We start from the raw sequence: 72089 nt of genomic DNA on the forward strand, positions 1-72089 counted from the left end.
ATTAATGGCATCCCCTTCCATCTTTGTCCCTACAGACTATGGAGGGTACTTGTTTTCACCCATAAGCTTCCCTTTTCCAGCCCTGTTTCTAGCTGTAGGGTGCTGTGCACATAATAAATGGTGAGACTGAGCTGCTGGTGCTGTTTATGGTGCCCTGATCTGGACATCTCAAACAAACCCAAAACAAAACAAAATCTGAGCAAGTTATATCACTCAGCCTTAAGCAACTGCATTAACAGCTATCAGCTGCTAGATGCTTTACATGCTGACCCACGCCATTACAATCACACTGAACAATTCACTCGTTTCCTCTCTACAATATAAATAGAAAAAGTCAACATTGATCAAATTAAAAAAAATTGCCAGAAATTGTCTTCTTGCTGCATAAACTGTGCTTGTCCCAGGATGACATTTGCAACTCATGACTGTTTGCACGGGCAGTTTTATGGAACAATAGCTCATCCTCCTGCTACATCTGAGAAAGTGGTTAATTTCACTGTATTTTTCTGGGTGGGAGAAATGTTTGGGGCCTAGCTACAGCGGTAACTGCCAATCTTGTTGGGCTGTGTTGCTGATCAGCAACCCATGGATTTAAGCTAAGTGACCTAGTCAATTCTAATGTAATTCCCCAGTCTTGAACAAAATGGAGTTTGCCTTGAGGGGAGAAAAGGAAAGATGGTGGAAAAGGCCATCAGTTTTTCGATCCAGTAAGGGCTCTGCAAGGCACCAAGATTTGCCTAATGGGAGTCACAGGCACTCAGGTTTTCTGGGAACTGACCAGGGGCTTGGAGGATTGAACCCTAAACTTTGTCTTTGTGGATGCACATATCATTAAAAGAGAAACCAAGCCAACAAAAAATAAGATGTATTCTATAAATTTGCCAATCAGCCCAATCCCTCCAAAAGAAAGCAGAGGCTAGGTCAACAAAGAGATTTGGGCACCTAACTGCCTCATCTCAGCACTTCCTATTGGCCAGCTTAGGCAGCTCTCCGCTCCGCATGCTGGCTTTTGGAATTCCAGTCTTAGGCAAACTAACTTACCCCATGCATTGTACAGGGAGCCTGGGCCTCTAACTCAGGACTGTGGATTCCACCGGGCAGCAGGGCTCCTGAAGTTAGGCTCAGAGTTGTAACACCTAAGTCCTCTTTCTGCCTCTAGCCCCAGATGACTTTGGGATTGGCTGCAGTTCTGCTTTTTCATCAGTTTTAAGGCCAGAAGGGACCATTATCATCATCTAATCTGATCTGCATACCCGAATGTCACTTCTGAGCTGCTTTCCCCATTTGCAGGGATTGGTGATTTAGAGCCCCTACTCCAATAGCATCTGTCAAACACTCCTACTGTCTGGGAGGGAAGCAGGTTGGCCATCCAAGGGGAGGAGATTGGGGAAACCGAGGTTGGTGAAAACAAAACTCTCTTCCAACTTTACTGCCATCTCTTATCCAAGACAAAAAATCATCACTCTTGTGAGCTTTTTTTCATCTTGGTCCAATCAGGGGGAATGGAAATCCACAAAGAGACCATAGTAACTACACGCCTTAAGGGCAGGGGACTGGACTGGGTGACCTATTGAGTCCTGCACTTCTATGATTCTCTGATTTTCCCACTCCCTAGCAGTTATGTTTAACCAGAGTTAGCTTGACACAGATTTCATTACAGGTGTAATTCTTTATCCCATGATCACATGGACGAACCATTTTGGCAAACACAACTCTGACCAAATGAAATACATGGGTGACAAAAATCTCTGTTCATCAGGCTATCCGTTCACATTGCTGTCTCGGTTAAGTTCCCGTCGCCTTTAGATTTAATGGTAGCTTCCTTCACAAAGAAAACAGATGTCCTACTGTTTTGTGGTGTTGGCTTCCACACTGACTGAAACTATAGTACCAGGAGGTATGAACCTCCTCCAGTTCCCCTTACAACTTGCTAACTTCAAAGCCTGTTCACTTACGTGCTGTAAACACTAATGAGCAGGTAGTCAAAACACAAACACCCAGTTTAAACTATTGGAATATTATGGGTTTGAATCTGAGGACTAGGCAAAAAGTGAAAACACACACCTACAAGAAAGCCCTACCTTGGACCCAATTATTTTGTTTTGACAGCTTAGTGGTTTTGTTTTTCTGAATGGCTATTTTATACCTGCTCTCCCTTGCGGTAAATGTATTTACCATATGAGACTCAGATGCTTTTGTTTTCTGAGTAATACACATTTAAATTTCTAAGAGTTCTAAGAACTCTTCCTATATGCAGAGACAAAAGCCATTTTGTTTTCTGAATCACTGCAGCCTGTAAAGAGTGAGTCAAACACACTATCCTCTCCCAGGAAGACTTTTCTCTTTCTTGGTTTGCTGTTTTCTTCAATCTAAAATAGCAACAACAATCCAGATGGGACATACATGTCTGTTCTTTCTTTGTAGAACCCCCGCACACATTTATTAATCTTTTCTCTAAGTTCATATGATGTATTAGTCAACTGATAAACCACACAAGTTTCACCATCCTGATGCTGATTGATTACTTCTCCAATTGATCATTGCTTCAGCCACAGAAAAAATAAATTTTACATAGATCTGAAGCATGAGAACTAATCTGAACCTTATTTCTTTTTTATAACCTCATTGTTTTGGAAGGTATTAACTGACTTCTAACGGTGATTAACTGTAATATTAAACACATTACCATAATGCTGGAAAAATAGAAACACTTATACAGATTCATTTTCAAGTGGGTGTGGCTATTTTCACTATACATATATCTATAGAAGCCCTTTGAAATCTTTGGCTGGATGGCACCTGTATGCATGCATCTCATTTGTATGGTATTGTAGTTCTCCCTTCTAATAGTCACAACACAGCTCCCCTCCAGATCTGACCTATGGGGTCTGGAATAATCATTTCTCTCTCCTGCCTTGATATTCCTGAGGGTCAAACACAGCAGAGTATAATGAGTGAGGTGTAACTTGGCCCAGGGAAGCTGAACCTTAGCCACCTGGAAATTAGTGTGGGGAAAGAAACCAAACACAGAACATGGACAATGGGCCCAACCAAACAAGGATTGTAATGCCTGCCTGCTAAAGAACTACAGAGAATTCCCACGTTTTCCCTTCTTACCAGGATGGAATGAAGCTTAATTAGATAGTGAGCTAAGTCATCTTACTCGCTTTATTACTGAAGTCAGTGAGTCAAGCAAGCACAATTTGATCCAGTGTTTCCAAATTGCTTTGAGATCCTCAGCTATTAAGTACTGTAGAAGTTTGAGGTATTATTAATTATTGTTATTGATACTTGCAAAGACTCCCTCTGTTTGGAATGCCACCCCCTCACTCTTTCAGTGAGACAGTATTATCACATGGCCACATCACTGTACACAATAACTCATGTTTATCAGCCAGCACGCACATGCACTCCCAGTGAGCTGGGGCACGTTGCACAGATGTATAGCTAGCATACCCGAGGTTTGTGTACATTGGCTGAAGAACACTCCTGCTGTAGTATTGTATGTGCTGAAGGCAAGATTGTGGTGGCCAGCTTAGTTATTCCATCCATAGTTCCACTGACTTTAAGGGGGCTACTCCTGGAGTAAGATACTACTTGGTGGTCCAAAATGGTTGAAAAATTGGTTATTTTCTCAATAAACATGTTAACAGTCAACTTAGTAACTCCCAGTTTACCAGAGAAACTGCCTGTTTGCAACATTTGCTCGGTCAACAATAGCAATCCTTAGCGCTTATACAGCGCTTGACAAGCAAACAAGTAAATAACCACAAATGCTACAGGGTTGCAAAACTTTGCTGTAGTTTTTACATCCAAATTTTCCCCACTTACCTCTGGAGGTGGTTGGCTCCAGTAAATGTGTGCACACAAAGCATGTTTCTGTACCCCATTAAGGCCTGCAACCTCCACCCTTCCCTCGCTCTGCATCTTCTTCCTCTCCCTGTCTTTCCCCTCCCTCAGCTGCATGGTAGCATGGGCCTTCAAAGAGGGAAGCCACTGCTGCTGCCCGCACTACTCCACTCATTAGTTCAACAGTAGTATGACTTAAAAGGAAACGCATGAGGAGCAGGAAGCCCTGTGACTACCCCTTCTGAGGCACCACTTCTTAAGTGCTTGACATCAATAGAGCGAGGCACCTGCTTCAAGTTGCACACATGCTTATGTACCTTTCTAAAGGAGAGAAGAAAGGAGGACTGGAAAGGGTCTGGACTTGAAGACCTCTCGAGGTCCCCTTGCAGCCCTGCATTTCTATGATCCTAAGAACAGGGGATGAGGTGGGAAGAGAGCAAAAGGAGGCAACCACATTGAAGGCAGAAGAAAGAAGGGGCTAGGAATAAGGCTGCTGCAGGTTAAGGGAGTAATACCCAGCAATCTGGCCTCGTCTCCACTGGGGATGTATCCTCATTACAGTCACCAGTGATGTAGCTGCACTGCTCCAAACCCCTAAATCAGATCATAAGGCAACCAGTGAGACGTGGCTCCCTGCAAAGAGACAGGGAGGCTGGTTGAGGAATTTGGCCTGCAGAATGATCTTGTACAGTTTCGGCTGCTCTCTCCTCACAGAGATTTACCTCAGCAACTTCAGGGGCACATACACTAGTAGTCAGCCACTAAACTAACTGCCTGATTCAAAGGTGCAAGCAGCTAACTGTCTTTCTCCCTGTTCTGTTCAGGTTCTTATACTGTGCTGTGCACATTGCTATAAGAAAAGGAGTACTTGTGGCACCTTAGAGACTAACAAATTTATTAGAGCATAAGCTTTCGTGAGCTACAGCTCACTTCATCGGATGCATTTGGTGGAAAAAACAGAGGAGAGATTTATATACACACACACAGAGAACATGAAACAATGGGTTTATCATACACACTGTAAGGAGAGTGATCACTTAAGATAAGCCATCACCCACAGCAGGGGGGGGAAAGGAGGAAAACCTTCCATGGTGACAAGCAGGTAGGCTAATTCCAGCAGTTAACAAGAATATCAGAGGAACAGTGGGGGGGGGGGGGGGGAGAAATACCATGGGGAAATAGTTTTACTTTGTGTAATGACTCATCCATTCCCAGTCTCTATTCAAGCCTAAGTTAATTGTATCCAGTTTGCAAATTAATTCCAATTCAGCAGTCTCTCGTTGGAGTCTGTTTTTGAAGCTTTTTTGTTGAAGTATAGCCACTCTTAGGTCTGTGATCGAGTGACCAGAGAGATTGAAGTGTTCTCCAACTGGTTTTTGAATGTTATAATTCTTGACGTCTGATTTGTGTCCATTCATTCTTTTACGTAGAGACTGTCCAGTTTGGCCAATGTACATGGCAGAGGGGCATTGCTGGCACATGATGGCATATATCACATTGGTAGATGCGCAGGTGAACGAGCCTCTGATAGTGTGGCTGATGTGATTAGGCCCTATGATGGTATCCCCTGAATAGATATGTGGACAGAGTTGGCAACGGGCTTTGTTGCAAGGATAGGTTCCTGGGTTAGTGGTTCTGTTGTGTGGTGTGTGGTTGCTGGTGAGTATTTGCTTCAGATTGGGGGGCTGTCTGTAAGCAAGGACTGGTCTATCTCCCAAGATCTGAGAGAGCGATGGCTCGTCCTTCAGGATAGGTTGTAGATCCTTGATGATGCGTTGGAGAGGTTTTAGTTGGGGGCTGAAGGTGATGGCTAGTGGCGTTCTGTTGTTTTCTTTGTTGGGCCTGTCCTGTAGTAGGTGACTTCTGGGTACTCTTCTGGCTCTGTCAATCTGTTTCTTCACTTCAGCAGGTGGGTATTGTAGTTGTAGGAATGCATGATAGAGATCTTGTAGGTGTTTGTCTCTGTCTGAGGGGTTGGAGCAAATGCGGTTATATCGTAGCGCTTGGCTGTAGACAATGGATCGAGTGGTATGATCTGGATGAAAGCTAGAGGCATGTAGGTAGGAATAGCGGTCAGTAGGTTTCCGATATAGGGTGGTGTTTATGTGACCATCGCTTATTAGCACCGTAGTGTCCAGGAAGTGGATCTCTTGTGTGGACTGGTCCAGGCTGAGGTTGATGGTGGGATGGAAATTGTTGAAATCATGGTGGAATTCCTCAAGAGCTTCTTTTCCATGGGTCCAGATGATGAAGATGTCATCAATGTAGCGCAAGTAGAGTAGGGGCATTGGGGGACGAGAGCTGAGGAAGCGTTGTTCTAAGTCAGCCATAAAAATGTTGGCATACTGTGGGGCCATGCGGGTACCCATCGCAGTGCCGCTGATTTGAAGGTATACATTGTCACCAAATGTGAAATAGTTATGGGTCAGGACAAAGTCACAAAGTTCTGCCACCAGGTTAGCCGTGACAGTATCAGGGATACTGTTCCTGACGGCTTGTAGTCCATCTTTGTGTGGAATGTTGGTGTAGAGGGCTTCTACATCCATAGTGGCTAGGATGGTGTTTTTAGGAAGATCACCAATGGACTGTAGTTTCCTCAGGAAATCGGTGGTGTCTCGAAGATAGCTGGGAGTGCTGGTAACGAAGGGCCTGAGGAGGGAGTCTACATAGCCAGACAATCCTGCTGTCAGGGTGCCAATGCCTGAGATGATGGGGCGTCCAGGATTTCCAGGTTTATGGATCTTGGGTAGCAGATAGAATACCCCAGGTCGGGGCTCCAGGGGTGTGTCTGTGCGGATTTGTTCTTGTGCTTTTTCAGGGAGTTTCTTGAGCAAATGCTGTAGTTTCTTTTGGTAACTCTCAGTGGGATCAGAGGGTAATGGCTTGTAGAAAGTGGTGTTGGAGAGCTGCCTAGTAGCCTCTTGTTCATACTCCGACCTATTCATGATGACGACAGCACCTCATTTGTCAGCCTTTTTGATTATGATGTCAGAGTTGTTTCTGAGGCTGTGGATGGCACTGTGTTCTGCATGGCTGAGGTTATGCATCCGATGAAGTGAGCTGTAGCTCACGAAAGCTTATGCTCTAATAAATTTGTTAGTCTCTAAGGTGCCACAAGTACTCCTTTTCTTTTTGCGAATACAGACTAACACGGCTGCTACTCTGAAACTAGCCCTTAGTCAGGAACCCCACAGAATCTAAGAGCCCAGTTTTCCTTGTCACCTCAAGTGAAGGATAACTAAGGGTTCTCTGACCCTTCCTTTATAGTAAACCTTTGCAAAGTCTCTCTCCCAAAGTTCAGGACCCCGCTTTAAGTGGCAGGAAGGCTTTCTGGGGCTGCAGTCTCCGTCCACTGTTGAAATGAAGTGAACACTTTTTCCCCACTTGCTGTGCTGATAGCTTTCTTTGCTTGGCATGCAACTGTGTTTTTCTTTGTCTTTGGAAAAAACCTTGCTCAATTTACATGGGAGATGCATTCAAGCAGGTGGAACCACATCCCAGAAAAAAACCTGTTTATCAACACTTGCTGACAGGCTTGGTTTAAACACATTTTAGTTATAATTTCAGTACGTCTGTGGGATCCTTCGTGGGTTGACCATACGTATGTCACACAAGAATATTAATCGAGTTATTAGTTTTCCAATTACATTGGACAGCTTTTAGGTACAGATTATAACAGCAAGTTGGGGCACACGGAGGTGGTCAGGCTAATTGACACTCAGGGCTAGACACCAGGGAGCCCCTTGCTTTCTGGCATAAGGTTGCTCTTAAGGTCACAGTGACAGGGAGTCACTCATGAAGTGATGGTAGGCATAGTGATGAGTCATCTTTGGTGACCCTAGCCATGTAAACGGGATCACATCATGGAGGCTCTCCTCTGGCCTTGGCTACTGAGTTAGAACTGTGCTAGGGCTGATTTCCAGCAGCACTGGCTGTCCTGTTACACATCAGAAAGAGGAGCGTAGCTCTGAGTAGTGATGATGGGATGCTCATAGGCAGTGATGAGGGACAGTACAGCAGAGAAAGAGGAATGTGGCTCAGAGGCAGCGATGAGAGGACACGTGGCACAGGAGAGATAAAGGGCTAGTTCATTATTGGACACAATGTGCCCTTCAAGTGTTTTCAGTATTAATAATTAAAAGCTGCTTAATTCCATAGCTTTCATCCAGATCATACCACTCGATCCATTGTCTACAGCCAAGCGCTACGATATAACCGCATTTGCTCCAACCCCTCAGACAGAGACAAACACCTACAAGATCTCTATCATGCATTCCTACAACTACAATACCCACCTGCTGAAGTGAAGAAACAGATTGACAGAGCCAGAAGAGTACCCAGAAGTCACCTACTACAGGACAGGCCCAACAAAGAAAACAACAGAACGCCACTAGCCATCACCTTCAGCCCCCAACTAAAACCTCTCCAACGCATCATCAAGGATCTACAACCTATCCTGAAGGACGAGCCATCGCTCTCTCAGATCTTGGGAGATAGACCAGTCCTTGCTTACAGACAGCCCCCCAATCTGAAGCAAATACTCACCAGCAACCACACACCACACAACAGAACCACTAACCCAGGAACCTATCCTTGCAACAAAGCCCGTTGCCAACTCTGTCCACATATCTATTCAGGGGATACCATCATAGGGCCTAATCACATCAGCCACACTATCAGAGGCTCGTTCACCTGCGCATCTACCAATGTGATATATGCCATCATGTGCCAGCAATGCCCCTCTGCCATGTACATTGGCCAAACTGGACAGTCTCTACGTAAAAGAATGAATGGACACAAATCAGACGTCAAGAATTATAACATTCAAAAACCAGTTGGAGAACACTTCAATCTCTCTGGTCACTCGATCACAGACCTAAGAGTGGCTATACTTCAACAAAAAAGCTTCAAAAACAGACTCCAACGAGAGACTGCTGAATTGGAATTAATTTGCAAACTGGATACAATTAACTTAGGCTTGAATAGAGACTGGGAATGGATGAGTCATTACACAAAGTAAAACTATTTCCCCATGGTATTTCTCCCCCCCACCCCCCCCCCACTGTTCCTCTGATATTCTTGTTAACTGCTGGAATTAGCCTACCTGCTTGTCACCATGGAAGGTTTTCCTCCTTTCCCCCCCCCCTGTGGGTGATGGCTTATCTTAAGTGATCACTCTCCTTACAGTGTGTATGATAAACCCATTGTTTCATGTTCTCTGTGTGTGTGTATATAAATCTCTCCTCTGTTTTTTCCACCAAATGCATCCGATGAAGTGAGCTGTAGCTCACGAAAGCTTATGCTCTAATAAATTTGTTAGTCTCTAAGGTGCCACAAGTACTCCTTTTCTTTTTGCGAATACAGACTAACACGGCTGCTACTCTGAAACCTGTCACATTGCTATAGTATCTTAGGCCCAAATCCTCTAAGGTATTTAGGTGCCTAATTCCCATGGATTTCCATGGGAGTTAGGCACCTAAATAAGGATTTGGACCTTAATGCCTTTCAGTGGCATGCTAAGCTATGTGACCAGTGTAACCCACTGGCCAGTGTGTCTCCCTCAGTGCTTGATCCACAGAGGATGTGGGTCTGTAACAGCTCCTACCTTGAGAGCCTGGATCTTTAGCTCAAGCTGTAGAAACACATACTTTTAAGTCTGGAGGTCCCCCATTCTTTCTCTCTGTGATGTTCCACCCCCATTCCTCTCCCCCATGGGAAAATCTACATGAAGGTTGTATCATTTTGAATATTTGCACCTCTAATTAATTGCAGGTATAAAAATACAGGCACAGTCATTGGAGAGCACAAAATGTCACTCCCCAAAATGAAGGCTGTGTGTATATCAGGTTAAGAAGGTCTTTGATAACCAATTAGTAGCACATATTAAAATAGTTGGGGGTAGGAAGGAACCCTATATACAGGCCACCAGTCTGAGCCATCTCCAACCAACTGCACTTTATTTTATCTCATACCCCACCTCTTAAATTAAGTATTGCTGAGGAATTCATTCACATTTATCTCAGTCCTGGTTCTGCTTGTGTTGCCAAAATGTGGGTGGCTTCCACAAATCCTAGTTGTTTGAAATCCTGCTGGAACATGTCTGGCAAAAAATGCAGAGCAAGCCACTACTGATTTTCACAGCTGTCAGTAAGGACCGTCAATACCAGTTCTTGCATAGCACTTTGGGTAGGAAATACACCTTTAAAACTCCTCTCTGTCAGTCATGGGATGAGTATCCCTGAGAAAGATTTAAGCTTAATACCCAGAGCTAGTTCAGGTATTTCACTGTCTGTACTGGAATATTCTATGTTATCAGTTTATATTTAAGCATTTCATTCATGAAATCAATTGTACTATTTCCACTCCCAATTTTAGTTACTGGCATATTTAGAGAAAAAACAATCCATCTCTTTACCCTGTGTCCCGTCCGTCTCCCCCCTGCCCCCCCTCCCCCAGGTGTCATTCATGCACGATTTGGAAGTTGAAAATTTGGGCTTTGATTCTGTAGTGAGTGCTGGGGGAACGGGGTGGAATCCTGGTGACTCTCCAGAGCCCTCCTGCTTTTAATGGGGTGCCACCTGGGCACAAAAGTCTGCCCATACATTGTTCACTGCAAGCTCAGGGTCTAGATCAATATATTTCTGAAGGACAAACTCTGACTCGGGATTGATAACTCCTGGAATAGCATGGGCAGCAGGCAATGGAGGCTGAGAAAGTCTAAGCCTCTCCAAACCTCCACTAATGCTCCTTGCCGCAGTCCCAAGGCTGGGCCACAGTGGGGCTCAGAGCTCCTCTGGCTGGCCCAGGCTCAGGGCTCTGCCCCGGCCAGCCGGCCAGGGCTCGGGGCTACTCCAGGCGCCAGCCGGGGTTCGGGGCTGCTCCAGCGGGCCAGAAAGCAAGATCCGGGGGGGGGGGCAGAATGGGGGTGAGGGGGCTAGCTTCCCCAAACAGGGGCTGCAAACACCACCCATGTAGAATGGTTTTATAAAACATTATGGAGAATTACTAATGGCTCAGAGGTAAGGACTTAGCTATAGAAACACTTCCCAAGTTGATTTTGGCAAAAGGAAATTTTCAGCCTGTTTTAGCAGAATAAAACTAAGATGGCAGTGAGGGATATTTTCATGGAGTGTGTTCTTGTATTCCCCCTACAATCTAAATTTCCCAGTGTTTTCAATGGACGTTTTGGGAGTGCTGAGAATGCAAAATCAGGCCTAAGGATCTGCAAAGACTTGTGTGAAACTGTCCCACTCTTCACTGCTTTCCCCAAGCAGCTAAGCTTTTTAAAGTCCCGGCAGTAAGTGAGTCCTGAAAATGCACATGCCCTCCCTGAAAGATAAACCTCACATTCATGCCCATAAACTAGCATGTGCACATCCACAAATGAAGAGTTTTGCCTAAGCAATGGGTGTATTTGCACCAATCATGTGGGGCTTTGAACCTTTGGCACAATACAAGAGCAGGTTAAATCTGGTAGGTATTTTACATTACATATTTAAACTAGGTTTAGAAAAGGAACAATGACTTGTTCATTCTAAGCCCTGGTCTACACTGCGGGGAGGGAGAGAATCGATCTAAGTTATGCCACTTCAGCTACAGGAATAACGTAGCTGAAGTTGACGTACTTAGATCGACTTACCATGGTGTCTTCACCACGATGAGTCAACTGCTGCCGCTCCCTATCGACTCCACTTATGCCTCTCGTGGGGATGGAGTACAGGAGTCGACGGGAGAGCATTCAGGGATCGATTTATGGCGTCTAAATAAATCTGGTATGTCTACGCTACCCGATCTGGCAGGTAGCGTAGTCATACCCAATGTTTCCTGAACATTTTTATCAAATATGTTCCATTTTGAGGGGCTTGGTTTTCTTCCCCTCTCTTTCTCTCTTCCTGCCTTTCCCCTTTTTCCTTGGCCTGCCACCCTTCTGTCCATTTTGCAACTGAAAAAGAGGTGAGAAAAATCAAAAACAAAACAACCCCACCCCTTCCCTGCCCAAATGCAAACATTTTTCATATTTGGGTTTCATAGAAAAACTGGAAAAATTCACAAAACAAAACTGTTTCATTAAAATTCACCCTCTCCCCCCGCAAAAAGTCAATTTCCCAACCAATTTTTTCCCCCAATATGGATTGGCACAAAAACCCTGGATCCAAAACTCTTTACTTTTAGGGATGCTAAGAATCACCCCCGGAATCTGGACCTTCCTTTTTGAGAGCATCTCTAAATATATCTGCGGCTTTTTAATGTCTGCCAGTTTCTGGGTCCTGTGGGTCTGCCACAGGGAAGTCAATGGAAAAGGCTTTGGATCTGGCCTGGGAACAGGAAGGTGCACAAAAACAGTCAGAGAAAATCAACATGAGATCGCAAACAATGCTCTGTCTCTGTTCGGGTGTGTTTTATGCTGTCAGATTCCATGTATTTGTAGCTTAATCAGTTTAATAACAAATTAATAACTGGGCCCAAGAGCTCCTGCAATTCAATAGACAGAAAGCATGAAAACTGTCCTCTGGAAAGTTTAAATAGTAGGAAATAGTAGCAGAGAAGATCTACCTCCCATTTTTGTCTGCCAAGCACTTGCCTAATTGCCTTTAAACACACCTCTTGGGACTCCTTCCAGTCTTAGGTTCCAGGTCATTTTTTTCTCTCCCTACGACCACCCAGGATTGTTGGCCTGGGTTTCCTAGGCATATCTCTGAGCAAGGTGATCAACTCCTCAGGGTAAGGAGTGAGCATTGTGTGGCTCAGGCGTATGGTTACAGTGCTCCATGAATAATGCATAAGACCCATAATAATAAAGAACAGGCCGCTGTGGGATGGTTACTCATTTTATATGCAGAAAATTCTGCTTTCCAACTGCTAGCTGGCCCTTTAAGATTAAAGGCAACTGGTCAAAATGAAGGGAGGTGCACCAGGTGTCACCAATGAAAGTAATAGGCAGCAGGTTTAAAACAAACACAAGGAAGTGTTTCTTCACACAATGCACAGTCAACCTGTGGAACTCCTTGCCAGGGGATGCTGTGAAGGCCAAGACTATAACAGGATTCAAAAAAAAACTAGATAAATTCATGGAGAATAAATCCATCAATGGCTATTAGCCAGGATGGGCAGGGATGGTGTCCCTAGCCTCTATTTGCTAGAAGCTGGGAATGGGCGATGGGATAGATCGCTTGATGATTACCTGTTCTGTTCATTCCCTCTCGGGCACTGGGCATTGGCCACTGTTGGAAGACAGGATACTGGGCTAGATGAACCATTCGTCTGACCCAGTATGGCTGTTCTTATGTTCTTAACAGTCAGCCCATTGGAGAGCGAGGGAGGCTGGCATTTCGATAGTGATGGGAGTCATTTAACCTGCTCCAGCCCAGATTTACTTCACTTTTGGATGGCTGTAAGTTGCAGAGCGGATTCTATTCCAATGAGACTGAGGGATTGTACTTTACGTGTATGTGTACCCAGCAGTGCAAGTACGGCAGTACGCGCCGGTACGCTCCTGTACGGCCTACCAGAAAGACACAGCAGCAACCCCGCCGGAGGAGACGGCTGGGGGTTCTGCTCCTTTCCCCCACTGGGCAGGGACAGCAGTGGGGAAAGGAGCAGAATGCCAGCAGCTCTTCCGGCAACTGTGCCGCCCCCAGCCTCGCCCCCCACCCCCCAGCCCTGTTCTCCTGCTGCTGCTCCTGTAGTACAGAGAGAGAGGACGGAGACGCAGCTCCGTGGAAGGGCAGGGGGCAAGGCTGGGGGCGGCACAGCCGCCGGAAGAGCTGCCGGCGTTCTGCTCCTTTCCCCACTGCCCATCCCTGTGCGGAAAGGAGCAGAACTCCCAGCCCCGCCTCCTGCCCTCTCAGGCACAGAGCCACATCTCTGTCCTTCCTTCTGCTCCTCTCCCTGCTGTGATTCCCAGGAGAGCCCTGTCCCGAAGTTTCCGGCGCAGCAGGAGGAGGACAGAGCCCTGCCCCCAGGTAGCATGAGATAGATCATGGGGAGAGCCTGAGGGCCCTGGGCTGGGTGGTGAGAAGTCACGTGGAGGGTCATATGGGGAGGTCATGTGCCCCCTTCCCACCAGTAAGAAATGGATTTTAATTGCACCACTGTCTGTACCACACACACACACACACACACACACACACACACACACTCCTCCCTCAGACTGCTGGGATAGCAGGCTCTGTACATTTTAATCAACAAGCCTAGTTATTACATTGTATGAGGGCTTGGAGTCCTCTTCCACCATGCAGCATTGCCCCAGGTTCTGTGAAGTGTAAAGCCTTCTTCTTTAAAGGATGCAAAGTATTCAGCTCACTATTCTTCTGCCTCCGTAAAATTTGGGGCCAAGATTTCCAAAAGTGCCTGGTGATTTTGGGTGCCTCCGTTTATTGGTGTCCAGCTGGAGTTACCTTAAAGTGGTCTGAGGTTAACCCACCCTCATGCCCCTCTAAGGTGGGTGAAGCGAAGCACTCAAAAATGGAGACACTCCATTCAATCACCAGTCATTTTTGAAAACCTTGGTGCATGTCAGCCAGGATTGCACTGTACTCTCACAAGGCCAGGTGCCATCTCATTAAATAACCAGATGAAAATGTCTACTGTGTCTGAGCAGGAAATGACACACATTCTTCTCTTTTCTCAAGTGCGCAAATAGCCTATGAGCAGTTCCTTGAGTTACAGCTACACAAGGACAGCTATAAACTTGGGTGCTCATGAATTTCTCACCCATAACACTAGAAAGGTTCTTTGCTTTGTCACACACAAACAATTCCTGTAAAGCTAAACCAACAATTCAATTGCACTGACATGTAAATCAGTCTGTCATGCACTTCTGTATAAGCACATTTTTAAAGCAGCTAGTTATTTCATCCACAGTACACAGCAGAAATAACACCTTAAATGATTGTTTTCTTCTGCTGGCTAAGCCCTGAAGATCAAGGACAACTGATCAAAATGAGGAGACATCAGTGGATGGGGGTTTTTATGAAAAATCCATATTGACAGAAGCCATCCATCAGGGAACTGATTTATTAATGGAAACATTCAAGTTAAATTCCATGGTAACTTTCTTGGAGTAAAGGATGTCATGAGGGGGTCTGTGGATAGATAAGAGGTCCTTAAAATAAAGGGTGGGTAATTTTGTTTTAACGTACAGTAAAAGCTCTATCCTGTAAAGTGCGAAGCAGCTTGAAGATGCTCAATACCTCTAGGAGTTGCTCATCATAGAATCATAGAATCATAGAATATCAGGGTTGGAAGGGACCCCAGAAGGTCATCTAGTCCAACCCCCTGCTCAAAGCAGGACCAAGTCCCAGTTAAATCATCCCAGCCAGGGCTTTGTCAAGCCTGACCTTAAAAACCTCTAAGGAAGGAGATTCTACCACCTCCCTAGGTAACGCATTCCAGTGTTTCACCACCCTCTTAGTGAAAAAGTTTTTCCTAATATCCAATCTAAACCTCCCCCATTGCAACTTGAGACCATTACTCCTCGTTCTGTCATCTGCTACCATTGAGAACAGTCTAGAGCCATCCTCTTTGAAACCCCCTTTCAGGTAGTTGAAAGCAGCTATCAAATCCCCCCTCATTCTTCTCTTCTGCAGACTAAACAATCCCAGCTCCCTCAGCCTCTCCTCATAAGTCATGTGCTCTAGACCCCTAATCATTTTTGTTGCCCTTCGTTGTACTCTTTCCAATTTATCCACATCCTTCCTGTAGTGTGGGGCCCAAAACTGGACACAGTACTCCAGATGAGGCCTCACCAGTGTCGAATAGAGGGGAACGATCACGTCCCTCGATCTGCTCGCTATGCCCCTACTTATACAACCCAAAATGCCATTGGCCTTCTTGGCAACAAGGGCACACTGCTGACTCATATCCAGCTTCTCGTCCACTGTCACCCCTAGGTCCTTTTCCGCAGAACTGCTGCCGAGCCATTCGGTCCCTAGTCTGTAGCGGTGCATTGGATTCTTCCATCCTAAGTGCAGGACCCTGCACTTATCCTTATTGAACCTCATTAGATTTCTTTTGGCCCAATCCTCCAATTTGTCTAGGTCCTTCTGTATCCTATCCCTCCCCTCCAGCGTATCTACCACTCCTCCCAGTTTAGTATCATCCGCAAATTTGCTGAGAGTGCAATCCACACCATCCTCCAGATCATTTATGAAGATATTGAACAAAACGGGCCCCAGGACCGACCCCTGGGGCACTCCACTTGACACCGGCTGCCAACTAGACATGGAGCCATTGATCACTACCCGTTGAGCCCGACAATCTAGCCAGCTTTCTACCCACCTTATAGTGCATTCATCCAGCCCATACTTCCTTAACTTGCTGACAAGAATGCTGTGGGAGACCGTGTCAAAAGCTTTGCTAAAGTCAAGAAACAATACATCCACTGCTTTCCCTTCATCCACAGAACCATTAATCTCATCATAAAGGGCGATTAGATTAGTCAGGCATGACCTTCCCTTGGTGAATCCATGCTGACTGTTCCTGATCACTTTCCTCTCCTCTAAGTGCTTCAGGATTGATTCTTTGAGGACCTGCTCCATGATTTTTCCAGGGACTGAGGTGAGGCTGACCGGCCTGTAGTTCCCAGGATCCTCCTTCTTCCCTTTTTTAAAGATGGGCACTACATTAGCCTTTTTCCAGTCATCCGGGACTTCCCCCGTTCGCCACGAGTTTTCAAAGATAATGGCCAAGGGCTCTGCAATCACAGCCGCCAATTCCCTCAGCACTCTCGATGCAATTCGTCCGGCCCCATGGACTTGTGCACGTCCAGCTTTTCTAAATAGTCCCTAACCACCTCTATCTCTACAGAGGGCTGGCCATCTCTTCCCCATTTTGTGTTGCCCAGCACAGCAGTCTGGGAGCTGACCTTGTTAGTGAAAACAGAGGCAAAAAAAGCATTGAGTACATTAGCTTTTTCCACATCCTCTGTCACTAGCTTGCCTCCCTCATTCAGTAAGGGGCCCACACTTTCCTTGGCTTTCTTCTTGTTGCCAACATACCTGAAGAAACCCTTCTTGTTACTCTTGACATCTCTTGCTAGCTGCAGCTCCAGGTGCGATTTGGCCCTCCTGATATCTTTCCTACATGCCCGAGCAATATTTTTATACTCTTCCCTGGTCATATGTCCAACCTTCCACTTCTTGTAAGCTTCTTTTTTATGTTTAAGATCCGCTAGGATTTCACCATTAAGCCAAGCTGGTCGCCTGCCATATTTACTATTCTTTCGACTCATCGGGATGGTTTGTCCCTGTAACCTCAACAGGGATTCCTTGAAATACAGCCAGCTCTCCTGGACTCCCTTCCCTTTCATGTTAGTCCCCCAGGGGATCCTGGCCATCTGTTCCCTTAATCACCTTGCAGGAATTAGCCCTGACTCATTAGGTCTATGCACATTGTTAACTGTGCTCTGGAAGTGATCACTCTTATTTTGGTTTAAGAGTGGCTTACTTTGGTTTAGTTTAAGTCAAATAGGAACAAGTTTAAACTAAATCTAACTAAGTCACTCAAACCAAAGTATAAGTGTCTACACAGAGGTTTGTACCAGTTTAACTAAATAGGTTTAAAAACTGATTTAAGGTAAACCAGTGCAACTTTCTTGGATAACCAAGCCCTAGATGAACCTACAATTTAACCACTTCTGCTGGTTTCCATTGTAAATTATTTTTAATCAAATTATTGGTGTCTCAGCTCACCCTCTTTTTCCACAATTCTATGGCAGTGCCCTACAGAAGGATGGAGTTAATATAATGTTGCCCTTTCAGCTCTTCCTGATATTTAAAGACTTAACTTTGATGGGAACTGTTTCAATGAAGATCAGTAGAGTACCAGTACTTTTAAAAGCTATATGTCAAGGAATATTTCTGTGCTGTGATGTGTGCCATCATTTAGCTATAACAGCTTTGACATTTTTCAGTCCCTTCCTCTCACAAATCTAAACATTAGGCTGTAATCTTTCCAAGGTAAAGAAATGTGTCTGCATCTTCTTTTACATCAATACAGCTTGTGTCAATTGGAAATGCCTTTAAGAATTACTTCATATAATAAGGAAATAAATCTTAAAGTTTATTCAGGCAAGTGTTTCCCATCAGATAAATATTTTGCAACTTTATGCATGCATGATTGATGAATCATTAAATCCAAATATTAAGCTGCTTTACAAACACCTAATCTCTAGGACCTATTGAGCTACAAAAGAAATAAGCATTTAAATCATTGGATGAATTAGTTCAAAAACTCAGTTTGCAAGTCCGCAAAAGCTACCTAGACACTGTATTAACAAAGCAGTGTCCAATATATATACTGGGCCCAGACAATACGCCACATCCTCTCATCTGCCTTTGACCTCACTGGGAGCTGGTAATCAGCATTTCATCCACTAACATGGCGATATACCAGTTAGCAAGCATCACTAGGAAGAGTGCCAATAGGTGACAACACTAATGTTGTGCCAATAGGTGACAACACCTTAGTTGTGGCTCTGATCATCTACTTCAGTGGGAGCTGCTGGGTGCTCAGCACTTTTGAAAACTCTGGTCACTGGGAGCCTATCTTTAGTCACTCACATACTTGGCCAATGTGCTGAGCTAATGTCAATATGTGTGTAACAATGCAGAAGGTAAGAAATAGAATACAGTGCTGTCATTTACTTAGCCAATTAAAAATGTCTGCAGTGGGCAGGGAATGACTGACTTAGGCAGTTTCTGGCTACCCTTGCCTTCAAGCAAATGCTTTATCCGTCCTGCTGCTGTTCTTAATGCAAAGTCCCAGTTAGATCAAGCTGTGTGGACTATTTAACAACACACTCAAAGAGAAGCTGTGAGATACAGGTCAGAACTTAGAGCCCATGCGAGAGACAAAGAGGATGCCTGTGGCAGCTGAAGAGCAGTTAGTTGTGGGGTGGTGAAGATGTGACCCCTGGTTCTTATCCATGTGAGTGCTGTGTTTTACCCAGCTCAGTTGTAACCAGGTTCTAACACAATTCCCCTGCAGTGTGGATGGGGCTGCCTCTGTCTTCATAAATGTGTTAGCCGGTCCTACCTGCTGACTTCTGTGCACAGATTCGTCTCTGTACACCACCCTATGCAAAGTGTGCACACAGATTCTGCCCCAATCATCAGCGGCTGAGGCACGATGGGACAGAGCACGCGATGCAAACATAGTGATTGGTGAAGAGACGGACCAACACAGTTAACACACAGTTGTTCCAAGGAATATGCTGTTTTGCGGACATGCTGCAGCATTGGCTGTAACCATTTCCTGTGAGCGCATCAGAGGCTGGTTACACGTACCATGGTCTTTTTGGAGTGGGCCTCTGGCAACACAGAAACTCTCTGGCCACAATAAATCCTGCCTGGAACAGTCAGATGTAACAATCTGCTGCTAGTTTGTTAACTAAAGAGAAATGTCTATTGTACAGCTCGTTATAAACAGATGTTTGTTCCAGTACGAGGCACTATTTTATACAAGGTAACGTTCCCAAGGATCCCAATTAGTTGGTTTAACAAATCAGCAGTTTTTGAATGTAGAAACTACTTGATTTCCAAAATGGCGCAGTGATTGTACTGTCATTCAGTCGAATGCCCTGCGTGTGACTAAGAGTCTGTTAAGTTACTGAGAAATACATAGAGAAGGAGATATTACTTTGGTGTCAGTCTGCTCTTCTGTGCATAGTTTTGTGCTGCTAACCATAAGGCATATTGATTCTTGGTTTCATCCAAGCTATAGATCTGACTTAAAATAAGCCATCGAGTCTGGATGACCTTTCGGGTTGTATTTTTGCAATAAATTATGCCAAGCTCATTAACGGGAGCTGGGCAGACGTGGGGGGGGGGGGGCGGGGAGGGATGGAGAACAGGAGCAAGCTCTCTTATGTTAAGCCCAAATTCTGGAGCAGCTTGCATGGTTGCACAGGGGAATAAGGGAGCATAAGGCAGATTATCCACCACACCATGGGTAGCTGTGCAGGGGGTGAAAAGGGCACTCTGCAGGGCTACTGCACTCTGTCCTTCTCACGTGTGGGCAAGAAGGGACCGACCTTTGACTCTGCACCCCCCTCCCATGTGCCAGCCAGCACAATGGCACCAGCATGTCAGGGGACACATGCTGTGCAAGGGGTAGACCTGGCATAGGGTATCTCCTGAACAGAGTAGGATGGAACCTGGGAGGCAGACTGTAGCTCGCAGGGTGTGTCTATGCTGCAACTTGCTAGGTGTCCTGACCCGTGTTTCACCTTACATCTGACCAGAACAGAGAAAAACCACGTGCGTGAAGAGTTAGAAGTGCCTTGGCTAGATGTGTGGGTGGACTAGGAACACTTCCACACAGGGACTTGGGAATGAGAGACAAGTCCTATCACAATACGCTGAAAATCAACCGCTAGAGCAGCTTCAGCTAGTGAGGCGTTAAGAACCCTGGGATAAGATCCCAGTCATCCAAACACCAAACGTCTTGATACAGCACCAGTGAGGACGGGGTGTATGTGACTCAGCAGTGTGGACTTGCCTTACTCTGTTTTTTTAATTGTATCCTTCTGTTAATATTCTGTGCAATACTACTAACTGGGTGTTTTTTCCCCAATAGTATTAGAAGCTTAGTCCCGCTGTTGGTAAAGGTGTGCTAACCCCTTTCTGGTGTTTACCATAACTAGAAATGAGCTGAAACTAACACCCTGAATCCAAATACCCTGCATTTTGGGAAAGTTGGGCTCTAGAGCCAAACTTTGAAGCTGTGGGTCAGCTCCAATTGTAACTATTAGTTCACTGATTGTTATGACTGATGTTGATGTTCTCTTAGACACACAACCTCAGCAATGCAGCAAATAAACTTTAAATAAGGTACATGCTGCCCTCTTTTGGCTATAGATGTGAGAGTTCAGAGCCCAGGAATAGTTGCTTTTGTACTATACTGCCCTCTTCTGATCTTCACTGTAAGTGATACTGTATAACTCTTAAAATGAAAGGTTTCAGAGTAGCAGCCGTGTTAGTCTGTATTCGCAAAAATGCATCTGATGAAGTGAGCTGTAGCTCATGAAAGCTTATGCTCAAATAAATGTGTTAGTCTCTAAGGTGCCACAAGTACTCCTTTTCTTTTTTCTTAAAATGAAGATGCTACGTATTACGAAACAGGAGAATACGGATGTTTCTTGTCCACCTGACTACAAGCTCATGTCTTGTGGCCATTTAGCTTTAAAAATTTACATATAAAACAGGATAGTGTATTTAACAACCTTAAATATGCCATTTACGATAGAGTTCAAGTGGAATTGCCCAAATATTAACTGGAGAGACAAGGTGGGTGAAGTAATATCTGTTATTGGACCAACTTGTGCTGGTGAGAGAGACAAGCTTTCAAGCTCCACAGACCCTTCTTCAGGGCTGGGAAAGGTACTTAAGAGTTCAGAGTAGCAGCCGTGTTAGTCTGTATTCGCAAAAAGAAAAGGAGTACTTGTGGCACCTTAGAGACTAACAAATTTATTAGAGCATATCAGACGTCAAGAATTATAACATTCAAAAACCAGTTGGAGAACACTTCAATCTCTCTGGTCACTCGATCACAGACCTAAGAGTGGCTATACTTCAACAAAAAAGCTTCAAAAACAGACTCCAACGAGAGACTGCTGAATTGGAATTAATTTGCAAACTGGATACAATTAACTTAGGCTTGAATAGAGACTGGGAATGGATGAGTCATTACACAAAGTAAAACTATTTCCCCATGGTATTTCTCCCTCCCACCCCACCCCCCACTGTTCCTCTGATATTCTTGTTAACTGCTGGAATTAGCCTACCTGCTTGTCACCATGAAAGGTTTTCCTCCTTCCCCCCCCTGCTGTTGGTGATGGCTTATCTTAAGTGATCACTCTCCTTACAGTGTGTATGATAAACCCATTGTTCCATGTTCTCTGTGTGTGTGTATATAAATCTCTCCTCTGTTTTTTCCACCAAATGCATCCGATGAAGTGAGCTGTAGCTCACGAAAGCTTATGCTCTAATAAATTTGTTAGTCTCTAAGGTGCCACAAGTACTCCTGTACTTAAGAGTGTCACAGCTGAATACAAAGTGGAATGGATAGGCAGTTAACACATATTCTAAAGAGACCATTCAAGATGAAGTGTCCAGTTAACACCTTTGCAGGCATAGGGCAAAACAGGGGGTTAGTGGGGTACCACTACCTACAACTACAAATATGCTGTACAGTTCTGCAGAAGGACCTCAGGAAAACTGAGGAACCATCTTCTGTATCTGACATACTTCAAAAGGGACCACTTCAAACATGAAATCATCGCATAGTCCCACATATTGGAAAGAAAAAATAAGGAAATCTACCTGGAGATCATGCAAGAACCCAAAACAGCTATCAAAAAACCCCACAAACCTGATGACAGCCATCCAACACAAAAACAAAAAGTGGAACCAACTACAACAATGCCACAACCCACAGAACACCGCCTCTGGAGGAACCTGGCAGCAGGACCCACCACAAGACTACCCCTAACCAGAGCTGAATTATCTGTACTCCAAGGAATTGAATTGCTACTTCGCTGCAGAATCTGATACCATACTGATGTGGAGAACTAGAAGCAAAAGAACTCTGTGTAGTTCAAAAGCTTGTCTCTTTCACCAAGAGAAGTTGATCCAATAAAAACTACTACCTTACCCACCTTGTCTCTCTAATATCCTGGGACCAATATAGCTACAATGCTGCAAACACCAATATTAACTGTTATGCTACAAAGAGTTTATGGAAATACTGACTGGTGAGCTAGTTGAATTATTATGTTTACCATAAGGAAGAGTCATTTATACGTATCATGTGTGTGCAATTCTTGGAAAAGTCCTCTGTGTCTCCTTTCTGAATGCAGACTATACTGCCAGCATCTCAATCTTTGTTGGAAAATGGGAGGAGAGAGAGCTAATCTATGAAACTATTTACTTTTCCTTAGTGTGGCCTAGAACACTGGTACAATATAGAGTCAAAACCAAGACTTTGAGAGCCCGTTTGTGCTGTTCTCGCCCATTCCCCTGGCATAAAGGGGCTGGAGCAGGGGTTAGTATGTCAGCCTGCATGCACAGAACCCCCATTGACCATAGCGAGAATTCTGCATGCTGTGGGCTTGCAGGATCAGTCCCAAATAGTGCAAGTCATCACGTGTGGAAGCCCCTTTTGGTTTGGCCTTACGTTTCATACCTGCCAGGTCTAACTGGAGGTGCATGAACAGCTGACACTCAAAATCTTTTTGCCAACTAATTCCACGCTATTTTTTAAAAACTAGCAGATACTTTTCATTCATGCCAGACTACTACAGGGCAAATAATCTGATCATTTTTACTGCTGATTGAGTTTACTTTGGGAACTCAGCATGGTCTTCATGTTAGAACAAAGGACTGGGAAGCATGAGACACGGGTTCTGATAATGACTCGCTGTCTTCCTTTGGGCAAGTAACGTAGCCTCTCTGCGCCTCACTTGTAAAACAGAGATCCTGATCATTACCGCATCTATCTCAGAGGCATTGTGAAGCTTAATTAATTAATATTTGAAATCCTTGGAAGGCAGGAGCCACAAAAGTGTGAATTATTATTACACAGTATTTCTGTCGGACACTCCTTGTAATGTGGGCAGGGGATAGCCTATAGCGTAGCAGTTAATTATCATATGACTTTCTTTATATAGTGTTACTACATCAGGGGCTCATTCACCTGCACATCTACCACTGTGATATATGCCATCATGTGTCAGCCATGCCCCTCTGCCATGTACATTGGCCAAACTGGACAGTCTCTACGCAAAAGAATAAATGGACACAAATCTGACATCAGGAATCATAACATTCAAAAACCGGTAGGAGAACACTTCAACCTCTCTGGCCACTCAGTAAAAGATTTAAGGGTGGCAATTTTGCAACAGAAAAGCTTAAAAAACAGACTCCAATGAGAAACTGCTGAGCTTAAATTAATATGCAAACTAGATTCCATTAACCTGTATTTGAATAGAGACTGGGAGTGGCTGGGTCATTACACATATTGAATCTATTTCCCTATGTTAAGTATCCTCACATCTTCTTGTCAACTGTCTAAATGGGCCATCTTGATTATCACTACAAAAGTTTTTTTCTCCTGCTGATAATAGCTCATCTTAATTAATTAGCCTCTTACAGTTTGTATGGCAACTTCCACCTTCTCTGTATGTGTGTATATCTATCTATCTATCTTCTTACTGTATGTTCCATTCTATGCATCTGATGAAGTGGGCTGTAGCCCACGAAAGCTTAGGCTCTAATAAATTTGTTAGTCTCTAAGGTGCCACAAGTACTCCTGTTCTTTTTACTTCAAAACAGCCATTTACTGAGTTTCATAAGGGTGAAGTGCCAAGGCTTAACATGGTGGTGCATAAACATTACTAATCAAGTCTCAGACCCTTCTACAGCACTATTGAATAAAGCTGGTCAAATTTCAGGGCAAGCTATTTAATACTCAGTGTATCACACCAGGCTCAGCTCAGATCAGGAAGCTTAGCTCCAAACCCTTGTGAACAAATCTCCTCCTCCATCCCCTGCCCCCATAGTCTCATTAGCAATAATGGATTTCAGACCTAATCAAGCAGTAAAAATAGGATTAGCAAACAGCCGATATCTCAACTCATTTCACTGGGCATGCCTGGAATTACTTGAAGCTATAAGGTTAAATGTTTCAAAAAGTAAGTGCCCACGCATCAGAAAAATCCATTTGGCAACCAACCTCATTGGACTCCCAGACCTACTACATGTAATATACACAAGTATTGACAAATACCGAAGGAGAGAATGTACTCTAATCTATGCTGGAAGGCCCATTTCAATGGACTCTAGGAGCCAAAATACCTTTGAGGATCAGGGCTGATGTCCTTTGGGACAGGGAGCATGTCTATCCAGGTGCTTCTACAACAGCTTTTACAACTCTGATTGGGGTATAATAAATAATAATAATTCTCTGGACATTAAAAAGTCAAAGGCAGAGCTTCCACCTGCTGTTTAAAAGATCATTGTCACTGGTACATTGAAACCTAATAAACCTGATGAAGCATTTGCCTGTATTGCAAATAAACACTGATTGTAACACTTTGGCTAAAGGTTTAGCACAGAGATGAGAAACTGCTCTCCCTAGTGTAATTCACCTTGACCAAATCAGTTTTATATGTAAGACATAGAGGGCCAATAACTTACATCAGCTGATGGACATAATGGTTTGGCATCAAGACTGCATCATCCATCAACCATAATCTCACTCAGAATGAATACACCCACTCATATCCCACACTGACTCAACTTTATACCCTTATCGATTCCCAAGGCAGGTTTCAAACATAGATAAAATGCATACAGCTTTTCTCTAGGGAGGAGGGATATGAGCTAGAGTGCCACAGGGCAAACTACCTCCCTCTAATGCAACATAGGGTCAGATTTCCCAGCCCCAGAATGTAAGCTTGCTCTTTTCTGCAGACCCTCTGTGGTTTGAGTACCCTGCATTTATACAACACTCTTCAAGGACTTCAAAGTTACATGTTATCACCCCCACTTTATAGATTGGGAACAGACGTACAGAGTGGTAAAATGACATGAGTGTAAGCTCTTGGGGGCAGGGAACATCTGTACTGTACAGCACCTACCACAATGGGCCCCTGATCCATGATGGAGGCATCTAGGTGCCACCACAGTACAAATAATAACTTTCTAAAGTGCATGGCAGATTGCAACAGAACCTATGTCTTCTTGCTCCTAGTCCCCTGCTCCTAACAGCAGAGAACACTGACTCTGCACTGCTATATTTGTTGTTATTCCAGAGAGGTAAAGGATCTATTCTTAACTGTAAGCCTGTCTGTGGTCAATTAGACTTCTCTTGCACAGCAGATGCCATTAAAACGTTGACATTTCCCTGGTATCCACCAAGCTACGGACAGAGAATAGGGCAAACACTGGGGCACAGTGTCAAGATTTTAATGGCACCCACTCTGTATATTACAGCCCTAATTTTCAAACGTGGGTACCTGAAGTTGGGCACCTAAAGTCCATATTTAGGTCCTTAAATAAATGGTCTGGTTTTCAAAAGGACTGAGCACACACAGCACCCATTGAAATGAACAAACAGCAGGTGTTTATTTAGTGGTCTAAATCTGGATTTATGAGTCTACATTTAGGGACCCAGGTTTGAAACTTTTGGCTATTAAGTCTTTAAATGAAGACTGGTGCCTTTCTAAAAGATATGATACAGCTCACATGCAAGTTATGGGCTTGGTGCAGGAATTACTGGGGGAGGGTCTATGGCCTGTGTTATGCAGGAGTCAGACTAGATATGGGTTTGTCTTCACTACAGACTGTTATAACTTAAAGGTTGCCTGTAACTTGAGTCCTGGCTACATATAAAACTCTTAATTCGAGTGTAGGGAGGCTTTTAATTTGAGTGGCAGGTCCAAGGGCAGGGGAGAGGGCTTACAGGCTAAAGCTCAAGTCGGCACAACTCGTCAGATGCTAACCCCGTGCACTGTGCAGCACTATGCTCTGTGCAGCTCGTGTGTTATTCACACAGTAGCTGCTCTCACCTGAACTAGGCTAACTCAGGAGGAGTTAACGGGAGTGTAGAGAACTCTGCAGTGAAGACACAACCCAGGACGGTCCTAAAATTTGCACAAGCAGCAATTATTACAGAGATTATTCTTTCAATGCCTTGTTCACGGCTTTGATACCCATGTTACAGGCTCTGAGAGGTTTTATTGGTTACTTCCACTAGATGGCACAGCTTTGTTAGGCCTCTTTGTTTCTGAGGGTCAGACTAGGGGGAGCCCAACTTATTGTGTGAATCTGCTGCCTCATTTGTGACACAGCAGCCCAGAGCCAGCAGCTGCTGTTCCCACAGTGGGCTATTATGTGCTCTGGAGAGATAAATAAAGAACATTGTTACCTCACTGTTCTGGAGTCTTCTTAGCGAGGCTGCTAGTGTTACAGTAAGAGGACAGACACTGTGATCTTCTCCTCCCCTACACCAAGGGTTTGGGCCAAATTCTGACACTCCTCAGTTCTTTCACCCCCAGTCTTAATCGTGCATCAGATTCCAGCTGGCCACAGCCAGGCCTTTGGGCCCTGTAAAGCCCATGGCTGTGGGGCCCCTCTGACTCGGGGAGGCTGAAATGTAAAGGAGGCTCTCAGCCTTTGGTTAGGAAGCTCCTTGCTCTTTGCCTTGGGAAGGCAGCCTTGAAAACATGAAGCATCGCAAACCAATCTCAGAAGCTGGAAGGAACAAGCAGCTCAATGCCACGGCTGCAGGGCCAGGGTGGGAAGGGGGCTAGAAACATGATGGTTACCGCGCCACACAATGAGTCAGCTACATGTGGGATGTGTCTCAAGAAAGATCTGACTGACCTTCCCCAAATCCTCAGCCTGGCATAGTGGGGTGATGAGGAAGTACAGGAAATGGCTCCAGTGAGGGAGTGGGGAACTGGTTTACAGGCCCTCCTATAAAACGCTGCTTTGGCTGCACAGCCTGGCATTTCCTCACATTCAGCTTCTCACCCCAAGTACAGTGTCTTTGCCTGGAACAGGAGTAAGATGTGTGGGATGCATACTTGTGAAAGGTTTCAGAGTAGCAGCCGTGTTAGTCTGTATTCGCAAAAAGAAAAGGAGTACTTGTGGCACCTTAGAGACTAACAAATTTATTGGAGCATAAGCTTTCGTGAGCTACAGCTCACTTCATCGGATGCATTTGGTGGAAAAAACAGAGGAGAGATTTATATACACACACACAGAGAACATGAAACAATGGGTTTATCATACACACTGTAAGGAGAGTGATCACTTAAGATAAGCCATCACCAACAGCAGCGGGGGGAAGGAGGAAAACCTTTCATGGTGACAAGCAGGTAGGCTAATTCCAGCAGTTAACAAGAATATCAGAGGAACAGTGGGGGGGTGGGGTGGGAGGGAGAAATACCATGGGGAAAGAGTTTTTACTTTGTGTAATGACTCATCCATTCCCAGTCTCTATTCAAGCCTAAGTTAATTGTATCCAGTTTGCAAATTAATTCCAATTCAGCAGTCTCTCGTTGGAGTCTGTTTTTGAAGCTTTTTTGTTGAAGGATAGCCACTCTTAGGTCTGTGATCGAGTGACCAGAGAGATTGAAGTGTTCTCCAACTGGTTTTTGAATGTTATAATTCTTGACGTCTGATTTGTGTCCATTCATTCTTTTACGTAGAGACTGTCCAGTTTGGCCAATGTACATGGCAGAGGGGGCATTGCTGGCACATGATGGCATATATCACATTGGTAGATGCGCAGGTGAACGAGCCTCTGATAGTGTGGCTGATGTGATTAGGCCCTATGATGGTATCCCCTGAATAGATAGGTGGACAGAGTTGGCAACGGGCTTTGTTGCAAGGATAGGTTCCTGGGTTAGTGGTTCTGTTGTGTGGTGTGTGGTTGCTGGTGAGTATTTGCTTCAGATTGGGGGGCTGTCTGTAAGCAAGGACTGGTCTGTCTCCCAAGATCTGAGAGAGCGATGGCTCGTCCTTCAGGATAGGTTGTAGATCCTTGATGATGCGTTGGAGAGGTTTTAGTTGGGGGCTGAAGGTGATGGCTAGTGGCGTTCTGTTGTTGTTCTGTTGTTGACAGCAGGATTGTCTGGCTATGTAGACTCCCTCCTCAGGCCCTTTGTTACCAGCACTCCCAGCTATCTTCGAGACACCACCGATTTCCTGAGGAAACTACAGTCCATTGGTGATCTTCCTAAAAACACCATCCTAGCCACTATGGATGTAGAAGCCCTCTACACCAACATTCCACACAAAGATGGACTACAAGCCGTCAGGAACAGTATCCCCGATACTGTCACGGCTAACCTGGTGGCAGAACTTTGTGACTTTGTCCTGACCCATAACTATTTCACATTTGGTGACAATGTATACCTTCAAATCAGCGGCACTGCGATGGGTACCCGCATGGCCCCACAGTATGCCAACATTTTTATGGCTGACTTAGAACAACGCTTCCTCAGCTCTCGTCCCCTAATGCCCCTACTCTACTTGCGCTACATTGATGACATCTTCATCATCTGGACCCATGGAAAAGAAGCTCTTGAGGAATTCTACAACCTATCCTGAAGGACGAGCCATCGCTCTCTCAGATCTTGGGAGACAGACCAGTCCTTGCTTACAGACAGCCCCCCAATCTGAAGCAAATACTCACCAGCAACCACACACCACACAACAGAACCACTAACCCAGGAACCTATCCTTGCAACAAAGCCCGTTGCCAACTCTGTCCACATATCTATTCAGGGGATACCATCATAGGGCCTAATCACATCAGCCACACTATCAGAGGCTCGTTCACCTGCGCATCTACCAATGTGATATATGCCATCATGTGCCAGCAATGCCCCTCTGCCATGTACATTGGCCAAACTGGACAGTCTCTACGTAAAAGAATGAATGGACACAAATCAGACGTCAAGAATTATAACATTCAAAAACCAGTTGGAGAACACTTCAATCTCTCTGGTCACTCGATCACAGACCTAAGAGTGGCTATCCTTCAACAAAAAAGCTTCAAAAACAGACTCCAACGAGAGACTGCTGAATTGGAATTAATTTGCAAACTGGATACAATTAACTTAGGCTTGAATAGAGACTGGGAATGGATGAGTCATTACACAAAGTAAAACTCTTTCCCCATGGTATTTCTCCCTCCCACCCCACCCCCCACTGTTCCTCTGATATTCTTGTTAACTGCTGGAATTAGCCTACCTGCTTGTCACCATGAAAGGTTTTCCTCCTTCCCCCTCCTGCTGTTGGTGATGGCTTATCTTAAGTGATCACTCTCCTTACAGTGTGTATGATAAACCCATTGTTTCATGTTCTCTGGGTGTGTGTATATCAATCTCTCCTCTGTTTTTTCCACCAAATGCATCCGATGAAGTGAGCTGTAGCTCACGAAAGCTTATGCTCCAATAAATTTGTTAGTCTCTAAGGTGCCACAAGTACTCCTTTTCTTTATACTTGTGAAATGCATGGACAGTACTCCCTTGTCCCTGGTCCAGAAAACCTCTCTCCTCCTGTTTACAACTGTCCCAGGCTGGCTGGGACTGCCAGAGATTTTTAAACCCGGCCCAGAGGGCAGTGAGCTACACCCAGAGGCCTAAGGAAAGACTGAGCAGGGATTTGTTTGTGTGCTTGTTTCAAATCTGTGTTCCTGCCAACAGAGTGTGAGAGCAGAGCCAGACAGCAGCAGCAGCAGCCTTGGGCTGAGTGCCCCCATCCTGCTTCAGCTCCTGTGAACTCAACTGCTAGAGAGAAAGTAAGTGAGGCACGATTCTCAGTCCCAGATGGCTCTGCACAGCAGCAGGATCAACAAGCACAATGGAAGACTCAGCTCTCCAGTCCCAACGCTGCAATAAAAAATAGAGGAGGCAAAGGGAGCAGGACAAACAAAAGGGGTGGGGGGAGAAATGAGGACAAAACTGGGGGGAGGGGTAATAAGAAGCCACGCAGTGAGGGACAACAGCATTGCCAACTCACTGGATTTTATCCCAACTCTCACAATGTTGGTGTGTGTTTTTTTAAAGCTCCAGCTCCTGGAATCTTGTGATTGTGTGTGCATTTCAGATGGATTATATATATATATATATATATATATATATATATATATATATATATATATATATATATATATATTTCTAGCCCTCCTCATTCTGAAGAAAAGCTGGAAAACATAAATAAAAAGAACCCAATATTTACTACTTTTTGAAATTCCATTATTTTAAAGCCAATCTCACAAGTTTGTGACCTGATTCATGATTGGGGTTGGCAATAGTGAGCCAGAAAGATAATGGCACATAAAGGCCCAGGAGATAAAAATTGAGAGGATACAGGAAGGGGGAGAGAGAATAGGATTTTAAAAACCAAGAGAAACTAGAGAAAATAGGTGCTATCCGTTGGAGAAGCCCCACATACTCTCATGAGAAAGGCCACTAGAGAGATACAAAGACCTATGCCCACCCCCAAAATGAGGGAAATGTTGGGGGAAGAGAGAAGATGTGTGACATCTTCTCCTTAAGATAATTCCCACTCCAAGACATTGAGAGGTAGGGAGAAGCAGGGCTTAAATTCAGCTAGAGCTGTCTGGAGCCGAACTCCAGTAAATATTCTAAAACCTTGATTCCAGCCTGATGCTGTTGTAGTTCTCAACTGGGGATCTGTGGCTCTCTGGTGGTCCATGAGCCGATTTCAGGGGGTCCACAAGGCCCTGCAGGGCTGAACTCTCGTGCACACTCCCTCCCATGGGGCTGAAGCCCGAAGCCCTGGCATGCCCCATGGAGAATGGGGCAGGGGTCATGGTGGGCGCTGGGAAATACTCTTATGAGAATTTAAACCCTGGGGAGAAGCCTGTTAGGAGAGGGATTTGAGTGACGAGATGGTCGTTTGGGCCTTTACAGCGTTAGCTATGGATGCCTGAGTCACCCCCAAATCTGCCAAATTAAGATATTCATATGAAAACCATCCTAAAATTCAACCAACATGCCCACAACCATCCAGCAGCCTAGCATCCCCCAGGCCCCTAGCTTGTCAGCATTGTCCCTGGCAACATTTTGACAATATTTGACAACAACGCCTGCAAGATCTCCACTTTTGGGACAGCTGATGCGATCTGCTGCGGCTAAACGGACCGGGCGGCACGTGAGATGCAGGCAGAACTTTCAGCTGGCTTGAGCCTAGGAAGGATACAAGTTCACACCAATCCACCCGCTGAAAACCAGCAATGACTTCTCCTGGGCCGGAGGGGAGGAGAGGAGAGGGGAGGGTGGCTGCACCTGGCCCAGCACATGGTGGAAGCAGCCTAGCTGGGGGAGAGGGACTGCCCCTTGTGCCCCTATGAGCCTTTCCCACTGTTTGTTAGGAGCTGTTTGGGGCTGCAGGGCTGGCAAATCTTGACCCCTGCCTGGGCAGGAAGGGGGTACCAGGGGCAGGCCTAGGGCAGGGGTGGGCGCTGCAGGCCTGGCTGAGCTTTGATCGCAGGGAGGCAGCGCCAAGACTCCGCTACAGCCACCTAGGCCCCGCCCCCCCGCGGTGTAGCCACGCCCCTAGCGACGGTGACCTCACTCCCGGGCTGTGCTCCCCCCTCCCAGCCTCTCCTCCGCGCCCTCTGACCCCGCCCCCAGGCCGGCCGGTGCTGGCTCGCGCCGGGACTCCCTCTCCCCTCGGTCGCGGCGGCCATTGGCCGGGCCCGGCCGTGCGCGGCGGTGCGGGTAAGGCTGCCCCTCCCCCCCGCGGCGGGCCGGCGGTGGCAGGCGGGGTCCGACCCGCTCCCCTCAGCCCCTGCGGGGCGGGGCCAGCAACCGGCATCCATCCCTCCTGGGGGTCCGTCCCCCGGCCCCGGTGCGCTCTCGGGTTGGGCAGCGCGGGCGCGGGGAGGGACCCGACGGCCCATGGCGGGGAGCCCCGAGCCGGCCTCAGCGGCGCTAACTGCGGCTGCCCGGAGCGGGCCGGCCCGGCCCAATTGCGAGCTCTGCACCTTGTTCCGGGGCCAGCGCTTCACCCGGGGGGGCTGCCCGCTGGACACGGCTCAGAGCCGGGCCCGGGCCCGGACCCGGACCCGCCCGACAGGCACCCAGCCCCGGCGCGGAGGGGCCCCACCTCCCATCGCCTCCACGATGGGAAACTGAGGCACGGACAGGCGTGGAGCCGGCCACCGTGAATCGGCTCTGGGTCCCTGTCCCTCTGCCCTTGCGCACACGGGGCATAAAGGAGGGCGCAGGCCTGAGCGAGCAGCCCTGTGTAGGGCACTTTCTGCCGGCCTTGGAGAGGCTGGTCCCGGGGTTATTCCTGTTGGTGAGCAAGCGTCTGAGGCGTCGGGCAGAGTGCTAATAATGTGCTGTCAGGCACAAAACCACAGACAGGCAACTGAGGAAAAAAGAAACGAGCAGAAAAGCCTTTTATTTTTACACACACACTCACTCTCTCTCTCTCTCTAGTCCTGAATTTCACCACATAACTTATTTCCCTGCATTTTGATCATCACTTGAAATATACCTGACCAAACTTGTTGCCACTGTATACCACAGAGCATGCAAGACAGCTTACGTTTTTTGTCAGTAGTCAATATTGATAATATCCATTTTTGTGGCTCACTACTACCTATTCTCACTGTCAAGTTTCTGAGTAAGCTTTAATATCAAGACTAGTATGGACTGAGCACCAACAAAGTCTTCCACTGGGAACAATCTTTCCATTATTATTTCACTTTAGAGTTCTTTATCATTTGAATTTGCACATATTAAGCATTTTAAGATTAAATCAGAGCTTTCAAACATTAGTATCCAGGCTTAGAAATTCAGCCTTACACATTCACTCCTTTAGAAGTCAGAGTGACCTCTAAGCAATTTAAAAAAATACTTACAGGTATTGTACCTCCGCTGGAGTCCCACTGCCAATTTTTGTGATTTTACAATCCTTTCTCACCCCTGCACACCCCTTTAAAAATTATCTTTCAAACTATTGCTCTATGAAGGACAGATACAAAAGGCAAAACAGACTCCAGGGGACATAGTGAAACTGACTAGGCACAAAGTATTATCAAATGTGAAAAAAATAAACCTCAGATGGATCATTTTTAAACCGGTGTCCCCTTAAGTTTCTGTTTTCAACAATATAATAGTGGAATGTATTTGTTTAAACATTAACATTTTTTTCTTGCTTTATCAGTTCTCTTTTCTTAGCTTTATATAGGCATTATCACGGATGTCTTTATTTACAATCCTTCCTTTGCAGACTGAAATCTGCGGTGGAACGACGTCAGACTGAGCGTAACACACAATGTTGATCACTGTGGGAGAGAGTGAAGGACATACTGTTCTTTAGCATCAAAATGAAGATCTTTATTCTGCCTTGGAAACATTAGAATTTAAGCATCTAGACTACATTTTCTGTTTTCTACATTATAAGTTTTACTAGTGATCTCATTATTGCAGTAACACAGAAATGCAGGACCAGCACTTGGTGGAAAGTCCTAGCATCATAGAAGCATTAAGCTGGGAGTCTTTGAAAGATCTTACAGCCAAAGTGAGTGGTATGTCTCTCAGTCAAAATAATGAGGGAATTGATGAATGTAACATAAATGAAAGAAGACCTAAGGAAGATATAGTGGAACTTGAAATGATGTATCAGAGCCTCCCCTGGGGGAACAGTAGAGGAAGAAATTGTGAAGCGTTTTCTGAAAGCATTCATTGTACATCAGAATCCAACAGTTCCTGGGGTGATTTTGAAAGTTTCAGTGAATCCTTAGTCAAGTCTGAGAGCATCAGTCACAGTCCTGAAGTTTTGGTGAATTCAGCAGAAACAAAAATTTCTGATGTGGAGTTACATGGAGAACATTGCAACACTTCTCATGGGCATCACTGCTCCAACCCATCTGTACACAATGGGAGGGAAGCTAGTGCTAGTTCTCTGGATAAGGTATGTATTGCCAGTAAGTCAGAGATAGCTAAAAGTGTAATTGTTGTACCACAGTTTCTTTGGGGTACTAGAAAGCACTTTCTGCAAACTGTACTTTGGGAGGATACACTTTTAGGAGGATAATGTAATTAAATGCGAAGTTGAAGATTATGAAATGTGATTCTTTTTCATGAAATACTGTAGATTAGTATTGTTTTTATTGCTGTAATGCTTAGAGGCCACAGTCAGATTATGTTGATATGATGCCTAGCACAACACAAAGCAAGCTACTGTATGTGCTTTGGGGGAGGGACTTATCTAAAAGACAATAGCTAGAATATCTGGGAGGAGGAGGACAGGGTTACAAACATTTTATATATTTAAAAGCAGAGATTAGTAGTATGCATAATTCTTAGCCACCTACCTATGTGTTATCAGATGGTTGTTTTCTGAATGTGCTATGCCAGAAGTGAGTTTTGAGAAAGGATTGAGTGTGGTGGTGACTTTATGGATTTTGACTGGAAATTGTATCCAGGAGGAAGGGGTAGCTTGGGAGAAAGCACAAAGGTTCTTGTGGGGGAAGAGGTGATTGAGGCTGGAATCATTGGCAGAGAAAGGTGGGAGTTGCCTTGTGATCAGACACTAGGATGTATAGGAAGGGAGGCTCTAAACTGTGGAGAGTTTTGAAAATTAGGACAAGAAGCCTGGGTGTGGTGGGACAGAAGAGAGAGGAGCATATGGAGAGATAAATACACATTACTAGTTACTCCTGGCCGAAACAGACCAAACCAAGTCACTGGAATTCTCTCTAAAAGAGACATTTAAATCTCTTCTGCTACCAACATCCTACTTTAATCTGTAGTTTAATCCAAGGCAAAGAAATGTATCTGATACCTCATAGCTGAGTGGCATACCCTACTTTGAGTTGTATGTTCAGTTTCAGGACAGAAAGACAGTGATGGGCTACTGGGAATTCCCCTTGTATATATAATGTATACGAAAACAATGTAATTTATCCCTCATTCCCCTCCTTGGTATATCGCTTGCCTACAACTGTAAGACCTTTGGGGCAGACACTACATCTTGAGTGTGGAACATACCTAGCACATTGTCACTGCTGCCAATAATAAATAGTAATAGTTTGAGACAGAGCCATTAGGCCTCAGGATGTAAGTCAAATAGCAGCTTCCTGGGCCTATGAAGAGACTTCTTGCTTGCCCCTCCCGCCATGTTATTACTTAATTGTCAGTTATGACATTTTATACCTTCTTCTGAAGGATCTCCTATTGGCCACTGTCAGACAGGATACTGGACTAGAAAGACCATTGGGCTAGTCCAGGGGTTCTCAAACTGGGGGTCAGACCACTCGGGGGGGTCACAAGGTTATTACTTGAGGGGGGGATAACACGCTGTCAGCCTCCATCCCAGGCCCTGCTTTTCCTCCAGCATTTATAATGGTGTTAAATATATAAAAATGTGGTTTTAATTTATAAGTGGGGGCCCACTCAGAGGCTTACTATGTGAAAGGGGTCACCAGTATAAAAGTTTGAGAACCACTGGACTAGTCTGTTATGGTAATTCCTCTGTACCTAGCTTTAACAAAGTAACAGATCTGAACTCTGACGCACATTAGACATTCATTATGACAAAGCCACAAGATGAGGAAAAATAGGCTGGAGTTGAGTGTTAGAAATAATGTAACTAAGCAGATAAGACGACTATACACTGAGAGATTCCCATCCAGGAAAATGCTAAACAACATATTTGTACTAACTTACCTTTATCTGATTATACTGTAGACTGGTGCGCCAGCTCTGGCCAGTACGTTGAAGAAAGCTCCCAACAGTGACATATTTCAGAGTAGCAGCCATGTTAGTCTGTATTCGCAAAAAGAAAAGGAGTACTTGTGGCACCTTAGAGACTAACAAATTTATTAGAGCATAAGCTTTCGTGAGCTACAGCTCACTTCATCGGATAGTTTCAGCATTTTCTTTAACAAAAAGAGTTCAGTATCAACTTAACACACACCTTTTATACTCTCATTCCTTCATGAAGTCAGGACCTGCTGCCTGGCCTTTCCTAAAGCCTCTCCCTGGTAAGGCCGCTAATCCCTGCAGCTATCCCCTACCAGCCCATCCACCTGATGGATATAGAGCCCCTCCCCAGTCTTTCCTGACCCACTCTCTTCCTCTCTGAGCAGGGTCCCTCTTACAGGAGGTCTTCTGGCACATGACACTTGGTCAGCCATAGTGGTGCTGTTACACATACACAACAGCATGAACAATTTCCCGAGCCACAGGTGTGTCTATATAGATGGTTTGGACACCCCAACAATAACCCTTCAGGAAAGTTAGCACATCTGGGCCTATACGTTAGGAATAAATCTCCCTTCGGACAGTATCAGGAGTTTGTGGGCAACCTAGGACTCAGCACCATTCCTTGAGACTTTCTAGGCAGTCCAAGCTCATCCCCTACATAAGCCTTCCACCAGCCCCACTGAGAGGGACTGAGCCTGTCCTTTCTGACCAAGACCAATCTCCTGCTCGATAGCTGTAAAATAATATAGGGAAAAAAAGCCTCCAGAGTCTACATTCCTGGTTTCCAAGATGTCACTATTCTACAAAAGTGTGGCTAAGATGCCAACTCCTTCACACCTCATCATGGAATGCAGTAAAGAAGGATATAAAATGCTCCTCTACCCTATCTTCCGCACACAGAGGTGGTTTAAAAGGACACAAATAGTTTAGTCCCAAAATTAGACCAGCTTGGAGAATATTAGAATTTGGTAGTGAACCAGCTGTAGATTTAAACTATTTGAATTTAAAAACATTAAATGGATAGTGTCAAATAAGAGTTCATATTTTGAAAAGTTCCTGGACTAGCATTTACTTACACTTAAAACTCCATTATTATTTTTTTTAAACACGTTTTCATTTTTGTACTTTACTCATCTTAAACAATGAAAACAGACTAGAGAGTTTCACTTTCTGGTTCTCATGCAACTACAGAATTTGGGTTGCAAACACACTAAAGGAATATTGCAATCCAAACAAACTTTTTAAAAATAATTAAAATAATTCTATCATTCTGGGCAAAAATGGAATTAAAATGGTCAAAATCAAAACTTTGGAGCAGATGGACTGAGCATTTCTAGAACAGGGCTTGATTCTGCATATCCTTACTCATGTGAGTATACTCCTGCAAGTAATCCTATTAATTGCACTGGGACTCTTTGCATGAGTAAGGGTCGTTCATGTGGATAAGGACCTGATCCTCCAAATCCTCAGTCATTATTGTCATAGGAGGAACAAATGTGTAAGTTCTCTCTCGTGGTTCTATACCAGCAATTAAAGAAACACACCATTTTATGGTGCACACACAAGTAAACAAAGATTCATTTCAGCTTTATTGGATATCCTGTAAACTATGTGCATAGAGTCAACTATTGACTACATATATAATGTGACTATACCTCATTTAATTGAATGTATAAACATGATGTGTGCATATCTACATCTGTCACATACTCTGAGCCCGATCCTTCATTTAAGCAAAATGCTTGTAGATTTGAGTGTGTGGTGTGCCACTACTAAGGGGCTTTGCATCAGGCTTAAAGTCGATGGAAAAAAGCCTCCCATTGACTTCAGTAAATTTTGGATTAGGTCCTGTGTGAACTGCAGGATTGGCCTAATGAGATGTGTAATAAAACTCTGCTTTTTCTAGGCCAATCTCAACTATGAAGATATTTTTAAGTTGAGTTTTCCAGAAGTTATTGTACCACAGTCCACAGAGAGCATAAGACGCTTAGATCAAGTTCTTGACACAGATGATAATGACACTGGGATTCTTGAATTTACGAAGAGACAGTTTTGGTAAGGAGTTTAAGTAAACAGTCAAACACCTGGCAACAATACTGTTAATTTTTCTGAAAGAAGAAATTGCGGGGAGGAGAGTGAACTTACTTGTTTCAATTTAAAATATGCTATTTCAGATCTTTGGTTGTTTAATCAGTACATGAATTTTATCACATTATTGGGTTCAGAAAGGAAATGGGGTTGATTTTCTAGTCCCTGAAAAGTATAATAGTCCACCTATCACTGGTATTCATTCTTTTTGTAGAATTCCTACTGTTTTTGGTAGCACTTCTGATTACTAAGTTCCTGGAATGCTGGACACCAACAGACAGTGTGTGTGTTCTTTCTGTTGTCAGCATTCCTTCTCTTTCCTGCAGGTTTGTGTTGTTTCTCTTTCATCAAGAGTAGCAACACAGGTGCTTCTTTCCCAATCACTGGTACTTTTCTGACAACAGCCTCCCAATTCTCCCAGTAATTATTGCTCCTCCTGTTAAGCTACATGCTTTCCCTAATCAGTGGTGCATCTGGTTTCCTTCCTGGAGATTATGAAGTTAACAGCAGTTGAAATGGGTAACTTGGCTGTTAAGTCTGCTGGAATGCTGATCAACTTGTTACCTGTTTTTAAAGGATTAGTGCATCTGCACTAGTAGCTATTCTGGTTTCTGCGTACATCTGGAACATTGTAACTAAAAAGTAGGCTTAGTTATTTGTACTGTATATTCGTGAAGGTCCAAGGATTAACACGTGCAATAAAATAAGTGTTTTTATTTTTTCCCTTCAATAAGCTTCTCACATGCACACCACTCTGATCAGGTAACTTACTGTTGGGAAAGAAAAGAGAGGGTGGGGAGAGAGAGAGAGAGATTGTTATTTTTAATTCTTGGAAGGCACACCAATATTATGGTGGTGTGTAACATATAAGGAACCTAGATATTCTATGTGATAAACTACCCGTGACAGATGTTAGCCACATCGCTTAATGCACTACTGGAAGGCACACAGATAGTGTGGTGATGAACATGGCTTAAGAACCTGAATAGAATAAGTAGTTAGGCTTCTGCAATTTGACATCCTGGTTTAGATGCCTAATTCTTTTCCTCTGTGTTTCCTTGGAGCTGGGCCTTTGCTTTAAATACTGTTTGAGCATCACAGAGAAGGAAATCACACCTACCCAGATGAGACCAAATATGAAAGGTAACCCATGTGAATATCAGGCTGGCTCAATGCAGCCCGAAAGCTGAAATAATGAAGAGGGTTGAGAGAGACAGACTAACCAAACTGTAAGTTAGCTGTCTTTGAAGATAAATAAATAGAGCTCTGCTTTGTACTTGCTTGCTCTCCACAACATGAATTGGACATCACCACCTTTGGATCATGTTTTTCTAATGCATATTTCCTGTCCACTTCTACTCATTCTGGAGATAAGTAGGCATATAAAGCTCTCTCAGACATGCTCTTACTGTATGGCTATTTATTTGATGGGGAAAAAAAGCATGCACAATTTTTTTGCCATTGCTTATATCATTGAGCATCATGCATCTTTGTTAGCAAGTTGGATTCATGACTTGGACAAACAGTTCTCAGAAAGTCAGATTCCATAATAGGTAGTTCAAGGTGTACCCCGGTACAGTTGTCTCCAGGGAGGTTGCATTAGAACTGAAAATTAGATAATGGCTTTATAGGAGGTATGGGCTCAAGATCATTGATTTTTGTTTGGAAATTTTCTATGAACTATAATTTCAAGTTGCATTTCTTTTTAGCATGGATTCTGGAAACCTCTGGAGAACTCTTAGAGACCCCGATAGCACCACGGGTTTAAGATGTCCCTGGAATAAATCCCATTGCCAGGAAAACTTGTTATCTGCTCTTGGAATAGATGTAAATCAAAAGGTAATTTAAAAAATGTTTGGCTAGAACATCAGTGTAAGTGTTTGATTTAAACTTGTATTCATTTAAGTCATCTAGGCAGAAAAAAAACTCAGTCACACAGCTGCACTAGGAAATGTATTTTGGTGGGTCGCAAATTCTAATGTCTTCAGCTAGGTCCTTGTTGATGATATAAAGGCTTGTCTACACAGGAAGTTATTCCTGATTAGTTCCTTGTGTGGACACACTTATTCCAAAATAATGGAGTAAATCAGGAATAGTTGTTCCACTTAAATTCATAGCCTACTTTATTCCAGATGAATTGTCATGTGTGGACAAGCCCTTAGTTTAAGGGCTAAGCTGCTAAGATGTTATAACTATTATAATGATGCAAAGACCAAATTCTGGCTGTCTTTGCCAATTTATAGTAGAGAATGTATTGAAGTCTCAGTTGTAATGACAGTATGTCACTTCATTTGGATTATTGAATCAATTTCTGATTTTGTTGGCAAAGTTCCACAAATGTAGGGGGGATTTGCCTACTTTGAGGTGGAGGAATTATCAGAATTTATACAAGACATGATACACGTGTTCAGTCTAGTGCCCAGTGAAATCAGTTGACTTGACTTAAGTGGAAATTGGACTGCTCCTTGTGAAAAATGGAATCACTTTGTCCAATTAAATTCTGTATGCTTGAATATCTGGCTTAAATGTACAGGTTGGAACACAATATTCAGTTTGCCTTTACTCAAATCATTTCACCCGTTTCAGAGTGAAAAAATAATAGAGAAAACGTGTTTTAAATAAATTAGAGGTTAAAAAACAGCAACGTTTTAAACTCTCAAAGCAGAATGTTGCTATTCGGTCTTTCTATGTTGGAAAGATTAATTGGAGGTAGCTTTTTATTATAATTACTTGTTTAGTTAGCACAAATTTAATCTTCTTGCTCTGCTTTTCAGAGGTAACTATCTTTATTAATAGTTGCTGTTAGTTTTCCTGATGGTTGCCTATTTGAAACTCCTGGAGTTACCTGTATTAATCAGCCTTTCAGATGAGTTTAATCAAACAAAATTGCTGTGCTGGTTAGTCATGCAAGACCTGGTCTACACATGAGTTATACTGGTATAACTGTGTTGGCTAGAGGGGTGATTTTATTTTTAATTGATATAGTTAGGGCATTACTGTTCTCTTAGTGTGGATGCAATTGTATCAGTATGAAGGCACCTGTCACGGGGTAGGTACACCCCATCACAGGGTATTGGGTCACGTGTAGTCAAAAAGAAAGGAAAAGACTGTACCGCAGCCAGTTAGTTCTTATGCTGATGTCCCTTACTATAAATATGGTAGTATGGCCTAGTGGCCGGCGTCAAGAGTGTAGCCCTCCTGCCCAGGGTGGCGTGACACAATGGCCAGAGTCAATAAAGTCACCCCACTCTGTGGAATTAGGTGGTCTAATGGGGAAATGTGCACCATTCAGGGTGTATGGTGCCCAGGATAGGGAGACTCGGGCCCTCTGTCTCAGCCCAGGGCCCTGGCAGTGGTAGGGTGCTCACACCCGAGTCAGCAGGGATCCTCCTGAAACCTGCCAACTGGTTCCCCGGTTCACTCACCAGAGAAGAGTCTAAGTCCCCATGGCTGCTTCCTACCCTTTCTCCCTCAGTGGTGCACTCTGGGGTCTCTGGGGTCCTTGGATAACATAGTTCCTGCTGGCACAGTCTCTTTTCTAGGATCATCAGGCAGCCTGGGGTCCATCTGGAACTCTGCATACTGTAGCTCTGTAGTTGGAGCTTGCAGTCTGTGTCCTCCCGCTTCAGCAGCATGCCCAGACTGAGTAGTGCTGCTTTTTTTTTTTATACTCTGCCTCCAGGCTGAGCATGCCCAGCAGAATTGGAGGGGCAGGGCTTTCTCAGTTTGCAGAGTTAACTTTTGGGGCTGGTGCAGGATAGATACACCCCATCACAGCACCTTATACTGGTACAGTTAGCCCTATTTCTGTACAGGAATAAATATACTGGTATAAGATGTCTTTATGCTGATATTAGAGAGAGACTAGATGGGTGCGATAATATCTTCTATTGGTCCAACTTCTGGTGGTGAAAGAGACAAGCTTTCTAGCTACACAGAGCTCTTCTTCAGGTCTGGGAAAAGTACCCAGTATCACACCTAACAACAAGTAGTTAACATATCTAAGACAATGGTTCTCAACGAGGGGTACATATACCACAGGGGGTACACAGTTGTCTTCCAGGGGATACATCGACTCATCTAGATGTTTGCCTACTTTTACAACAGGATACATAAAAACACTAGCAAAGTCAGTATAAACTAAAATTTCATACAGACAATGACTTGTTTATACTTCTCTATATACTGTGACAAAGCTCTATCCTTGCCTCTGTGGATCCCACATCTTCCTGGCAGATTTCGCTAGCCTCAAAGGCTCACTGTGTCCCTCCATGTAACCCTTCTTTCTCTAGAGACAAGGGTCACAGTCTACTGAGCCATTTTCATCATAAGCCAGCGAGGGAGGTGAGGAGAAGTTATCCTTCCTTGCAGAGTCTCTTGTCTCCCAGTCTCAGTGATTAAACAGGGGGCAAAGGTGCAGGGGGGGAGCCCGGGCCCACCCTCTACTCCAGGCTCCAGCCCAGGGACCCTAATAGTATCAGCTATGGTAGCTGACCTTTTAGAAACATGACATGTACAATTCCCTGGGCTACTTCCCCCACAGCAGCCCTCACTTCCTCAAGCTCCACTTCACCCTTACCTCAGGGCCTTCTTCCTTGTGCCTGATATGGTGCGTACTATTCAGCCTCTCCAACAGCACAACTTCCTCCCACAACTCCTGACATGCACACCCACCTGACTAACTGGGAGGCTTTTAACTAGTTTCAGCCAGCCCCTGATTGGCTTCAGGTGTCCCAATCAACATAGCATTCTCCCTGCCTTCTGGAAAGTTCTTAATTGGCCCCAGGTGTCTTAATTGACCTGGAGCAGCTGCCATTTCACTTAACCTGGTACCAGGGATTTGTTTAGTCTGGAGCTAATATATCTATCTCCCACTACTTTTCTATAGCCATCTGGCCTTGCCCCGTCACAATACTATACACTGAAATGTAAGTATAATATTTATATTCAATTGATTTATTTTATAATAATATAGTATAAATGAGAAAGTAAGCATTTTTCCAGTATAGTGTGCTGTGACACTTTTCTATTTTTATGTCTGATTTTTGTAAGCAAGTAGTTTTTAAGTGAGGTGAAACTTGGGGGTATGCAAGACAAATCAGACTCCAAAAGGGGTACAATAGTCTGGAAAGGTTGAGCACCACTGATCTATGGGACCATTCAAAGTGAAGTGGCTAATTATTACCTTTGCAACCATAAGACAAAATATGGGGGATTAGGGGGCTTCAGGGTGTTGTAGTAAGCCATAAATCCCGTGTCTTTATGATTTCTAGCAAAGTTATGAATTTAAACTGCCAGGCTCATCTTTTGAAAGTGTTGTGCAAATTTCCTTTGAGGACGAGCATTAAGAGATCAGATAAGGAGTGAGCATTTTGTGAAAAGTGTTTACCCACAAGTGATAGTGGTTTTGTCTTATTTATCTGTGGGAGTTCTTTTGAGAATATAATGATTGTCTAGTTTCACCCACCTAGTTGTTATTGGAGCACTTAGTGCACTGCATGAGTAAGGGTACGATTTTGTTACAGAATCCCTGACTTCCAAAGACCTCTGTGACTTCAGCCCGCTGTGGCTGTGAGCTGCGGGGTAGATGACAGGGCCCCGGGGCTCCCAGCCGCCACTGGCAGCGAGGGTACCCAGCAGCTCCCTGCTGCTGCACCGGGGTCAGGTGTACCCCACAGTCCCCAGTTGCCGTGGGCAGCAAGGGGACCTCTGCAGTTCCCTACCACCATGGGGGACAGGGGCCCCTGCAGCTGTGGGAGGCAGGGAAACTCTGACTGGGGATCCCTGCAGCCCCCGGCCGGCGAAGGCAGCATGGGACCCTAGCAGCTCCCCGCCACCACAGGGGGACTCCCCACAGCTGCCTGCAGCTCTGGGCCCTCACAGGTAATGGGGGCCCTGGGGCTTTTAGCCGGCCCCTACAGCTACCCAGCAGCTTCCCATTTTGTCTCGGATATTTTTTAGTAAAAGTCAGGGACAGGTCATGGCTTCTGTGAATTTTTGTTTACTGCCCGTGACCTGTGCCTGACTTTTATTAAAAATATCCTTGATAAAATCTTAGCCTTATGCATGAAGTACACCATGTGTTGGGATAAGCATATGCAGTAGCCGTGGACTTTGAAAGGTGTGTTGTCAGCGGTATAGCAGTGAAGATTTATCTGCAGATTTTGCATCTGTTAGGGCAGGCAGAGGCAGATTAAGATTTATTGGGGCTCTGGGCTCAAAGAACATTTGGGCCCCACACTCCTGGAGTTGCCCAGGCTCCTTAGGCAACTTCTATCACTGCCTGGCTCTGACTTCTGGCCAGGAGGCAGGGCTTCAGGGGGAAGAGGAGATGCAGGGGGCAGTGCTACTGTTCTGGTGCTAGCTGCACCTCTACTTCTTCCCAGGCACCTGTGGGGGCCCCCAAATTGGCTGGGGGCCCTAGGCATGGGCCTATGTGTTGATCCGTCACTGATGACAGGATCGGGTGCTGTTTTGAGTTGGTCTCCATCAAGTATGGATTTTAATTGTTTAATAATATCCAATATAGGTTCCATTGCAGGGTGGTAGGTGACAATTAGGAGTGTTTCAAAGTAGCAGCCGTGTAAGTCTGTATTCGCAAAAAAGAAAAGGAGTACTTGTGGCACCTTAGAGATTAACAAATTTATTTGAGCATAAGCTTTTGTGAGCTACCGTTGAAGTGAGCTGTAGCTCACGAAAGCTTATGCTCAAATAAATTTGTTAGTCTCTAAGGTGCCACAAGTACTCCTTTTCTTTTTTTTTAATTAGGAGTGTGTGGTTGGAGGGGTTTTTTTCTGTATTCAAGCAGGTTCTCTCACATTATACTATATAACAGCATCCACAGTAGGGGTGGTACTGCTTTACTGATACTGGTAAGAGATGTTTTTCTCATGTACCCAAGGCCTAACCTTTCCCCCTCCCCCCCTTAAAAAAAAACAAAACAGTAAGAGTGTCTCCAAGTGACCTTTTTAGGCCACAATCCAGCTGTGTGATTCAAGTGGGCAGAAACTTGCCCCCGCACAGAACTGCACTGAAGTCCATGGGAAGTAGGTGGCGGCAGGGGACACATGTTACAGAGCTGATTATAGGACAGGGGTTTAGATTGCAACTTCTAAAAATAAAATTAAACGCCTATTTGCTTATTAGTTCTGAGAGGGGGACCTTTTTCGGAGGGCGAAAGCCCATTTCTGAATAAAGCATTTCTAACATTGGACACTTAATATTATGAAGAGTGTTTTAAATTATGCTCCTTGTTGATTAGGATTTCTCAGGAGACAGCAAAGACTGTTCGGAGGAGACAAATGTTAAAATAAATGAAGACTTAGAAGATGGATTCAATATTAGTAACTGTAAAGCACTAATTCAAACCAAGGTAAGAGTTCTGAAGCAAGTACATTAGAGAGATACAGGTCTCATATTTTTCATGTCCCTGGATGCTGTACAGACAGAGTTGTCAGCATTTCCCCTCCCCCGCTGGTGTTTTAACATACTTTCTAGTGGGACCTGGCAGTTCTTCAGCCAAATTTTGCTTTTCAAATGCTCTTGGAAATTGTGCACTAAGTACTGTGTATGCACCAAGTGCAAAGTGATGTAAGATTGGGAGAGTTAGAACTTCAGGTTATTAAATATGTTATTTAAGGAACTTCAGTTGCATGATTAGTATGGGCTCTATGGTAAGATACTAGCAAACATATAATATAGATTGATGACACTTTGATGACTGAGGAGGTCCAGTCACCATATAACAGGATTAATGTGAAGAAGGCGTGAATAAAAAGACTGACCCGACTCACTCTTACAGAACAGTGAGGGAGGAAAGGAAGAAGAATGGAGGAGGCAGTTGTGGCCCACTGGTATTTCAGGTATTCAGAGTGAATCAGAGTTTAGGCTTCTTCAGTGAAGGGAAAGAATAGAGTAAACAAAAACTACTATCAACAAAAGACTCATTAGCAAACTGTTTTAAATAAAGCGAAATGGAACCGCCCTAAGAGTTTGGGGTTTCGGGAACAAAGGATATTACTAGGATTTAGCGCATTTTGTGTTAGTATGCTGAGAGAGACAGTAACTGGAAATACGTAAAGTGTTAAAGCTAGTTTAATCAGGTAATTTACTTACACTTGAAAATAACATTTTCTGGTGTCTGTGTACTTTGCCCTTAAATTTAGTCTCTATTTTAAGTCAGGATTTCTACGTGCTCAGAGGCAGTTGTTAGTGAGCCTTGCAAAGTCCATCGGTTTTTTGCTAGAGGCATTTAGTTCATTTTGAAGGAAAACTTCACATTTAGAAATAAATGTTGCAAAACTGCATTCTTGTTCATTTCTCTAAAAGAAAAGGCCCTCATTTTGTTTTTTTAATAAACTGTGGTAATGTTTAGATGAGAATGTCAAACTAAAGCTCCCTGTCTCTTGAGCAGAAAATAAACTGTCTTGTTGCTGTGGTAATGCAAAGTGCATGCACACACATGCATGCTAGTTTTTAGTCCACTTTACAAACTGAATATTAAACTGTGTTCAATTTTGGACACATCAGTACCTGAAAGATATAAACAGGAGGGAGTTTAGAGAAGAGAAACAGGTGGGACAGAGAGACTGGTAGGATTCATTCATGAAAGTATAAACGTCAGATATTTTGTTATTTGGTAAGGGTAGGGAGATCTTTGCTGGCTACACGCCTTGAACATTTGTAAGAGGCAGAGTTTTTTTGTGGGAAGAGTGAATCAAGAGGTAAAAATCAACATGATGGGATGAAATTAAAGAGGAAAATGTAGGCTTAACAGGAAAATCTTATTTAACAAGATCTAATGGATTTTGGAATAGCTTCTCAAGAGAAACAGGAAGTCTCAGAGCTAGATAATGCAAACTAGAATACATGTTAGGCAGTGTCTTGTAATAAACAATCCTGTACTCACTTAGGGATGGGCTAAATGCACTAATAGGCCTCTTGTCCATTTATGTTCCTGACTGTGAAATTATTAGTCTTACTGACAAAAATAGGGTTATCAAATTGAAATGTTTACAATCTGTTTTAATTGCAGAAAAACTATTAAATTTTTCTCATTTGACTCAGCTGTCTGTAGCACCAGATTCCAGACATGGTCATTTCTTTAGTTATAACCTGTTTTTGAAGAGGACACCATCAAATGGAAATATGCAATTTAAAACTGTCCCAAGAAAGAAGAGGATTTTCAGTACACACGGTCTAAAAATGAAAATTTTCAACAGTGATGTTTGCTAAAGCAAAAGTCCCTATGTTTCTTTCATTTAAAGTTTACCTTCATTTTGTTACTGAAGCCTAGAGATGTTTTTGTAAAGAAAAAAAAATCTTGTATAATAGCTACCTGTATGTCGCACCTAAACAATTCTCTTACTAAAAGGTACTTATTCTGTTTAGTTTTAGATTCTAGTTTTGTCCTTGGTGGCAGTCATGGTAAATGATGAAGTCATATCTCGTATGGTAATCCAGCTAGAACCAAGCGTTACATATAAAAGCATTTGATAGTCTCTCTGTGACCTTTTAACAACTGTTCCCTTTTGGGTCTAAATGGATCTTTTTAATTCAAACTCCTCCCCCTCCCCAAAAATCTGAACACATCTTCAGTGTGTTGTAAGGTGTGCCTTGGTGTTACCATCTCTTTTCCTTGACTTGGTTTGTTTTGGACCATCCTTGGGTCTGGTACGGTGTTGCTGCTGATCCCCTAAGCTGAGGGGCTCCTCTCCACCATACACACACTATGATTTTCACATCGTTTTCTGTTTATAACCATGGCTCTGTACAGTTTTACCTCTATTGCTGAATGGCATTTTTACTGAGTGGTGTTTTAATACAGTTTAACCAGCGAGCCTGGATGGAGTCAGGTATTATAATCAGGTTCAGAAACTGTTCTAGGATCTGTCTCTGCTTGTAGTATCTTTTGAATGCGGTTGTAACATGACTTTAGAAACATTCAGCCCCCAATCATTTTAAACTGTGCTCAGTCATCATGGTTGTAAAACTGTTAAAAGCTAGTTGTGCAGTCAAGGCCTTATCCTGCGCAGTGCTGGAGGCTGCTGTTTTTAAGACTTTAAATTTCATACTAATGACTAACTAGTTTGCCCACTGTCCTGCATGTACAAGTCCCATAGTACCAAGTCAGGTACACTTCATATTTAATATGAGCCACAGAATCTATGGCTTGCTCATGACAAATATTCATCTTCACTTGGTGTATAAGTTACATTACTCATTAGCAAGAACTTTACATGCAGGTTATATCAATATTTTCATTACTTTGTCCCTTATAAATGTGAAAACTTTGTATGATTGTTTTTATTCTAACAAGCCAGATAAGCCTCTACTGTGACTTTATGAAGATAACTTTACAGCATTATAACAAGAGGTTTTGTATAAGTATATTGTATATAGTTGAATTGTAAAGGTATGTGACAAACTGGATAATCTGAAATTAAATGTTTTAAATGTTAATTTAAATACTAAAGTAATTCACTCTGTGTTAGGACCTGTATTTAAATGAGACACTCATTGAGGCCTAGCCACACTTATGCCCATGCTTAACTTTAAGGACATGCGTAGTCTGCGCTTAAAATGAAGTGTATAGGTATTGGCAGAATTAAGGCCTAAATGTATGTAAACTCCATTCAGCAGTAAAAGCAGAGCTAAGTTATACATTTACTAGCAGTAGTAACTTTCAGGATACCTCAGTGCTATTAACTTAGGAAATAGTGTTTGCATAATGCCTACTCAGTTAATGGCAACAGTCTAGCTTAACCATTAGTCTTCTGACTAGATGCCATTTAAAATGGCCAGGAATCTAAGGCTCTGATCCTGCAATAACTTCTGCGTGGCTTGACCCAAAGCTTTATGGGGGTGTAGGATCAAGGCCCAAGGTCTTATAACTTTAAAGAAACACTGAACTTCCTAGCTTCAGAAACCTTCTTATAGTAAAAAGTTGGCAAGAGCTAACAAGTCTGCACTGATTTTTGTAATGTTGTATTTAATAGAATGTTCTAGATACAGATTTCTGCTGTATATATTTTTTCATCTATTTTGAAATGGAAATGCAATCATTGCATTAAAGTGCTGATTTAATAAGGTGCTTAAATAAATACCCATGTGCAACTTTAACTATTGGCTTCACATCCTCAAGAACCTTGCCAAATTGGGGTAGATATCTATAGGATTTTTATTTTGCTAGTCTAACCAGGTTTAGTTTAAAAACTGACTAGACACCATTTTAAGATTAGTTTGTAAAAATCTCTGTCCAAGGAAATGAGGGTGTGCAAAGCTTAAAGCTACCTGGATCTCTTTTCCCACCCCAAAAATAGCTTTTATAGCACCTCTCATCAAGAGTATCACTCTTTACAAGCATCAAATAACTCTTAATCTGAATAGATTACTAAGTAGATTCACATCCAATACTTGTTTAAATTCATATGCCAATTTTGTGGTTTTACAACCACATTTTGCTCTCCCCTCTTGCCATACAAAACACAGGAGAAACTGAATTCATACACACAATGCACAAAGACTTTGTGACAAAGTAGATTGAGAAAACAAAAATCTTTCAGTTAATACCTAAAAAGTGGTTTTTCTTTTATCTATTAATGGAGTTTGCCCAGGATCCATCTGAGAGGAGGTACGCTAAGTGCTGCATTAGGTGGGTTGTGTTGGTGAGTATCTGAGTGTCTGTTTGACAGTTTCAGTTTGACTGTGTGCTTGATTGTTTGAAGTGTGAATTAGGAGTGCTTTGTTTCAGCTGAGCCTTGAGTGGGCCTGCCTGTTATAAAAAGGGCAGTCAGCCGCAAACCAGCGGAGCAGTGAACAGCAGAGCGGCTAACAGAGGGAGTTTGCCTGGGGAGAGCCCACTAAGGCTTTCATCTTGCAGGCTTCTCTGCGTAGTTACTAGAACATCTGAGGAAGCTCTTAGAAGGAAGGTAATATGGATGGTGAGCGTTCAGCTGTTACCTGCACAGGGTGTGCCATGTTTGGCTTTGTTCCACAGACAGAAGCAACTTTGTCTGTACAAAGTGCAAGCTGGTCTCCATATTGAAAGAGAAGGTTCAAGGTCTGGAGAAACAAGTATTGACCCTGCGTTGCAAAAGAGAAACTGAAGATTTCCTGGATAGATGTCAGGATATGCTTCTATGGGCACAACATTCTGAAGATTCAGAGCAGGCTGCGCAGCGGGGACAGGAGGATGAAGAAATTTGGCAGCATGTGACCTCCAGAGGAAGAAAGGGAAGCGTCCACGTACCAGCAATGCAGATACAGGTAAGCAACAGTTTTCATGTTCTTTCCACAGGTATTAATGTGGAGAGTAGACTAGATACATCTGAGGGAAGGGAACAGAAGGAGACTCTGCCAACTGGAAGGCATGAGATGCACTGTCTTAGGGAAGGGAGTTCCACGACCACCACTCCCAGGAGAAGGAGGTGGGTGGTGGTCAGGGACTCTTTCCTCAGTGGGACTGAGTCATCCATCTGTCGTCCTGACCAGGAAAACAGAGAAGTCTGCTGCTTGCCACGAGCTAGGATTCACGATGTGATGGAGAGACTGCGGAGACTCATCAAGCCCTCAGATCGCTACCCCTTCCTGCTTCTCCACGTGGGCACCAATAATACTGCAAAGAATGACCTTGAGTAGATCACTGTGGACTACGTGGCTCTGGGAAGAAGGATAAAGGAGTTTGAGGCACAAGTGGTGTTCTCATCCATCCTCTCTGTGGAAGGAAAAGGCCTGGGTAGAGACCGCTGAATCATGAAAGTCAACAAATGGCTACGCAGGTGGTGGTGGAGAGAAGGCTTTGGATTCTTTGACCATGGGATGGTGTTCCAAGAAGGAGGAGTGCTAGGCAGAAACGGGCTCTATCTGATAGAGAGGGAAGAGCATCTTCGCAAGCAGGCTGGCTAACCTCGTGAGGAGGGCTTTAAACTAGGTTTGCTGGGGGAAGGTGACCAAAGCCCTGAGGTAAATGAGGAAGTAGGATACCAGGAGAAAGCACGAGCAACCAAGCATAAGAGGGGAGGGCTCCTGCCACATACTGAGAAAGTGGGAGTGTCATAAATATAAAGGGAAGGGTAAACACCTTTAAATCCCTCCTGGCCAGAGGAAAAACCCTTTCACCTGTGAAGGGTTAAAAAGCTAGGATAACCTCGCTGGCACCTGACCAAAATGACCAATGAGGAGACAAGATACTTTCAAAGCTGGAGGGGGGTGGGGAAAGGGTTCTCTGTCTGTGTTTTTTGCTGGGACCAGAGCAGGAATGCAGGTCAGAACTCCTGTAAAGGGTTAATAAGCAATCTAGTTAGATATGCATTAGATTCTGTTTTGTTTAAATGGCTGATAAAATAAGTTGTGCTGAATGGAACGTATATTCCTATTTTGTGTCTTTTTGTAACTTAAGGTTTAGGCTAGAGGGATTCTCTGTTTTGAATCTGATTACCAGGTAAGGCATTTGTCATCCTGATTTTACAAAGGTGATTTTATTTTCTTTAATTAAAATTTTTAAGAGCCTTATTGCTTTTTCATTGTTAAGATCCAAGGCTTTGGGTCTGTGTTCATCTATGCAAATTGGTGAGGATTTTTATCAAGCCTTCCCCAGGAAAGGGGGTGTAGGGCTTGGGGGGATTTTGGGGGAAAAAGATGTTTCCAAAGTGGGTTCTTTCCTGGTTATATTTGTTAGATGCTTGGTGGTGGCAGCAATAAGTCCAGGGACAAAAAGGTAAAATAGTTTGTACCTTGGGGAAGTTTTAACCTAAACTGAAAAATAAGCTTAGGGTTTTTTTCATGCAGGTCCCCACATCTGTACCCTAGAGTTCAGAGTGGGGAAGGAACCTTGACACAGGACGATCAGCAAGTTATTTTAAGTGCCTGTACACAAATGCAAGAAGCCTGGGAAACAAGTAGGGAGAACTGGAAGTCCTAGCACAGTCAAGGAATTGTGATTGGAATAACAGAGGCTTGGTGGGATAACTCACATGACTGGAGGACTGTCATGGATGGATATAAACTGTTCAGGAAGGACAGGCAGGGCAGAAAAGGTCGGGGAGTTGCATTGTATATGAGAGCAATATGACTGCTCAAAGCTCCGGTATGAACCTGCAGAAAAACCTGAGTCTCTGGATTAAGTTTAGAAGCGTGAGCAACAAGGGTGATGTCGTGGTGGGTGTCTGCTGTAGACCATCAGACCAGGGGGATGAGGCTTTCTTCTGGCAACTAACAGAAGTTACTAGATAGCAGGCCCTGGTTCTCATGGGAGACTTCAATCACCCTGATATCTGCTGGGGGAGCAATACAGCTGTGCACAGACAATCCAGGAAGTTTTTGGAAAGTAAGGGACAATTTCCTGGTGCAAGTGCTAGAGGAACCAACTAGGGGCAGAGCTCTTCTTGACCTGCTGCTCACAAACTGAAGAATTAGTAGGGGAAGCAAAAGTGGATGGGAACCTGGGAGGCAGTGACTATGAGATGGTAGAGTTCAGGATCCTGACACAAGGAAGAAAGGAGAGCAGCAGCATACGGACCCCGGACTTCAGAAAAGCAGACTAACTCCCCTCAGGGAGCTGATTGGCAGGATCCCCTGGGAGAATAATATGAGGGGGGAAAGGAGTCCAGGAGAGCTGGCTGTATTTTAAAGAATCCTTATTGAGGTTACAGGAACAAACCATCCCGATGTGTAGAAAGAATAGTAAATATGGCAGGTGACCAGCTTGGCTTAACAGTGAAATCCTTGCTCATCTTAAACACAAAAAAGCTTACAAGAAGTGGAAGATTGGACAAATGACCATGGAGGAGTATAAAAATATTGCTCAGGCATGCAGGAGTGAAATCAGGAAGGCCAAATCACACTTGGCATTGCAGCACAAGTCCATGGGGCCAGATATGCTGCATCCGAGGGTGCTAAAGGAGTTGGCAGATGTGATTGCAGAGCCATTGGCCATTACCTTTGAAAACTCATGGCGATCGGGGGAGGTCTCGGATAGCTGGAAAAAGGCTAATGTAGTACCCATCTTTACAAAAGGGAAGGAGGAAGATCTAGGGAACTACAGGCCAATCAGCCTCACTTCAGTCCCTGGAAAAATCATGGAGCAGGTCCTCAAGGAATCAATTCTGAAGCACTTAGAGGAGAGGAAAATGATCAGGAACAGTCAGCCTGGATTCACCAAGGGCAAGTCATGCTTGACTAATTGCCTTCTATGACGAGATAATTGGCTCTGTGGATGAGGGGAAAGCGGTGGACACATTATTCCTTGACTTTAGCAAAGCTTTTGATACAGTCTCACAGTATTCTTGCCAGCAAATTAAAGGATGGACGGACCATAAGGTGGATAGAAAGCTGGCTAGATCATCAAGCTCAGTGGGTAGTGATCAATGGCTCCATGTCTAGTTGGTAGCCGGTATCAAGCGGAGTGCCCCTGAGGGTTGGTCCTGGGGCCGGTTTTGTTCAATATCTTCATTAATGATCTGGAGGATGGCATGGACTGCACCCTCAGCAAGTTTGCTGATGACACTAAAGTGGGAGGAGTGGTAGATACGCTGGAGGGTAGGGATAGGATACAGAGGGACCTCGACAAACTAGAGGATTGGGCCAAAAGAAATCTAGTGAGGTTCAACAAGGACAAGTGCAGAGTCCTGAACTTAGGACGGAAGAATCCCATGCACAGCTACAGACTAGGGACTGAATGGCTCGGCAGCAGTTCTGCAGAAAAGGACCTAGGGGTTACAGTGGACGAGAAGCTGGATATGAGTCAGTGTGCCCTTGTTGCCAAGAAGGCTAATGACATTTTGGGCTGTATAAGTAGGGGCATTGCCAGTAGATAGAGGGGAACGATCACGTCCCTCGATTCGGCATTGGTGAGGCCTCATCTGGAATACTGTGTCCAGTTTTGGGCCTCACATTACAAGGATGTGGAAAAACCGGAAAGCATCCAGCGGAGGGCAACAAAAGTTATTAGGGGACTGGAACCTATGACTTATGAGGAGAGGCTGAGGGAACTGGGATTGCTTAGTCTGCAGAAGAGAAGAATGAGGGAGGATTTGATAGCTGCTTTCAGCTACCTGAAAGGGGGTTCCAAAGAGGATGGATCTAGACTGTTCTTGTTCTGTCATCTGCTACCACTGAGAAGTAATGGTCTCAAGTTGCAGTGGGGGAGGTTTAGGATGGATATTAGGAAAAACTTTTTCACTAGGAGGGTGGTGAAGCACTGGAATGCATTGCCTAGGGAGGTGGTGGAATTTCTTTCCTTTAAGGTTTTTAAGGTCAGGCTTGATAAAGCCCTGGCTGGGATGATTTAGTTGGTGTTGGTCCTGCTTTGAGCAGGGGGTTGGACTAGATGACCTCCTGAGGTCCCTTCCACCCCTAATATTCTATGATTGAGTCTAGGATTATTGATAGAAAGCAGAAATACAATGTTTAAGTAGGCAGTGTCCCTCTAATATCCTTTAATGGGGTCAAGAATTTCCATCTTACAGATGGGGAAAGCTTTTACAAAGGTTGAATGATGTGCTTATGAGTACACAGTAAATCAGTTGTGGAGCTGGGTATACAAACCTGAAATCATAACTCCCTGGCCATTGCTCCAACTACTAGATCAGGGATCGGCAACCTTTGGCAAACGGCCCACCAGGGTAAGCCTCCTAGCGGGCCGGGCTGGTTTGTTTACCTGCTGTGTCTGCAGGTTCAGCCGATCATGGCTCCCACTGGCCATGATTCGCCACTCCAGGCCAATGGGGACTGCAGGAAGTAATGTGTATAACAGCCTAGGGCATATGATTATGATTCCTTCAAGCGGCTAGCCCCAATCACTACACATGAGCATACATGTGACCTAGGCATACAGAAGACTTTTCTGTTGACACCTAGATTAGAATTTTTACCTGTAAATGCATCTAATGTATGACAGTGAATTTCTGTTGCCAAGAGAGGCAGGAGTAGCAGGGCTGTTAAAAATTTAACACACAATGTGATGTAATTAAGATGACCTAACCCCCAGTGTAAACACCACGAGGTTGATGGAAGATTTCTTCTGTCAAACTGACTACCACCTCTCGGAGGGGTGGATTTACTGCAGTGACAGAAGAACACCTTCCATCATGGTAATAAGTGTCTACGCTGTAGCAGTTTCTGGTGTAGACATCTGCAAACACCTGCCTCAGTGACAGAGGACTTGTAGGGCCGCTACTTATTAAAATTCCCAGATGGATCTCCCACAGCCTTCAGGAATAAGAGCAATGCTTAAAAGCTCTTAAAGATTGTCAGATGCTCAAATACTACAGTAATGGGAATCAATCAAAAGCCATCAGTGCATATGCACATATTTACACAGTAATGCTGCGTGGAAGTATGCTGGAAAGATCATACACAGATTTGCATGAAACTTCATTGAGGCTACTTCTACTCTTTCTGCTCAGCAAATGGCTAAAGGCCAAGCAGTGAGCTCCAATATTCAGAGGACAAGTCCCTTCTGCCAAACAGGACTCCTGAACACAAGTTTAAAAACCAGTGAGCTACGGTAACTTTACAAACTGTTGGGCCCCCTTCCTGGGCCCCTCTCATAAGAATCATTTGCAGTAATAAAATTCCTAAGCAGAGTTTCAAGGCTTTTCTAACTGCAAGAGGCACTGTTAGACTGTGAAGGACAAAAGCTAGCTTAAAAAAAAAGTCTTGGTTAAATAAAAGGGCAGGAACTGTTAAAGACGCGTCTGGCAGTAGCTGGAGAAGGGAAAAGTTAGCCAGAGTATTTGGCTCTTAACCTGCAGAAACTATGGCAGCAAGAAAGAGGCCCTTGTCTGTGGCTGAGAACCCTAGAGGTTGGAAGACTTAGGGCTCCAAGAAGCAGGCTGAAGTGCCATCTTCCCCACTTGTTTCAGCCGCATCTTAGCTTAAGCTATGATTAGCTGTAATTGGAGATGGACTTTTTTCTATGATGCATCTGTGCAGCACCTAGCACACTGGGGCCCCAACCTGGCTGGGACCTCTGTATTACAAATCACTACAAACTGTACAATAGTAACAGCAGCTGAGGACCCTGATAAGGGATGCAGCAACAGTATGATGGTTAGATCTTTATCAAGGAAGGCGAGACTGTAAGGAGGAAGGTGGTGGCTCTAGTTCCATTGATTTAACACCACCAATAGAAACAATTTAGCTGCCTAGGATTATAAACCGTAAACTTCTACAGGCATTGGTAAATAGCCATATTACTGGTTGAAAGCCAGTCTAACTGCATAGTAAACGCTTGTCTACATACAGAGTTGTGCAGCTTTAAATTATACCATATAATTAAAATTGACAACCCCACTAGTGGGGACACACGTATACCAGTAAAAAAGGTGTTTATACCAGTATAAACTATTCCCATACAGGAAAAGGGAATAAGCTACACTGTTATAAGGCACTTTATACCAGTATAACTGTGTCCACACTAGGGCTCTGTCTACACGTGCAAAGTTTTTGCGCTGTCAGTTTCAACTGTGATCGTGAACCGGTGAAAGAAAAGCACTGGCTTGGGTACTCACTTTGATGCCTGTGGGAGTGAGTGTTTACATTTGCAGCACTTCTCTACCGATGAGAGCAGCGCATGGACGGCAGCTATCTCACAGTGCAACTCTCTCCATTTTGATGATAGGTCTTGTGCAAAGAGGGGCATGATATTTTTATTAGCTATAAAAGTCAGTCCTCCCATAGAAATTTTGAGGGGAGGCAGGGCTCTCTATTATCAGTTTGTCCTTCAGCTACCAGGCTAAGTACAGTGAAAACAACGTGTAAGGAAGACCTAGCTATTCTTTGTCTCCAAGGACAAGAAACAATGGATTTGTGAGAAAGATTTCAGCTGTAAGACTAAATTGCAGCTACTGGGTTTATTGGGGCAAGAGAAAACAATGGGTGGTTTTACTAGGAGGTGTATTGTCAGGCAAGTTTGAAGGACACACTGGAATTGGACATCGTAAATTTGAAGGAACTTCTGGAATTACCACTTCAAAAGCTTTAGCAAGGAGGGATGGTGCGGAAGTCTTGCTCCTCCAGCCTCATGGCCCTGCTCTGGCAGTTGTATTCCGTTATGGTATCACCCTCCAAGCACGCCTGTCTGCCAGCACCACCCCAAAAAAAAAAAACAAACCTTTTTGGTTTGGGGTCTCTCAGATAAAGTCACTAACCTTTTTCCCCCTCCCACTTTTCTGAAGCTCTGGGCAGATCAGTTGACCTGGTGCAGTTATACTCAGGGCTGGATTAACCTTTTGTGGGACCGGTGCCAAACATATCTCTGGGTCCCCATGGAGGCAATGTAGCATGGGGGGGGGTTGGTCCCCAGAGCAAGGGGCCAGTCAGGGACAATGGGGCATGGTATGGCGGGGGGGGGGGGCCTGCTCAGCCCAGTGCAAGGGCACTATTTACAAACTGGCAGTTGCCAGAAGGAAGTGTCTTGCTCGGCCCTGTGGTGCCAGCATTGCCCTTCCCCTCTGGGGGCAGGCCCATGCTGCACCACACAACCCCCCTACCAAACATGAACACCCTCCTGACTCTCTATGGCCAGAGCCCCGCCAGAGCCTCTATGCCCAGCGTCCCCCACCAGACCCCTCTCCACAAATGCACAGCATCCTGCTCAACACCCACAACAACCTGCCCACAGCCCACCACAACTGCCCAGCACCCCACAGAACCGCCACTCCCTAGTTCCCCAACACACAGATCTTCCCTGCTATCTCATAGCCCAGAACCACCCCAGATTCCCCCCCCCCCCGAGACCCACTCCCACCCCCTGGCCGCACTCACAGCCCTGCTAGGAGGGGACTGTGCCTGCTGGACTGAGCCTGCAGCGCAGCCAGGGCTGGTCCCGGGGTGGGGAAATCGCTCCAGCCCCTTGGTAGTGGTGCGATCAGCCAGCCTACAGCCTGTCCCACCTGGGCTCCCTCAGGACCCACTTGCCTGGAGGAGCCCAGCCAACCCCTCCCCCACACACTGTCCCCCATTCACCCCAACTGGTGAGTCTTCTGCACCAGTTCCAGCAGCTCAGCTTGGGGAGACAGGCGAGGCCTCACAGATGGAGGGAAGCAGAGACTGCCTGGAGCTGGAGGTGCACTAGGATCTGGCCAGGGGGCAGAGAGGAGCCAGCAGGTGGGGCCAGAGGGTAGAGAGTAGCCCTTAGCTAGGGGGTGGGCAGGCGGAGCGGAGCAAGTCGTGGGCGAGGGGGGAGGGAGCCATCAGGTTGGCGAGGTCTCGGGGCGCAGTGCAAGTGGAGCAGGCCGAGGTCCCTTCGGAGCATGGGCTCGGCTCCATGGTGCCACTGTAAACCCAGCACTGGTTATACTAAGACTTGCCGACTACTCTAGAGTGATAGGCTCCGTCGTTGTATTGCTCTAGACTATAGTCAGGGATGCTTTGAGTCTTGCTCAGAGCAAATGCAATCCCAAGAGTGATAAGCCTGCCTCAAGTAGTGCACAGCCAAATGTTGTGTGGCCACATGTTGGGTTACAGGCATTCTAGGAGACTGCAACAACTATCCTAATTCTGTTCTCCCATAGTAGCAAGGCCTTTGCAAGCCTGCCCGAGCTGAAGAACAATCTCCTTTGTCTAAGCAGGCAAGAATGCCGAGTCAAGACAGGCTGATACAGAAGGGAAATGCAGAACTATCAGCGCAACCGAGGCATATATTTTGGCACAGAGGACTCCCTCATCCCAACACGTTAAAACCAAATCCCCGCGTCACAAAGACATGCACAGTTACTATCCAAGGCCAAATGCAACAACTAGAACAGACCTGGGTAAAACATCTGCCTCACTCAAGCATCTCCCTCGCTTTCTGCCTAACTTGCCCCTGCTTTTGCAGAATATCTGCACAAAGTGTGTGTGAGGGGTTCAGGACAGATACTTGCAGCATTTCCAGCACCAGGTTCCCCTGTGTTTCTGAATAGCTGCTAAGCATCATCATTTGCTGCAAGGCCCAGCACCTCTTCAGTTCACAGCCCAACACCTCATCCTTACTTTCACAAATGTTGCTTGGGACTAAAACAGGCAGGTGTGATATCACCTATATGGCATATTGCACTGTCACTGCTTGGCAGCAGGCTCCTCCATCTTGCTTTCAGCCTCACAGAATACACATTTCCACCACTGTTCTGCTCCTGCCAAGTCTGTAGTTGAACTCCCAGTGTTGACAGGCTTTTACAGCTCCTGGCCAGGATCTGGCAGATGGGGAGAGAAACAGTTTCAACCTGCTTCCTGCCTTAGGTTTGGTCTTCACTAGGAAATTAGGTCAGAAAAATCCACACCCCTAAGTGACAGTTAAACCAACCTAGCACGTTGGTGTAGACAACACTAGGTTGACAGGAGAATTCTGTCCACCTAGCTACTACCTTTCGGAGAGGTGGAATACCTACTCCTCCTTTCGCTGTAGGTAGCATCTTCTCTGGAGCGCTACAGTGACACTGCTGCAGCATTTTAAATATAGACAAACCCTTAGTGGGAAGCCTGCACCTCAGCTAATGGGAGGCAACCTGTTGATATCCGCTGGGGCTGATTTCTATTTTCTAGTAATTTGGGGCCATCGGAACTCCCCCAACTTAGCTGAGTACAAGATCCAAGGACACCAAAACTTGAGAGGACTTTGAGCCAAGACAGGTAGGAGCCATCTGGAAGAAAAAGGTTGCCTTTTTAGAAAAATATTTTAGGAAGACTAAAGTTAGAAGTTATTTTCAGTTTAGAGTTTCCAAAGTCTTGGCAAAAAATAAATAAATAAATAAATAAAAGGTTAATTTAGACAACATATACATTGTAAATTTATACAAGCATTCCAACTTAAGTAGGAAAAAACAGTGTGGCTAGAATCAAAGCAACCTCATGTTAGTTCTCTGAAGCTAAGATTCTGGGAGAGGGGAGAGAGCCTGAGATAAATTTCCTGTGAATACTTGCTGTTCATTTCCTTTTGTTTTTTGTTTATGGCTCCCATTCCTTGGTATTGAGTCATTTGCTCTAGTTGAATCAGTGACTTCCCAGCATCTGAAATGCAACCTTGCATTAAGAGAGATAAAGTAGTACCCATTCTGTGAAGGGGAGGGGGAGAGATAAGGAACTGAATTACACAAGTATAGTTTTAGAGGGTGGATTTCATAAGGTACAGCATCTTAAGAAAAAAAAGTACTTGTGGCACCTTAGAGACTAACAAATTTATTCGAGCATAAGCTTTCATGAACTACAGCTCACTTTGAATGCATCCGATGAAGTGAGCTGTAGCTCACGAAAGCTTATGCTCAAATAAATTTGTTAGTCTCTAAGGTGCCACAAGTCCTCCTTTTCTTTTTGCAAATACAGACTAACACGGCTGCTACTCTGAAACTCATCTTAATGCCATTCACAAACCTTTCATTTTAATTACGACTTTACATTCTACAGAATACAAAAACTTCAAAACAAAAAAAACTGTTTTGAATTGAAAGGAAGATGCACATTTCTATCAAAAAATGTCAAAACAGGACATTTCAATACTGCTGAACTCCCTTCCCCTTCGCCCTCTTCTCCACCAAAACTAGGTTTTGACAAGAGACAATTTTGCAAAAAGTATTTAGATTTACCCGGAACTGCATTCTGATGGAAAAAACTGTTCCCTCCAAGTTTTTCTGAACACCTATTTTTTTTTATTATATATATATAAATAAAAATAAAATCAGGAAGTCAAAATTTTAGAGTTTTGCCCTAAAATCTCATCAACATACCCATTCCTGCGAAAATATTTTGATTTGGACAAAACTGCATTTTCCAATAGAAAACTTTTGAAAAAAAAAATTCGACCAGCTCTAATTGCTATGTTTTGAGGCCTGTACCGTGCAAGGGATAAAACTAGACTAGAGGATCATAATGGTCCCTTCTGACCTAAGTATCTAGGAATAAAATAAAATTTGTGCTTTTATTTCAGTAAATGTATTACTTGATATCTACATGTTTCTGAATATATGTTAACTAATAAAAGCCTTAGACATGTATAAACCTTGGTTTAGACAGATAAGGTGGGTAATATCTTTTATCTGATCAACTTCTGTTTGTGAGAGACAAGCTTCCCAGCCACACAGCTCTTCAGGTCCTGGAAAGGAACTCTCAGCATCACAGCAAAATGTGATGTGGAAAAGATTGTTTAGTATTCAGCACATATTGTAAGGGACCATTCAAAGTATAATGGCCCATTAACACCTCTGCAGTTATAGGACAAAAAAAAGAGGGTTAGATTATTGTTACAATAATAAGCCATAAATTTAGATGGCCATTGTAGCATGGCTCAAACAGTATTCATATTTGTTACCCAAGCTTTTTTTTTTTTTTTTTTTTTAAAAAAGCACTATTAATATTGTGAGTTTCCAAGACAACCATCCCCTCCCTCCCCGTCAGAGCCACAATGATTTAGTGGCATGGAGGCAGATTAGTCAGTATGCAGAGGTACCTTGCACACTGCAGAGCTGAGCTCTGCACCAGTTCCTGGAAGGCCACTTCAGAGTGGGGAGATGTGGCCAGTATGTTGGCAAACTCAGCTCAAACTCCTGTAGATTAAGTACATGCAGATCTCAAGGTCTATTCCAGCTAGAGGCCGCCTTGCTCATGGGAGGCCTTTGATTCTTTACCAAAGTTCCCCATGTGAAAAGCTTGTTTATACAGGCAGTATGCAGTGGTGTGTCAATTTCACCTCCAAAGGTACTGAGGCTACAGAGGTGCAGCCCGGGAATAGGCAAAGGCAGCAGGTCCTACCCCCTTGCCAATGATGAGTGGCATTACAGACCGCCATCTGCCCCAGTGAGCGGGGGCTAGATGACTGGCAGTAGCCACTGAGGCAAGGTAGTTTAGAGGGGTAGGGGTTTCCCTAGGAGTGGAGACCCAGGGCATGGGAGCACTGCAGGGGCAGAACCCTGTGGTAAAGGGCACTGGGGTCTGGGAGGGACATGGGTGCCTGAGGCAGGTGAGCCACCGGCCTACAGAGGGCACCCCAGGCTGGAATCGAGCTAATTCCCACAACAACCAGCAGGAGGTGCTGCACCGGTGAGCATCACTTCACTACACTTACCCCGATATGAAATGTTCTGTATCTACAAGACAACTTACACAGTCAACATTTCTAAGGCTCAGCATACACTAACATATCTCAACTCACCAATAAGAGAAGTTACTCTTAAGATATTTTTAAACTAAGAAGCTCATTTAAAGATATATTCCCCATCAACGGGGTCTTTTCTCCCACTGGACGACAGCTACTTCACTAATGTTGCGTTAAGAGCACTATTAGTCCCCATATACAGATGGGAGCCTCAGATCTCGGTTGTATTTCCCACCAAGAAAACAGTGCATCTGACCTTGTTTCCTGCAAACAAAGTTGAAAACTGCTGTACTCTTGTGTAGACAGGGGAAACTACATTTCATGCTTGTAGGAAAGTGCTGTTTGACTATTAACAGCAGTGAGGCTTTTCCCAGCACATTGACTTGGGAGAAACTGCCATGCCCAACCACTACTGTTCTGTAGAAATGTGGCTTTAGAGAGATGGGGTCTGGGTGTGAAGAGATATGCAAGTTTGCTTATTAAACTGATTCCCAAATACAACCTGTTAGGAAAGCATTTATTTTGCATCTTCATTAGTTCAATGAAGAAAATACTGGCAAGGTCGGTAAATTTGTTACACGCATACAGGAAACTTCAAGAAATTATGTCTAAATTGAAAAGTTAGTGCATTTTTTCCTAAACAACTGCATAGACCTCACTATCTAGTCTGATTTTATTTTACACTGAATTAAAATTAACTTGTCCATAATTAAAATAAAAAACCCACCTTTCCTTTTACACAAAATACCACATCACCCCCCAAACAACATTACATATTAGTTTATGGTTTTAACACTGGGATACTAAGCAACCAGTTAAGAATTAGAATTTAGTGGCAAGAGCTCTGTGACCAACAGAAAGAGTGAAGTTTCATCCACTGAATGCAACAATTTGTTTGAATTACCAAAAAGCGTATAAAAAAATTAGTTTACAGCAATTGAATGTGAGGTTAATACCCCCAACATCTTAAGTTTCTGCAGAGCAGGGTGATGAATATGGTGGGAACATATTAAAGTTAACACGATTTGCTACATGATATGAATGTAATACTAATCAAAAGGGTGGTATTTACTGCATTGTCAAATTCCACATTTGCAAATGCAAACAAGAAATTAGATACAATTTTTATTTCTGTGACCAAAATTAAATATATCTTTAAACTACAATTATGCTTCATCACAATGCGGAATATTTCAAGGATTTATTGAGGCATATCTTTACATACAAAAGTAGAGATTGAGGAAAAGCCAGAATAGTCTATACAAAATAGAGTCTGTATACATTCTGAAGCTGTACCTTCTCAGTAGCTATTTATACATTTTTCAAACTAATCCCTTATCCAATGATTTAGAATGTTTTAGAACATCAGAATTTCTAGATTATTAGAACCATTAACATTGAGCGCATATATTTATACCCTTCAATTGTCAATCCAGATGGCTGAAAGAAGGTGACCTAAACTGGGTTTGCACAGTTTTGAGGGACAGACTATTAACTGAGGAGCTCACATGGTCTGAAATGGAGATCTTAGCATAGGATAACTGACGCTGCAGCGTATTTAAGACTAAAAATCCCAGGTGAAATACTGGCCCATCTGAAGTTAATGGCAAAACTCCCATTGTTCTGCAAGACCAGGACTTCACCCCTTGTTTTTGAGATGCAACACTTAGGGCACATTTTCTTGCTCTTCATATTCTTTTCAGATACTGCACCCACAAAAAAAATTGAACAAATGGAACAAAAGCGAACACTTTTTAAAAACACTGAGTGGTGTTGGGGAGAACTAAGCAGTGCTCTGAGCAAAAGACATTGAAGTGAACATGAGCAAGTTCATATTTAAAAAAATGAGCAAAAATTATCTTTATCCAAAATGGAGACATTATGGCAGCTAAACTTCTGCTACTGGCAGAAAAAGGGAATTACATGGGAAATGGTGACACAGAGATGAACTATAGAAGCTTTTAAAGCTCTCTACAAACTTTTTTGTCCTAAATGTACTGCAGCATTAACAGCTATACTGAAACAGTTTACAGTTTCAAGGGAAAACGAGCATCGGGTAGTTTAGAAAGCAACTCCAGAAGTTAAAGACCCCACTCTGAGGGAAAAATTATTTCCCACTATCACATGGAGCAACAGTTCTCACTACAAACCACATCTTCAATTAATAATTTAAAAAAACCCACCAAACCCTTCTGTTGCATATCTGAAACAGAAATTCTTTCAGCACACTTAGGCCCCAGTCCTGCAACTGCATCGGAGCGAGCTGACCCCCAAGCTTTCACAAGACAGTACTTAGTCATCAGCAACGACCCACCATATTTACAAGAACATTTCAGGAGTATTCAAAAACAGTAAATGTTAGTACTATAAGAAATGCTCAACTCATTTTTTAAAAGGATATAGAGACACTGGCTCTTCAGGTACCTTTCCCAAGGTGCTACTTTACAAATTTAAATTTAAAGCATTTCTTTCTGTGTCATCTGTGCAAATATGTATCTGTAAGTATTATTGCACATTAAAAAAAGCTTTGTAGTGAAAACAGGACTGAAGACATATGGCATTCTCCAAACAGAACAAAAAAGCTATCTGTACAGTAAATGCTAATTTAAAGAATGCCAAGATTTAAAATCTAAGCACATAATACTGACAATATTAAATTGGACAATATACATAAATTACATTTGCAAATACTTGTAGAAATTTTAAACATTTAATACTCTTAATTTCACAAATCAGCTAGATCACTGTCAAACAAAGGATCTAATTAATGAATTAAATGTCTCCCCCACCAGAAAAATATTGAGAAACAAAGGAAAAAACGAAACAACTTGCAATCTTAGACAAAGCACTGGAAAGAGTCAAAGCATTTCGGCTTATAGAGGTAGTACTAGCCACATCCAGCTAGAAATACATTATATTTGTATTATGATGAAATAACGTAGTAAAATGTAGAAAGACTATAAAATTTACAAAAATAAATAGTTTTGAATGCTTTAGAAAATGCAAGATACTTCACTGACAAGTGTCTTGAGTCTGCTTTTCCAACCAAATGGAAGTGACATTTGTTTTAATATTTTTAAAATATACCTATATCTCTAGTAATGCTGATGGATTTGCACAATCAAAATATGCAACTCCAATGTATGCCAACTTGGCATGTATTTTAATATTAAAAATAAAATCTAGGTTTCCTAAGAGATTCCCATATGAAATTCACTTTGTACGTAAATTCTTCTGACAAATTAAAAATTGCACATAAACATTTATTCAAAAGGGGTGAGGGGTGGCGGGTAAGGATACGTGCATGTTTTTATGTCAATACACACACATGCACCCCCAGAAGGAAAAAGATGATTGCACAATTTGTCAAATAAATAATTTCATTTTAAAAACTGCCACTTTTGATTTTAACTGATTTCTTTCATTTTAAGAACTACTCATGGACAATTGTTTTGTTTTAAAAGAAATTCCTTGCAGCTTTCCCAGCCAGTGGCTTTATCCTCAAACCAATATTAAGTGGCAGTATGAAGAGTATCTTTGGTTAAAAAAAATAAATAAATATCAAGATCCAACAAGAATTTCCATGATATGGTCCAACTCACTTAGATCTGTTCTACATATTGGAATATTGTTTGCTGAGGAAGAATTACAAGATGGGAAGGTTTTCAATGTTTCTTCTGTAGCAGCAGAAGGTAGTCTAGGTGTCATTAGTGGGGGAGAGCAGAAGTCTGAATCATACATTGAAGTGTCAATATCTTCAAAGATGTCATCTATAGCCAAATCTTTTAAGTAACTGGTTGAATTCGAAATTTCAAAGGAACCAAATACACATTCTGCTCCCTTCAAATCTTGTCTATCATCTTCTAGTTTTAGACATGTGTTTTCTGGAGACTTCGGCTCATCATCTCCAGCTGAAACCAAAGAAGTAGGTGGACTTATATCTTCCATGAAGTCCAAATCCTTCAGAATAGATGAAATGGCAGATGACATGTCATCATCTGAAACCATCAGCAGGCTATTTTCAATTGGGCCTTCTGCAGACCATGAGTTACAACAGTTAGACTCTTGCTGGTTACTACCTGAAGGCAGATGTAAAGAAATTCCAGATGAATCAATTCCTGGGTAGCTGTGAGGATTGGGAGCAATGCCATTGCATACATTAATTGGCTGCTGGCTACTCTCTTGTCTCATTTCCTCCTGAATTTGCCTTACTGTGTTGGCTATGAGCACAGAACGGTGTAAGTTTGGTTCCACCAGCATTTTGTAAGTTTGTAGTTTAGTGAGGCACATATTCAGCACTAACTGCCTCTTAAGTGGATAGGGCAGATTTCGACTGGAATCAAAGGCACTTGAGAGACCAGCCACGTTCTCCTCATAGTCACTCAGCTTGCGTTTTAGGCCTCTCCCCAACATGAACCTGCAAAAGAAAAATTCTAGTCAATCTTTTATACTTTTAATTAAGCATCATTGGAAAACCACACTTTTGCAAAAGCTACATCCCTAACAGTGTGTAGTGGGGATACCGGAGACAGTTTGTCTAAGTTAATCAATGATAATGAGAGCAGATCACACATAGATGAATTCAAACTGGAACAGGTACAGAGAAGGGCTACTAGGATGATCCAAGGAATGGAAAACTGGTCTTATGAAAGGAGACTCAAGGTGCTTGGCTTGTTTAGCCTAACTAAAAGAAGGTTGAGGGGAGATATGATTGCTCTCTATAAATACATCAGAGGGATAAATACTGGAGAGGGAGAGGAATTATTTAAGCTCAGTATCATGTGGACACAAGAACAAATGGATATAAACGGGCCACCAGGAAGTTTAGACTCGAAATTAGGCGAAAGTTTCTAACCATCAGAGGAGTGAAGTTTTGGAATAGCCTTCCAAGGGAAGCAGTGGGGGCAAAAGATCTATCTGGCTTTAAGATTAAACTTGGTAAGTTTGTGGAGGAGATGGTATGATGGGATAATGTGATTTTGGTAATTAATTGATCTTTAAATATTCATGGTAAAAAGGCCCAATGGCCTGTGATGGGATATTAGATGGGTGGGATCTGAGTTACCCAGGAAAGAATTTTCTGTAGTATCTGGCTGGTGAATCTTGCCCATATGCTCAGGGTTTAGCTGATCGCCATATTTGAGGTCAGGAAGGAATTTTCCTCCAGGGCAGATTGGAAGAGGCCTGGAGGTTTTTTGCCTTCCTCTGTAGCATGGTGCACGGGTCACTTGCTGGAGGATTCTCTGCTCCTTTTGGGTGGGTGAGATTCTGTGGCCTGCGTTGTGCAGGAGGTCAGACTAGATGATCATAATGGTCCCTTCTGACCTTAGTATCTATGAATCTATAGCTATTAAAAAGGGAGCATACCCTCTCTTCACCAGACGTTTTTATTTCTATGAGAAAGATGTACTGTTTTCCCAACTAGATTCCCTAACAATCCTTACAATTTTAGATTGGAGAAAAAAATACTTCAGCTATTTAATCATGAGATGTGAATTGTATTTAACAATAGTGAGAACTACAAAAAATTGCAACAGGACCATACTGAGGCTCAGGATGGATAAAAGTCAATTTAAAAAAAAAACCACACCAAAACCCCCCAAGATTTTTGGATAAAATGCTTTGAGGAAAAAATCTCTCATCATGGAATGGGATTATAAATTCGAATTCTATAGCACGAGACAATATATTCATGTAATGCTTAAGAAAAGTGTTGTAAATGAGTTCCAATAGTTCATGGATTAGGGGTTCCACAGGCTTCTGTATAGATTTAGGTTAATCTTTCTATCTACCCAATGGGACTCAGTGCTCAGTCTAGAAGATATCAGAGATGCTTAGCTTTGCAGTTCTCAAACTGTGGATTTGTGTCTCTAGAGGTAACATGCTTGTTAACAGCAAAAGTGTTTTTAAATAAATAATATATAGAGGTGAGAAATGACAGACCTCAACTCTATTGTCCGGCTGCAAATTTGTGTACACAGAGTCAATCCCTTACCTCTCTCTAAAAGTGCAAAGTTTCAAAACGTTCAGTGAACAGAAGATTTTTGGGGGTGGAATAGATCTGGACAAGGAGAAGACTGGAGATAAATGTGAGAAGAGAGGAACATACGCTTGTTTTTTAAAAATATTATAGGTTTGCTGTTGAAGAAAAAATCCACATGCTTAACATTATTGTTTTAGTTAAATAAAACAATTTAAAATGTCTGTCTGGTGATGTTCTCCTAATACAGCCTGGCAAGAAAATCCTCCAAATATTAATGATTAACCTGCTGAATGGGAGATATTTATGAAGTCATTGGGAGGTGAATTATCTGCTTCAATTACCTTTGGTAAATGAAATAACCAATCATTCACTTTCTGATATAGCTGTAAAACTAATCAGAAAAGTTTTCAAAATAAGTTACTGTTTAAAAATGTATAGTGTGTACCTTCTAAAAATGAAACCTAGATCTACCTCCGAGTTGTGAAGTGTATGTATTAAGGTTATAACAACCAACAAGAATACACTTATGTAGAAAACCATGATTAAACAGAGAGTCTTCCCGACTAGTGATTTAAATCAAATCCACCCTATTGAGGCTTTTTATAGCTGCAGAACTTTTTAATTGAACATTTTGTAGGCTTACTAGGCCAAGTATTTTGGAATAGAGCTCACAACCCTTTCAGGCTAGGAAGACAGAATTACAGAGGAATTCAATAAAGATAGGAAGGGTCGCAGATATCCTGCCAAGTAAACAGAGGTTTATTATTATAACTGCTCTGGCTATATGGAATGTTTCAGAATTTGCATTATATTATTTGCTTGTTAGTGCGCAATATAGTTAAAATTGCACAACAAGTTTCATTAACCTTTATTTTTATATGGTCCGAACTTCCTAAAAATATACCTTGCAAGCGGAAATTTCCTTTCCTGAATTCCCCTCCTCTCCCAACTGGAACACACAGCTGCCTGAGTTGAGTTCAGCACAGTCCCTCCCTATACCATGAAACCTACAAGATGGATTTTGAGATTTAGCATGTACAGGTAGTAGCTCTCACTGAGTAGATCAGCCACTAGGTAGGGTTATACAATAAAGTTGCGAGCAATAGAAAATTAGCTACTACATTCCCACAATAGAAAACCGTATTCAGTCAGTGTTCGAGACACAAGGTGGGTGAGGCAATGTTTTTTATTCTGTTGGTGAGAGATGAGCTTTCGAGCTTACACAGAGCTCTTCAGCCCAGACCTGAAGAAGAGCTCTGTGCAAGCTCTAGTATCTTGGGACCAACATGGCTACAACACTTCAGGTCAGTGTTCATATGTAGATGTGCTCCCTATATATGTACATGTGAAGTGCACCCCATTTAATGTATGCCAATGAGCCCAAAGGGCTTAGAAGTTTTTAAATTCCTTCATAAATGCAAACTTCTCAATGGATGTTGTCAGCACTTATGCTGCCTTAAGACATTACACACCATTTATGTGCGGATACCACTAAATATTCAGACAATTTAAAAAGTACAGGCAGTGAAAAGGTCCAGATATGCCAGGCAAGTGAATTTGGCTGCAGGACAGCCCCTTTCCATTGCTGGTCAAGAATCCTGCCAGTCATTGCACCAAACAGTGAGGGATTTTGATTTATGGATAAACAACTTTTTAATTCATAGAATATCAGGGTTGGAAGGGACCTCAGGAGGTCATCTAGTCCAACCCCCTGCTCAAAGCAGGACCAATCCCCAATTTTTGCCCCAGATCCCTAAATGGTCCCCTCAAGGATTGAACTCACAACCCTAGGTTCAGCAAGCCAATGCTCAAACCACTGAGCTATCCCTCCCCCAAGCAAGGTAGGCTAATTCCAGCAGTTAACAAGAATATCAGAGGAACAGTGGGGGGTGGGGTGGGAGGGAGAAATACCATGGGGAAAGAGTTTTACTTTGTGTAATGACTCATCCATTCCCAGTCTCTATTCAAGCCTAAGTTCATTGTATCCAGTTTGCAAATTAATTCCAATTCAGCAGTCTCTCGTTGGAGTCTGTTTTTGAAGCTTTTTTGTTGAAGGATAGCCACTCTTAGGTCTGTGATCGAGTGACCAGAGAGATTGAAGTGTTCTCCAACTGGTTTTTGAATGTTATAATTCTTGACGTCTGATTTGTGTCCATTCATTCTTTTACGTAGAGACTGTCCAGTTTGGCCAATGTACATGGCAGAGGGGCATTGCTGGCACATGATGGCATATATCACATTGGTAGATGCGCAGGTGAACGAGCCTCTGATAGTGTGGCTGATGTGATTAGGCCCTATGATGGTATCTCCTGAATAGATATGTGGACAGAGGAATAGAGACTGGGAATGGATGAGTCATTACACAAAGTAAAACTCTTTCCCCATGGTATTTCTCCCTCCCACCCCACCCCCCACTGTTCCTCTGATATTCTTGTTAACTGCTGGAATTAGCCTACCTTGCTTGTCACCATGAAAGGTTTTCCTCCTTCCCCCCCCTGCTGCTGGTGATGGCTTATCTTAAGTGATCACTCTCCTTACAGTGTGTATGATAAACCCATTGTTTCATGTTCTCTGTGTGTGTGTGTGTGTGTGTGTGTGTGTGTGTGTGTGTGTGTGTGTGTGTGTGTGTGTGTGTGTGTGTAAATCTCTCCTCTGTTTTTTCCACCAAATGCATCTGATGAAGTGAGCTGTAGCTCACGAAAGCTTATGCTCTAATAAATTTGTTAGTCTCTAAGGTGCCACAAGTACTCCTTTTCTTTTAGTCCTACTACTATACACTAAAAAAACAAGCAGTTCTATATTTGAGTTAAGAGTATTTTTTCTACTTGGTTGCAGGGACTACTGATTACTGTAGAGGGAACACAGTGTGGCTAACACTCAGCTATAATATGCAGTTCTGAGAAAAGAAAAAACTAAAAGGACTTCAGTTTCTGCTGAAGACATTGGTAAAGCCTGGACCTGGTTTTGCCCATACAACTGGAAAGGGTTTACTCCCAGACTCAACACAAAAACACAGAACGTTAAACAATCAAATTAGAAATCCAGTGGCAGATTGATGCCAGATCCTTACCACGCAAGGATCCAAGCCCAGCACAAGGCAGAAGCCTTCCAACTTCCCTTTCATGTGAGTACTAAGTACAACCAGCAGTAGTCCAGCTGACTACTTTCGCAGACAGTCCATTACCACACATTTTCCATTAAGACAACCAGCTGCTAGATTTCTGGGTAGAGGGGGATGGAAGGAAGAAAGCCCCCCTTCACCCCAGAGGATGATCCCATCTCAGATTTTCAGAACATACTGCAGGGCTTCCGATGCATTCATCTGCCTGGACCTTAACATTATTTAGTGTGTGCAGAGTCGTCTACCAAGAAATGGCATCTTCAGTAGCATGATGCAGTTCTTCTAGGCCACCACTGAACCTAGTCAGCAGGCATTCATTGACAATGTGTGTCATCTTCTGTGCTGCGTCACAGCTGAACTGAACCGGACCATAACTGAAGAGTGCTGTTTCCTCTAAGGTAACAGGATGCAAGAGATGGTGCAGCACACAGGAACAACTGAGGGTGGGGAGCAGATGGGGAAGGAGTGGGGGAGAAAGCCAGGAAGGTGGGAAAGGAATGAAAGTGAGACTCCTACATCAATACACACAAACAGAGACTATAGGATATTCCTGTAGGAAATCAAATTTGCCATTCAAAATGAACTTTTAAGTTACATGTGGGGCTAGTAGTTGTCTGTCTATTGTTAAATTGCCTAATACTTTCCATTATAAAGATGTTGCTTTCAGTTGGTTTTAACTTTGCCAAACTTCAACTATCTGGGCAGAAGTTTTCCA

General features: G+C 43.6%; 2 protein-coding genes across 11 annotated transcripts in view; one reads left to right on the forward strand and one right to left on the reverse strand.

Annotated features, from left to right (window-relative positions):
- The first annotated feature begins 23421 nt into the window (after positions 1-23421).
- CLBA1 (clathrin binding box of aftiphilin containing 1) lies at positions 23422-49217 on the forward strand. 4 transcript variants are annotated; one of them, XM_043517757.1, is made up of 7 exons: positions 23422-23432; positions 24308-24317; positions 33729-34319; positions 38022-38170; positions 39913-40042; positions 45465-45575; positions 47270-49217. In XM_043517757.1, exons 3-7 carry the CDS (start codon positions 33846-33848, stop codon positions 47435-47437), a joined length of 1032 nt encoding a protein of 343 aa, XP_043373692.1. In that variant the 5' UTR covers positions 23422-23432; positions 24308-24317; positions 33729-33845; the 3' UTR covers positions 47438-49217. The 4 variants fall into 4 exon arrangements, with proteins under 4 accessions (XP_043373692.1, XP_038262242.1, XP_038262244.1 ...); XM_038406314.2 differs by lacking the exons at positions 23422-23432; positions 24308-24317 and adding an exon at positions 31977-32113 and having other exon boundaries at positions 33636-34319; XM_038406316.2 differs by lacking the exons at positions 23422-23432; positions 24308-24317 and adding an exon at positions 32300-32696 and having other exon boundaries at positions 33636-34319.
- A 14161-nt stretch (positions 49218-63378) lies between these two features.
- The window catches only part of LOC119857426 (SERTA domain-containing protein 2-like), a 21907-nt gene continuing 13196 nt past the window's right edge, over positions 63379-72089 (reverse strand). For 6 of the 7 annotated variants that reach the window (XR_006282409.1, XM_038406320.2, XM_043517761.1 and 3 more), the window contains one exon: positions 63379-66687. Coding sequence is in view for 6 of the 7 variants with exons in the window: in XM_038406320.2 (XP_038262248.1) it covers positions 65832-66683 (852 nt within the window). In the remaining variant the exon portion in view is untranslated. Of the gene's footprint in view, positions 66688-69157; positions 69902-72089 lie in introns of those variants that run through there. The other variant, XM_043517762.1, reaches the window with a different exon arrangement.

The sequence above is a fragment of the Dermochelys coriacea genome, chromosome 6 (assembly GCF_009764565.3).
Source record: "Dermochelys coriacea isolate rDerCor1 chromosome 6, rDerCor1.pri.v4, whole genome shotgun sequence".
NCBI lineage: Eukaryota > Metazoa > Chordata > Testudines > Dermochelyidae > Dermochelys > Dermochelys coriacea.

Excerpts from the sequence above, each read along its gene's own strand:
- CLBA1 (XM_043517757.1), top strand. The coding sequence starts at position 33,846 with ATGCAGGACCAGCACTTGGTGGAAAGTCCTAGCATCATAGAAGCATTA. Across the intron at positions 34,320-38,021 it reads GTGCTAGTTCTCTGGATAAG|GCCAATCTCAACTATGAAGA; the intron begins GTATGTATTGCC and ends TGCTTTTTCTAG. Across the intron at positions 38,171-39,912 it reads TTTACGAAGAGACAGTTTTG|CATGGATTCTGGAAACCTCT; the intron begins GTAAGGAGTTTA and ends ATTTCTTTTTAG.